Source organism: Chionomys nivalis, chromosome 26 (assembly GCF_950005125.1).
Source record: "Chionomys nivalis chromosome 26, mChiNiv1.1, whole genome shotgun sequence".
NCBI classification, from domain to species: domain Eukaryota; kingdom Metazoa; phylum Chordata; class Mammalia; order Rodentia; family Cricetidae; genus Chionomys; species Chionomys nivalis.
The window spans coordinates 10197083-10255350 of NC_080111.1; the positions used below are offsets into that span (position 1 = coordinate 10197083).

General features: G+C 39.9%; 1 protein-coding gene and 1 pseudogene across 1 annotated transcript; one reads left to right on the top strand and one right to left on the bottom strand.

The window, feature by feature from the left end:
* The first annotated feature begins 4131 nt into the window (after positions 1–4131).
* LOC130866891 (zinc finger protein 431-like) lies at positions 4132–27894 on the top strand (annotated as a pseudogene).
* A 5298-nt stretch (positions 27895–33192) lies between these two features.
* Positions 33193–46926, bottom strand: LOC130866736 (zinc finger protein 120-like). Its single transcript, XM_057758305.1, has 4 exons — positions 46800–46926; positions 46538–46598; positions 44919–45220; positions 33193–33236 (listed from the first exon to the last, which is right to left on the bottom strand). The coding sequence occupies exons 1-4, from the start codon at positions 46924–46926 to the stop codon at positions 33193–33195; spliced, it is 534 nt and encodes a 177-aa protein (XP_057614288.1).
* Positions 46927–58268: the final 11342 nt, after the last annotated feature.

The window sequence follows — 58268 nt, forward strand, 5'->3', positions numbered from 1 at the left end:
AACCTGGGTAAATGTAAAACAGAGAATCTGAGATCATGGTCAAAAAAAGGTTAACAAAAAGTCTTTTTAAAAAGCTTTGACAACCAAGGACATTCTCTGGGCCTCTTTTCTTTTCTGAGCCAAGTTCTTTAGTATGATAACTCTGCTGCCCAGCAGTTTCTCATCTTAACCCTTTCCTGTCCTGATACTGCTTACAAGAAGTTTTAAATTTTACCAACCTATAACTTTAAAAAATGTTGATTTGCCGGGCGGTGGTGGCGCACGCCTTTAATCCCAGCACTTGGGAGGCAGAGGCAGGCGGATCTCTGTGAGTTCGAGACCAGCCTGGTCTACAGAGCTAGTTCCAGGACAGGCTCCAAAGCCACAGAGAAACCCTGTCTCGAAAAACCAAAAAATAAAAAAATAAAAAAAAAATAAAAAAAAAATAAAAAATGTTGATTTAAAAATAAATGTCAAAGATACATGTCTAAAAATTCTTTTGCTTCCACGGGGAAAAAATATGGGTTATAAAAAATTACAAAAGGTATATAAAAAGTCACAAAATATATAAAAAAATTATAAAAGGCCAAAAGATGTTTGCTGTAATTTCTTGTACCTAAATGTTTAACGTTTAATTCTGTTTTTTTAAAAATTCTGTTTGTTTTGTTAAAAAGTCATGTTTATTTCTTAAGAACATTTGTATGCTTGTTTTGTTTAAAAAAATTAGCCTTTGATAATTTTAAGTTTTGTACTTGTAATTTTTCTCTGAGCTCTGGTCATTAGATTTGGGTTCACAAAAATTTTAATGTCTTTTTGATATAGATAATGTTAAAAACTGTTTTATGCTGTTCTTTGTTGATATATAAGATTGTCAGTTACCACCTGGAATAGCTGGGACTAGGCCCCCCAAAAAAAGTTACAAGAAAAAACACCAATGCCAAGGGATAGTCACCAGAAGCATTAGCTACAATAAATTAGGTTATAAAACATATATGCTTATAAAATGTTTCATATTGTTAATATTTAGATCTTAGTCTCATTGTCTTTGCTAAAATCATTAATTTAAAGATTCAAGCTGACAAAAATATGGTATATAGTTCTGGTCTGTTAAAAATACAAGTTAGTAGCCGGGCGGTGGTGGTGCACGCCTTTAATCCCAGCACTCGGGAGGCAGAGGCAGGCGGATCTCTGTGAGTTCGAGACCAGCCTGGTCTACAAGAGCTAGTTCCAGGGCAGGCTCCAAAACCACAGAGAAACCCTGTCTCAAAAAAAAAAAATACAAGTTAGTAATCAATCATCCTCAAAGTACTAATATAAATGCAGGGATAAGCTTTATTTAGTCCCCTATATATGTTTCAAAGCTTAAAACAAGTAATTTAAAATAAAGTCTGTCTAATCAAAGATACCTAAACAGCCCTAAATACTTCAGAGATCTATAAAAATGGCATTTAAAATAAAATTTAAAAAGGTTGTATCAGACAGAGACCCTGAGATCCTAACAGTGACCCAAGGTCTCCAAAGAAGACTATGGGACATCACAATGTCTCCACCTGGATAACAAGATGCTGACCACTGGGAACAATGATCCCCAGTACAGCACTGGCTGCCAGGACCCAGCCCAGACTGTGAACAAACAGTAGGACTTGGAGAATTGATTGCACCACTTTTGCCTAGACAAAATAATGTCAGTCTTTTCCACATCCCTCTTCCACAGAAACCAATCACCTTATAGGTCTGGTAAAGCCTGCTGTTCTGATACTCCTGCCTCCAATGCTGTGACGACCTGGGTATGACTGCATATGGGCTGGTCTCTGTCACTTTTCTGCTTTGTCTGTACTTAAATATAATTTATTTATCCTTCTCAGATCTCTGTATTAATGGCTAGGCCAGCTATAATATCAATTTAAGAGCAAAAAGTATACCCAGATCCTTACACAAAGCTATAGCCAGCTTGTTAGCTCATTATACATAAAATCTGAGGATATAAACGTTCATAAACAATAAAACAATGACTATATACTATTTGGGTTACAAGCTCAGGATTTTCTGTGTTTTTGCTGGGACTCAAAGGTATAAGTCTATTTTTACTGTTTTATAGATATCTGTTATTTGCTATTTTTATAATATGAATTTTAGTATGGGCCTAAAAGTTTCAAATGCATTAACTTCTGTTCCTAGTTTAAATTTGTCTCAACAGGTTTTGCCTTGGTTAGTGGACAAAAACAAGCATCAATTGCTGACCACAACCTGCTCCAAATGACTGTGGACTGTGGACTTATTAAAAACTGATGTGGACCAGTCTAGTCAATGTAAAATGCTCCCTGGATCTTCAACAAAGTCCACAAACCAAATGTTCCTAAATTTTTCTCTTTTTGGTTAGCATTTTACCTTTGTTAACCCTTGACAACAATGCCCTAAAATCAGCTCGAAGCAGTTAAAAGAATGCATCATTCAATCATCTCTGGTTAAAATGCTAAGTCAAAGAAACCCCATAAAAATGATTCTGTAATTGTAAAAGACAATTTGGCCAATGTTAGCAAAGCCAGCTAATGATTGAGCTTAGGACCAAAAAGAATGGGGAATGTGGAACCCTCACTCCTTATTCTCAAAGGGGCGAGAAGAAATTTCCTAGCAGAATGTTTTCTCGGGAAGATAGTGGCCTTCTCCTCTCCCACTCAGGAGATTCTGAGCACAAGGTCACCTTGGTCAGGCCAGCCAGCCACCTGGTACAGGCTGTTAAAGATGGCCTAACTCAAAGACAGTGGCCTTGCTCTAAGAACAAGGAGAAAGCTGATTAACAGAATGGGAGGGAGCAAAAGTCCTTGTACCCATGCCAAAGCAGCATCAAAGAATCTCTTTGTAGTTATACCTTTAAAAGCTTACCCCACAGAGGAGATACAACTCCTCTCTACCTTGCCGTAAGGGGGATAGAGATGAGTTCCAAACATGTTTGTATTATGCCGATTAAACCTTGCTTATTACAATCTGGACCTCTCTGGTGGTCTTTCTCTGGGGGGTCATAATCTGGGCACAACAAGAGGCTCTGGGATTTTCTGAGTTTGAGACCAGTCTGGCCTACCGAATGAGTTCCACACCTACACAGAAAAATCCTGTCTTGAAATCACCAAAACAAGAAAATCTGAATCAAACAAGACTATGATCTAACTTTAACCTTCTCACCTTCTGGTAGCAGCAATTACATAGAAAGTATATTGAAGTAAAAAAGTCTCTTTTTTGCCACCTTGCTCTGGCTACCAAGCTCATTCCTTTACTAGTACTAGGGACTACTTCTTTGAAATTTTGGTGAATACTTAAAACCAGTTGAGACATCAAGCCTCATGGGCTGAAGAACTACTGGATTCTTCACTTGATCTTTGGGAAAAGGCTGAGAAGCAATCTGCTGGATTCTTCAATTGTCATTTATAAGTAGCTATTTTTAGACAACCTGAAACACAGCTTGTGAGACATTCTAATAGGCCCACTTTTTACAAACATGTTGAGATTCATTCTACCTGTCTTGTTCATGTAGAGAATCTTGAATTCTGTGGTTGTATATTTTATCCACCTGACCATGGAGGAAGATGTGCTGGCTGACAATAGTGCTCATGAAGACATTCCTTCTAGCTCCATTATTCTCTCATCTTGTTTGAGATCTGGATCCTGCTTTTCTCTTTTCTGTTGTGTGAATCCCTGTGAAAACCATGTAAGAAGTACCTTCAGTTCATCTGACAGCATGAAGCCAAACATCTCCTTTTGTGACCTTAAAACTCTCTTTAGCTGTTAATATTCTGGGCATTCTTTTCCCCTGTGGGACAGGAAATCCCACCTAGCACAGCACAGTGGCCATGTCGTATTCTGGAGGTAAAAGGGAAAGTTCCTATGGAGTGCAAGATTTTGATAGTGTCGGCTTTTATAGTCGGGGCAAGTGCTATTGAAATGCATATCTAAATCAATCAATAAAAGATCTTTGACTCAGGTGGATGGAATGGCCCGAAATCTCTGTGCTGTCTCTTTAAGCGCACTTCACTCCTGTGGGAGGTGATCTTGTCACTCAGGCCTCACTAGCCAATCAGGCCCTCCAGGTGACCTGCCAGTCAGATGTTCTGCGGGGCTCTTCCGGGCATCCGCATTCAGTCTTGATTTTGCAGAGGAGCTGGCACCGTTGGTTTCCTGTGTTGCGGTGAAGTTGCTGCTGCAGGGAGTTGATAAACTGAGAGCTTTGGCGAGCTGAGAAACCACAACATGGTGAGCAGGGGAATGCTGTCTCCAGATGGGGAGGAGCAGAGGGTGAGGGGCGGGAGACAGCATGGTGCGTCCTCCTGGGATCCACGTGGGAACCTGCCGCCAGATTCCCTGCATTGTGAAGTCCCATGCGGTCTTTGTTAATTCCTAGACCCAGGGACAGAACTCTGATCAACTTTGCGGCTTGGGATTAATCCGCTTAGAGAATTGGGAACAGGGTGCTGTGTGTATAAACATCTTTCTTATCAACTTCAATATGCTAAAGTCGGAGACTTCTACTTTCTCTAGTTTCTTCTCGATATTGATCACTTTGCATTTATCGTTACATACAGTCTCCATTTATATTTAACTGTGTGAACGGTATCAAGGCATCTCACCTGTTGGGTAGCGCTGCACTTCTAAGCTGCAATGTAGAAGAGGAGAATTGCTGATGCAAAGGATTTGCCAATGCCTTGGAAATAGTTCAGTCTCACAAAGTAGAATTTAGCTGAGGGAGGACTGCCTGTTAAACCCCCAAAAGATAAATGTGTGTTAATCAGAGCTGTTAGAGTTTAGGATGCTAGGGTACACATTGTTCAACTGGATTGTCCAGATATTTGGCTCCAAACCATTACAAAGAAGCCTCCACTGATTTAAAACCAGACACCGCACATTCCCATATCAAAGAACAACCTATATCAAGGCTTTCAAGGAGGCATTACAGGTTGGCACCCTAAGTGTGTGAAGTGTTTTCTCAATAGAAAGGCATATTACTTGTAGAACAGCTGCATTTCCATCCTGTTAGAAAAATAGTTTCTGAGACAAGTTCTCTTATGTTCACTCAGGTGGCCTTGGTCTGTTCTGTCCAGCGCAATGACCTTGCTGTCCTGTACATTAGACTTTCAAAATTCCTTTAAAAATGATTGCACCACCTCACAGTTTTAAAATTATGCATTTGATTCATGCAGTTGACTATGCATTGCAGTTGCAGGGAAAGGATTTGCATATGGAGCATTCCTTCTGTCCTCAGACCACAATAGGGGGAGGAGTTTACTGAAGCTGGTGAAGTTGCAGCACAGAAAGGGAGAGGTCGGACTGAGGGTGAGAGCTTTCCTCCTCCATAAGTAGTTGAGATTAGCTGTGTGGATTCAGGTCGTCAATTGTAGATGCTCTATGAATGTCCTGATTGACCATTGTTTGCAGTCCACAGACCAGCAGAAAAAGGAATCTGGGAAAGGGACTGACCTTATCTTTAAACCTAATTGCTATATTTACAGTAGTTCATCTACAATAGAAGATCTGGGCACAATGTTATGGCCCTACTTAACAGGACTTTTCTCTATTAAGACATTGATCTTTAGAGAAAATACATGAAAAATTTTACTGTGCTCTAATACAAATCCGTTGCCTCTGGAGTACAAGACCATAAAGTCTGTCTCAAGTTTTCAAAATAGTTTTTGAGGTGACAACTACATCATATTTACATTCTCCTTGCTGCCTCCAAGCCCTAAGACCCCTGGATTGTTTTCTAATTCCTGGTCTGTTCTTCTTTAACAACAGTTACAAAGTAACCACAGTTACACAGTAACAGTAGTTACTTTATGAATGTGACCTGTTTGTCTGCAGGATTTCCCATCTCTGAGCCAATGGGATGGCTGAACTGGAAAGTGGGTATGTAATGGAATGTGTACACAAAGGACCCTGTGCTTTAGATGAGGAAGAGGATGTGCTCTAGGAGAGTGGGAAAATGTGTACTAAATACAAACTGTCTAAACTGGGGCCCTGTCTGCTGGGCTGGGAGGGCAGGACTGGAAGGACTGTGCTGTCGGAGTCATTTGATCTCTGATCCTCCTCTAGAGGAGCTGCTAATATTCTGAGACCTAGATGGGTGGCAATAGCCAGTGAGGGATTCTGGGAAGGGTTAGCAATCAAGAGTACTAGTGGCAGACAGTTTGTGAGTTCTTTTCATGATTCTCTTCTGTCTCTGCTGTAGGGAGTGGTAAGGAAGACCATAAGCAATCCTGTAATGAGTGGGGGGTGTTCAGAGCAGGTCTGTTGAAATGTCATTTCTGCTGAGACTTGGAAGTACCATGAGCTAGACTGTAGTTATGTTGGTCCATGTGGTTCATGTTGGCAGTGGCCCTTGTTCTCTGAGCCTCTTTGTGTATAGAAATACTGCAGCCCTGGAATGGAAGGAAATGATGCTGGTTGTATCTCTGTCCAGAGTCCACACATGGGCACTGCTTTTGTTGTACAGTGGGAAGAGAGATTAGAAAACTGAAGGTTTAGTTTCTAGAAGTTCTGAATATTGCATTCCAATTTCAGGTTTGTGTTATAAAGATTACAAATTGTTTAGGACCTGGTAGAGCAATAGTTGAGTAGAGTGCTTTTAACATGGTGTTACCACTAGCTGCAATGGTGTGATCCAGTGAAGCTTAGTTCCAGGGGACAGAAGGAGTTTCTGATGTGCAGAGATTTCTCAGGTGTGCAATGTGTTAGACAGGTAGATAGGGCAAAATCCACATATTCTGCTCTATGCCATGTAGCAGGAAGCAGATTTTAAATCATTTCTTAGGTTGTTTTGGGATTAAAAAAGATTAATTAGATTAACCCTTCATCAGCATCTTAAAATTTATGCTCAGTTAACAGAAAGGAGGAATTAAGGCCACAGAGATAGGTTACACAGTAGATTATTAACTTTTACAGTTTTAAATGCTAGTAAAAAGGAAACAGCAGCTGTGAGGAGACATTAGATAATAAAAAAGCCCTGCTATATTAAACCAACCTGTATGCTTTAAAGATACATTGCATTCAGAATAAAAACCAAGATATGTATTAAATTGGGGAATAAAATTATAGAGACCACTTCAATCCTTAAAGATTAGCTTCAAACAAAAAGATCTCTTGAGTAAGAGACAATAGTTCATCAGAGAGCATTACCATTCAATCCTAACTAATTCATAAGATTAACAGATGTTTTCCTTTTGATTAAATATAATTTCCAATAATAAATCTTCATAAAGTTAGGGTTACAGCAGAGTTTTGTTTTGTCTTTACAAAAGTATGAAAACATCGAACTAAGGAATCTAAAAACCACTAGACAACTGAGGTATCTAAAAAAATAACACATCATCCAAATAAAATATCCCCATCCAAAAGAATAAATTGGCCTAACGGTCAATTATTATAATCATGTTAGGTGTATTTTCAAGGTGAAACAAAAAGACATTTTGTTTCCTTTTTTTAAAAGACAGATTCCTCTGTGTTCCTCTGGCTTTCCTGGAATTCACTTTGTAGAACAGGCTGGCCTCTAACTCAGTGAGATATATCTGCCTCTGCTATGAAAGTGCTGGGATTAACGGCATGCACCACTACAGCCTGATAAAAATTCATTTTAAATAGACAGGTGGTGTTGTTTCTTCATTTTAAATGTTGTTTGCTTTATACTTCCTGTTTACTCAGATAATATTATATCCCTCTGAGTTCTCTGATGGAGCGAAAGACTTGATAATTGTAATTATGCATGTTAACAAATTGAAAAAAATGAATTAAAAAATGTATAAAGTATACAAGGCTAAGAGACATAGAAAGATTATTTAAGGTTAGTAATACCAGTTAGGATAAAAAGTAATTTAGGTACAACACCTTGGGCTTACTAAGATAGGATAGATGATCAAACATTTTCTCTAAATTTACCAAATGCAAGTGGATTGGCCATTGTTAGTATAATTCTTCCCTGTATATATTATATATAGTTAATGTATTTAGTGTGTATAGCTTTACTGTGTTAGTTAAAACCTTCATTTTTTAATTAGACAAATAGGGAAATGTGTGATATTTTCATTATATTTTGATAATAAAGCTTCCTTAGCGTCACAGCAGAGCTAATCACTACCTGACCAAAATTTACCATAGAGGTTTGGAGGACTCTGGACAGATAGGAGTCAGGATTCCTAAGGCAGGCCTAAGAGAATATTAGCACTTTACTAACATGGAGAAACTGAAGAGGTGGTAGTCACTATTTGCTGGTTAACTGCTTCTCTGATCTTTCAGTTAGTTACCCTGCTCTCTGACTCCTCATTTCTTATTGTTAAATGTCAATTAGATTAATGCTTCAGCATGGATAGAACTTTCTAAGCCCTTTGAAAATAAAGCCCATGTACCTGAGATAGAGCCACAAGATTTGTCATTTGCCCTGCTGAATCTTCATCTTTCCTTGACCCAATCTTCCCTCAGTTTTCCTCATTCCTCTCTTTCATTTATCTTTTATTTATTCTTTCATCTTGACTGCAGTCTTTCCTCCCACTATTTCTCTCTGTCCCAACCTTCCCCCAAATCTCTCTTCTTTGTTTAACTTTAGAGAAGAGCAGGTCTCCCATACATATCAACCAAACATGGTGTCTTAATTAGGGTTTCTGTTGTTGTGATGAAACACGATGACCAAAACCCAGGATGAGGAGAAAAGGGAGAATTTGGCTTATACTGCCATATTGTTGTTCACTGTTAAAGGATGTCAGGGAAGGAACTTAAGGAGGGTAGGATCCTGAATAAATTTTTGTATGTTGAACCATCCTTGCATCTCTGAGATGAAACTGGCTTCATCATGATAGATGATTTTTTATGTGTCTTGGATTTGATTTGCTAGTATTTTATTGAGTATATTTGCATCTATGTTCATCTGTAAGATGGGTCTGGAATTCTCCTTCTTGGTTGAATCTTTGTGTGGTTTGGTATAAGGGTAACTATAGCTTCATAAAAAGGGATTTTGCAGTCTTACTTCTGTTTCTATTATGTGGAACCCTTTGAGTATAGTTATTAGTTCTTAGTTCTGACAGAATTCTGAACTGAAACTGTCTTGCCATTGGATTTTTTGGTTGGAAGGCTTTTGATGACTTCTCTTTCCTTGCAGGTTAAAAGCTGATTTGAATTGTCCATCTGGTCTTGATTTAATTTTGGTATTTTATTGACTTCAGCTCTCAATTTGATTATTTCCTATCCTCTACTCCTCCTGGTTGAGTCTGCTTCTTTTTGTTCTAGAGCTTTCAGGTGTGCTGGTAAGTCACTGGTGTGAGTTTTCTCCATTTTCTTTATGTAGGCACTTAGTGCTATGAACTTTCATCTTAGCACTGCTTTCATAGTGTCCATAGATTTGGCTATTCTGTCCCATCATTTTTGTTGAATTCTACAAAGTCTTTAATTTCTTTATTTCTTCCTTGATTTAATAGAGCACTGTTCAATTTCCATGAGATTTGAGGCTTTCTGTGATTAGTGTTGTTAAATCCTAACTTTAAAACATGGTGATCTGATAAGACACAGGGGGTTGTTCCATTTTTGTGTGTGTGTGTATTGAGGTTTGCTTTGTTACCATGCTTGTGGTCCATTTTAGAGAAGGTTCCACGAGGTGCTGAGAAGAAGGTATATTCTTCTGTGTTTGGGTGGAATGTTCTGTAGATGTCTTTTGAGTCCATTTAAGTCAAGACATCTGTTAGTTCTCTCATTTCTCTGTTAAGTCAGTTGTTTCCCTGTCTACTAGGGAGAGTGGGTGTTGAAGTCTCCTACTATTCTTGTATGGGATTTGATGTGCAATTTAAGCTTTAGTAATGTTTCTTTAACATGTGTGGGTGCTCTTATATTTGTGGCATAGATGTTCAGGATTGAGCCTTCATCTTGATGGATTCTTCTTGTTATGGGAATGAAGTGCCCTTCTTCATCCATTCTGATTGGCTTTACTTTGAAGTCTATTTTGTTCGCTGTTAGGATACCTACACTTCTGTACTGCTTAGGTCCATTTGATTTTAAAATCTTTCCAACACTTTACTCTTTGGCAATGTTTGTCTTTGAGGTTTAGATGTGTTTCTTTTATAAAGCAAAAGGATGGATCATGCTTTTGTATTCATTTTCTTAGCCTGTACCATTTTGTAGGTTAGTTGAGTCTATTGATATTAAGAGATGTAAATAACGAGAGACTACTAGTTCCTGTTATTTTTCAGTAGTGGTGTTTGTGTGTTTCCCTTCTTTGGGGTTTCTGGATGTTAGGATATCTCTTGCCTGTGTTTCCAGTTAGCTTCCTTGGTTTGGAGATTTCCCTCTAGTACTTTCCGTATGACTGGATTGTCGATAGGTATTGTTTAAATCTGGTTTTGCCATGGAATATCTTGTTTTCTCCATTTATGGTGATTGAAAGCTTTGGTGGGTCTGGTGTTCTATCTCTTGTATTCTGCTGGTTACACTTCCTGCTGTAGTTCCCGTTTGTACCCAGATTTTCCATATACAGAATTCCCTTCATTAGTGTTTTCTTTATTGCCTCTATTTCATCTTCAAGTCCTGAGCTGTTTGTTTCATCTGTTTGATTGTTTTTTCTTGGTTCCTTTGAGAGATTTATTGATGTCTTCCAATTTCTTGCCTTTTCCTTGATTTCTTTAATGGAATTTTTATTTCCTTCATCATCCTCTTATAGTTACATTGGGGACCCCATCATCCTCACAAAAAGTCACATTGAAAAATTATTATTTTTTTGCTTCTCCTGGGTTAGGATGATTAAGTCTTCCTGGTGTATGGCCACTGGGTTCTGGTGTTACCATGTTGCTTTCTATGTTGTTGGATGAATTCTTGCATTGGCACCTACCCATCTCACCCTTTAATTGGCTACACCAGTGTCTTTGCCTCTTGGTCCAATCCTTAAAGTGGTTGTTTGTGTCTTTGAGACCTGTTCTTGGCCAACTGTGTGTTTCAGAGAGCCATGCCACTGAGGTCTGTCTTTGCACTCTCTCTTGGCCTGCTCTTTTGCTCTGCACTCCTGGGTCACTTTCTTGGTCCAGTGTGTGCAGTCACAGCATGTGCTTCAGGGTCCCTGTCTGGGTCCACCCTGTGAAGCTGCATCTTGTGTTTTAATGTTCCTCTGAGGTTGCAAGGGGCTGGGAGGTAGGATGGGGGGTTTTGGGGGTGGAGTGAGACTTGTAACTTTCAGGGTCTGATGGATGGTGTGGAGGTGTTTGAGCAGCACACCTGGAGGAAACTTGCCTGTTGACTGACTAGAGAACTGAATAGGTGGGGTTTGGTCCCAGGGTTTTGCCCCAGTATGGAGGTCCTAGAGAGGTTGTCTTGCTGGATGGGTCATCACTCACCTCTTGGTCCTTTCTGTGTAATAGCAGACTGTGCTGCAGAGTTCCACTTAGGTTGCAGGTGCATGGATAGGAGGGCTTGGGGCAGAGTGGGACTTGTAGCTTTCAAGGTTCAATGAATGGGAACTGCCTACTTTCAGGAAGCTCACAGGTTAGCTGGCTAGGGAAGCTGAGGCCACTGGGGGGATCCTGGGATTTTGCTCTAGTATGGAGGGCCTAGAGAGTGGGGTGTCCTGCTGCATGGGTAATCACTCACCTCCTGGTCCCCTCTGAGTAGTAGCAGGCTGTGTTTCAGAGTTCCATTGAGGTTGTGGCAGGGGGTTTGTAGGGGTGTAATTGGAGATTTGGGGCAGAATGGGACTTGTAGAATTCAGGGTCCAATGGATCATGAGTATATTTCTTAAACTTCAGTTTTTAAGTTTCTTCACTTATTGCTTATTTGCTTTTCACTTTCTCAAGACTGGGGTTTCTGTATCTATGAAGTCTTTTTGTTTTTTGTTTTTGTTGGTTTGGGGTTTTTTTTTTGTTCCTTTTTTATTTTTCCATTAAAATAATTTATACTTCCTCCTCTCCTCCTATTCCCCTCCCGCTCCCCCACACCCCCTGTTTCCTCCCCATCCCTCCTTAAGAGAGGGCAGGGAATCCTGCCCTGTGGGAAGTCCAAGCACCCCCCCATCCAGTCCTAGGAAGCTTTGCATCCAAATAGACAAATGGGCTAGGGTCCCAAAAAGCCAGTACATGCAGTAGAAACAAGTCCCAGTGCCTTTATCAATGGCTTCTCAGTCAGCCCCCATTTTCAGCCACTTTCAGAGAATCTGGTTTGATCACATGCTCATTCAGTCCTGGTTCTGCTGGATTTGGTGAGCTCCCATTAGAACAGGCACACTGTCTCCGTGGGTCAACCAACCCCTCGCAGTCCAGACTACCTTGCTGATCTTCTCCCTCCTTCTGCTCTTCAACTGGTCCTTGGGGGCTCAGTCCATTGCTCTGATGAGGGACTTTGTCTCTATCTCCATCCGTCACTGGACTAAGACTCTCTCCAATGGGTTTTCTGGTACAGGATCTGGTTTAGTTTTTTGTTTTTGTTTGTTCGTTTTTGGTTTTTGGTTTTTGAAGACAGGATTTTAGGTAGTTTTAGAGCCTGGCCTGGAACTAGCTCTTGTAGACCAGGTTGGCCTCAAACTCACAGAGGTACATCTGTCTCTGTCTCCCGAGTGCTGGGATTAAAGGTGTACATCACCCTTCTCTGGCCAACAAGGCTTTAGTGAGTTTTTCAAGACAGAATTTCTCTGTGTATATCTGGCTCTGCTGGCACACAAACCATACAGCAGGTTGTTCTCAAACTCACAGAGATCTGCCTGTCTCTTCCTCCCAGGTGCAGGGGTTTAAAGCATGCACCGCCACTTCCTGGCCAAACTTGCATTTCTTTATATCCTTTTTATCTATCTATTTATTTATTTATTTATTATGTATACAATATTCTTTCTGTGTGTATGCCTGAAGGCCAGAAGAGGGCGCCAGACCTCATTACAGATGGTTGTGAGCCACCATGTGGTTGCTGGGAATTGAAATCAGGACCTTTGGAAGATCAGGCAATGTTCTTAACCACTGAGCCATCTCTCCAGCCCCCTTTATATCCTTTTTTTGTGTGTGAAAATATGGTAATATTTTATTGTGTGATTTCATACAATAGAAACTATCTTTACACTTGCATAACCACACAGGGGAAATGGATCCAATGCTGTACTAGCTGTTCTAAGTAATTCATTCTGAATTAAAGGAGGATGGTTTTTACTGACTGAGTTTTCAGATTTTGCATGAATTAGAATTAGTGTGTTCTCTTAAACTTCTTTATGAAACACAAAATCTAGGGGGAGTTGATGCACTGGTACTAGATTTGAAGAAGGTTTACAAACTTCCCATTCATTTCGTGTTTTTGCTGTCACTGTCTCATTCTATCACCATGGTGAATTCCTCTCAGCTTCCATTACATTTCCAAAGGAAATTTCAGGGAAAACTATCTGTCTTCTATGGAAAGGGACATATGGACATTCCCAATTGCCCTGACTCCATTCTGATTTTTTGAAATGTGTTTTTTTTTAGCATAATAGACAAAGATACTAATAAGAGTTTAAGCCGGGCGATGGTGGTGCACGCCTTTAATCCCAGCACTCGGGAGGCAGAGGCAGGCGGATCTCTGTGAGTTCTAGACCAGCCTGGTCTACAGAGCTAGTTCCAGGACAGGCTCCAAAAGCCACAGAGAAACCCTGTCTCGAAAAACAACAAAAAAAACAAACAAAAAAAGAGTTTAAAAACCAAAATTCTGATCTCTTTGTATCAAGAACTATGACCAATTCACCAGGTACTTTCAGGGACGATTATTTATACTTCTCTTGCTACTTTTTCTCCTAGACTGAAATCAGGTACAAGTATTTGATCATGTAATTTGGGTACTTTTGAACGGTTCCTTACCTATTCCTTTGATTCTAAGCTAGAGGAAGTTTGCCGTAGGGCAATAGTCATGGACTTTTTTTTTTTATTTTTTTTATTTATTATGTATATAGGTTTCTTCCTTCATGTATCCTGCAGTACAGAAGAGGACACCAGATCTTATTACAGATGGTTGTGAGCCACCATGTGGTTGCTGGGAATTGAACTCAGGACCTCTGGAAGAGCAGCCAGTGCTCTATTCCTCTGAGCCATCTCTCCAGCCACCAGTCATGGACTTTTTAAAGATTTGTCAATTGTATTGTTTTAACAAAATGCTCATTGGCCAGTAGCCATGCAGGAAGAATATGCTGGGTGACCAAGCAGGAAATATAGGCAGGGCAGATCAGAGCAGGAGAATTCTGGGAAGAGGAAAGGTTCAGCCTGCAGTTATCACCCAGAGGCAGAGGACATAAGATGAGAGAGATATCCTTGCTGATTAAAGATACCAAGCCATGTGGCTGACACAGACAAAAATTATGGGTGATTGTAGGATGTAAGGGTTAATAGGAAGCATGATCTAATAGGCACACCAGTTTATAATCAATGTAGACCTCTGTTTTTTGGGGACTGAATGGCTACAGGACCAGGTGAAACAGAAACCTCTGTTAACAAATGTTGTCGACGTGGATAACTAAATCCAATTTAAACCTGAGAGAGCTTGGAAATTAAGACACAAAAGAACAGAGTTAAGCATGATTTCTTGTTATCAGCATTTTCTTAGCTGGGCTCTGTTTGATCAAGGCAAGCGTTTCTCATTTAACAGAAGTTTCCTGACTCAGCTTTAGCTGTGGAAACCTTGCGGCCCTTTTAAGAAGTACCACACCAGGCCGGGTGGTGGTGGCGCCTTTAATCCCAGCACTTGGGAGACAGAGGCAGGCAGATCTCTGTGAGTTCGAAACCAGCCTGGTCTACAAGAGCTAGTTCCAGGACAGGCTCCAAAGCCACAGAGAAACCCTGTCTCGAAAAACCAAAAAAAAAAAAAAAAGAAAAATCTAAAAAGAAGCACCACACCAAACACTTAAATGGTGTCTATGTACAGCCACCATTATGCTTCTTGGTGGTGATAAGGACCTTGAAACTCCATAGAATTGTGGCAATAAACATGGCTCCTGCCAGTACCTCAGCCATGAGACTAGAATCTCAGAAAGCTAAGGAATCAGGTGAATCCAGCTGTCAAAGCCAAGACTTTATCCATAGCCATATTGCTTAGCAAATTATAGGGGTAAAGAGAAGATTCAATAATCTATACTTTTATCCTATCATTTCATTGGGTGCCTCTTTTAGGTGGATGTTTCTGCCCCACCAAAAACTCCCAAATACACAGCAGCCACTTCATAAACAATTGACCCAGAAGCTTAATAAAACTTTTGAAGGCTTGCGCCATAGCTTAGACTTATTACTAACTCACTTTTAGACTTTTGTGTTCTGGAGGAAAAAGGCAAGATTGCTATGGAGTGCAGTATCATGGCAGTGTCTAGTGCTCGGGCAAGTGTTATTGAAATGCCTATCTTGTCAGCTCTATAAAAGACTTTTAATGGGAGCAGAAAGGAATGGCCAGGAACCCACTGTGCTGTCTCTTGAGCAAACTATAGCCCTTTTTGGAGATTCATCCCACTCAATCATCACTAGCCAATCAGGCCCTCCAGTTGATCTGCCAGTCAGAAGTGGTGCCAGTGCTCTTCCTGCAACCCGCCTCCATGTTAGGCTTTCCAGAGGAGCTGGCGCCAGCCATTTCCTGTGCTGTCTGCCTTTGCTGCTGCAGGGAGATGATGAACTGAGAGCTATGGCAAGCTGAGGAACCCCAACATGGTGAGCAAGGGAATGCTGTCTCCAGATGGGGAGCAGCAGAGGGTGAGGTGTGGGAGACACTAAGGTGCATTCTCCCTGGATCTGGGTGGGAACCTGCCGCCAGTTTTCCTGTGTTGTGAAGACCCATGCGGTCCTTGCTAATTCATGGACCTGCGGGCAGGCCTCTGAATAACTCTGCTCTGTGGGCTCAATTTGTTTAGAGAGTTGGGACCAGGGAGCTGTGTGTACAAACATCTTTCTAGGAATTTCTGCAGGTATGATACATTCATGGAAAACCATTGGCAAACTTGGAAAGGCCTAGTTTCTCCAGTATCTTCCTGACATTCAGTGGTTTTCATTTAACCTTCGCATATAGTCATCATTAATTTCAAATTTGTGGAGGTCATCAACAGCTTCTCATGTGTTTGTAGCACTCCACTGCCAATGCTTAATGCATAGGCTAACAAATGTATCCAAGGGAGGACTGCAACTAAAACATTCAAAACCTAAGGATATGTCAGTCAGGGCTGTTAGAGATAGAATGCTCGTGTACACATTTTTCAACTGGAATGTTCAGATATTTGGCTCCAAACCATTACAAATAAGCCATTTAAACCAGTTACTTGGCCCTTCTCCATATCAAAAAAACAGGCCTCTAACAAGCTGCTCAAGGAGGCATTACAGGGTCACAACCAAACTTAAGGCCTGGTGTGCCTTAAAGTTCCCCTTTCTTTTTGAGAAAAGCATAGTTCTGTCAGATGGGCCACATGGTATCAGGTGACAAATATTTGAAAAGCAAAATACTGTTTTGGTAAGGACTGACCTGGTCAATCAAGGCTTTCATTTAGGACCTCAGGCAGGGAGAAAGAACATTCTTGGGAGCATTCCCTAAGGGCCCGATGTATTGATAATAAAACAGAGCTCCTTATCTAAAACCAGGAATATGTTTGGAAGAGCTGGTAATGGTTAGGGGATAAGCCCTTTGTGGAGAAGTTTCTTCAGGTTCTGAGGAATCAACTCTTCTCAGCATATGGGGCTATGATTTTCAGTCCTAAAGCCAACTCTGCACGTAGGAAAGTTCTTGAGATACCCTGTGTTCCCCTTGTGTGGAATTGTTTGACTAGCCTCCTCCTAAATTTTTCTCATTGTGTAATAGTTTCTGCTGACTTCATAAAATTCTTCCATTTCTTTCCATTTACTCCCTGGAACTATAAAAGAAGCAGGATGCTTTTCTTCTCCTCTCTCTTTTTTTTATTTTGTTTTTGTATTTTTGGGACAGAGTTTCTCTGTAGGACTGACCTGACTATCCTAGACTGTCTTGACTATTCTAGAACAATCTCTGTAGACCAGGCTTGCTTTAAAGTCACAGAGATTACTTGGTTCTGCCTCCTGAGTCATGGGATTAAAGGCATGTGCCACCATTGCCTGGCAAGATGCTACTTTTCTTAAGAAGCTTACAAAGCATAGGACATATCTTCTCCAAGACCACCTTAACCTAGCTTCTATCCTTTTTACAATTTACTTGTCCTGTCTTTCTCATGCCCTGTGACCTTCACCTCAGAACCCTGTCAGTGAAGAATGCCCTGCTGTTTCAGGTCACCCTTGTACTTAAGAAATTATTCTGAGAATAACTATGCCGTGTAACTCTCTTGTCTGCCTAAATGTCTAGCCTGTCAAGTTGTCTGTTTTTATTTCAGTTGTTCAAGGTGTAGCCTGGAGCCTGAACCTAAAGGACACTCAAGGATAATAGCATAGGTGGAACTCAAAATCTCTCTTAGTTTGCTCCTCTTTGAGCATTAGCCAGAGATGGATGCATGCCATCATTAAACAGATTTTTCTTTATTAATTTCCTAGGTGAGTGAAGTGGTTTCTCAATGGAAAGGCATATCGGTTCTAGAACAGCTGCATTTCCATCTTGTGTCTGAGACAACTTATGTTATGTTGACTTAGGTGACCTTGGTCTTTTCCTGTCCGGGGCAATGACCTTACTGTTCTCTATATTACACTTTCAAAATTCTTAAATAAAAAACTATATCACCTTGTAGCTTTAAAATTATGCATTTGAGTCATGTAATTGATTATCCAATGTAGTCACAGGGAAAGGATTTGCATATGGAGCATTCCTTCTGTCTTCAGACCACAATAGGGGGAATAGATTATTGTGTGCACTGCAGGGGACACAGCATAGGCAATCAGGTGTTGGTGCCACCATTATGAAAAAGGACTGGACTGTGGTAGGGGGAGTGATTTTGTGATTTCCCAGTATCTTTTATTTTAATTAATGCCATGTTGATGTATACAGAGCAGAAGGTGAGTGGTGAACACTTTGGGAAGGTTATTGTGAGCCAATGAACATTGAATTTGCAATTATGAAACAATCCTATAAAGATATGAATGATCTTACTTGACACAGTTATGTCAGCTCAGAGATTTGGAAAAGAAGCCATTGATTGTAACTCTTCTTGTCAGGTTGTAGATCAATGTCAGCAGCCAATATATGCATATGGGCAAGATCAATCTATCTCTTATTAATGATGTCCTCTCTCTTAGAGAAGGGCCTACTCTTTTTCAAAGTCAATATAGCAAAGTTTTTTTATCTTAAAAGTTTAATTTTTTTTTTTTTTGATTTTTCGAAACAGGGTTTCTCTGTGGCTTTGGAGCCTGTCCTGGAACTAGTTCTTGTAGACCAGGCTGGTCTCGAACTCACAGAGATTCACCTGCCTCTGCCTCCCAAGTGCTGGGATTAAAGGCGTGCGCCACCACCGCCCGGCTTAATATTTTTTTATCACTTTAGAAATCACTTATTAGAATCATTTTCAAATATTTAATTTCAGTGTATTGCTGCTGTTATCTCTATTTGTTTCTGTTCTCCAATGTTTCTAAGTCATTACTAGTTTCATTTCCTTTCTCTCATGATGGTGACTGTTGATTTCTTTGTAGAGAAATGTCTCCTATATGCCGGGCGGTGGTGGCGCACGCCTTTAATCCCAGCACTCGGGAGGCGAGGCAGGCGGATCTCTGTGAGTTCGAGACCAGCCTGGTCTACAGAGCTAGTTCCAGGACAGGCTCCAAAGCCACAGAGAAACCCTGTCTCAAAAAAAAAAACAAAAAAAAAACAAAAAAAAAAAAAGAAATGTCTCCTGTAGTTTAGGCTTGCCTCATGTTAGGTAACTGTGAATCATTTTGAACCTGCCTCTGCTGCCCAATGCTGGGAAAACAAACCTGCAACTTCTTCCAAGTTTGGCCTTGACTAGCAATGAGAAAGAAAAAAAGAACTGTTAATGAGTGCTGATCCTTCTGGATTTTATTGGGGACTAAGAAGAAGAGGGACCTGTGCAAGGATTTAGCTCATTGACCAACTTTGAAGCTGTTGAGACACAGTGCAGAAAGGGAGAGGAGGGATGGAGGGCGAGAGCTTTCCTCCTTCAACAGTAGTTGAGATTACCTATGTGGAATCAGGCAGTCCATTGTAGATGTGGTATGATTATCCTGATTGACCATTGTTTGATATGCACAGACCATGGCAATCAAGAATCTGGGTAAGTTACAGACCTTATTTTAAACCCAATTGCTATATCTATAGTAGCCCATCCAAAATAGAAGATCTGGGTAAAATGTTTTGGTCCTGCCGAACAGAACTGTTACTTTTCTGGATTAAGATTTTCATCTTGGGCTGGGGAGATGGCTCAGAGGTTAAGAGCACTGCCTGCTCTTCCAAAGGTCCTGAGTTCAATTCCCAGCAACTACGTGGTGGCTCACAACCATCTGAAATGAGATCTGATGCCCTCTTCTGGCTGCAGACACACAGACAGAATATTGTATACATAATAAATAAATAAATATTTTAAAAAAAGAAAGATTTTCATCTTTAGAGAAAATATATAGGACATCTTTAATGGGCTGTAATAAAAATCCCTAGTCTAAAACACATGGCCAAAATGTCTGTTTCAACTTTTCAAAATGATTTTTGAGGGCTGGAGAGATGGCTCAGCGGTTGAGAGCATTGCCTGCTCTTTCAAAGGTTCTGAGTTTTGAAGTGGATTAGTGATTGGTGAGGATATTTTCCAGTTGTATAGGTTATTATGTCATGTTGATTAAGTCCTTTGCTATATAGAAGCTTCTCAGTTCAAGAGATCTTATTGTTTCTCTCAAAGTGTATGCCAATGAGGCTGTGTTAGAGTTGTACCAGTGCATTCGAGTGTTAATTCTAAAATTTTCTTCTAAGAGGTTAAGTATTGTTGGTTTTATGTTGAGGTCTTAAAAAAAAGAGAGGAGAAGATGGATTTGGTTCATCTGATGCATTTTGGATACAGACCATAGGTCTTCAGAGACCAGAACTCACTTTGTTTATAAATGGAAAAAGATTTTCTGGCCTCCTGGATACTGGCGCGGATACTTCCGTCATAACCGCCAGTCAGTGGCCTTCTAAGTGGCCAAAAACAGAGACTATTACCCAGTTACAAGGAATTGGTCAGACTAGAAATCCTGAACAGAGTAGCAATGAACTGCAGTGTTCAGCCTCCATGTATACCTGCAAGCAAGAAGAGGGCACCAGATCTCATTACAGATGGTTATGAGCCACCATGTGGTTGCTGGGAATTGAACTCAGGACCTCCAGAAGAGCAATCAGTGCTTTTAACCTCTGAGTCATCTCTCCAGACCTTGAACCGTAATGTTATTACATCGTTCATTTTCTTGAAAATTATATACTTTTACCAATTTGTATTCAGAATATTGCTTATGCTATTTGATCCTTAATTATTCATTTATAAGAGTTTCTGGGATAAACAGTTTTAGTTTTCTAAACTGTTCTCGTAGGACCAGGAAAATGAAAATATAATGGCAGAAAGTGGGTATGGAGATCATAGGATTTCAGTTGAAAATAAACTTGATGAAAAAAAAAACCAAGCCTGAGGACTTTTGTCTGATTTTTTTTTTTTTTTTTGGTTTTCCAAGACAGGGTTTCCCAGTGTAAGAGTCCTACTGTCCTGAAACTAGCGCTTGTAGACCAGGCTGGCCTCAAACTCAGAGGGATTCACCTGCCTCTGCTTCCCGAGTGCTGGGATTAATGATCATCCAGACATTTGTGTGATATTTTGGCTCCAAACTTTTTCTTCTTCTGCCTATGCTCTAGAAATTTAGTAATGCCAAATTAAAATGTAATGGGCTAATGTCTTAAATGGAATATTGATGCTGTTCAATGGTTATCACTGATGACTCTTTTAGGTGTGCAGTAAAAAAAAAACCCATGTAGGGCAGAAATAAATGAAAATGAGAAGGTAGTTTCAAAGGGCATTTATGTGTTAAAACAGGCAGGAATTTTCAAAGAGTTTGTTATCATTACAGAAAAGCCATTACTGTGCAGTGGAAGCTTATCAAGGTGCCTAAGGGTCAGAATCCATACACGTAAACCTTCAATTTAGGGAAGGTTGAGCAATGTGACTCATAGTCACAGGAAGCTACGTCATTCAAAACCTTCTGCACCTGTGGTCCAAGCTCCTTAGTGTCCTTTGCAATTAAGGAATCCAGTTTCTCAGCATCACCAATCTTGTGTTGGTTTGGGGAACATGAAATGATCAAAATTTAAGATCATGGCTTTTTTTAAAAAAAAAATATTTATTTATTATGTATACAATATTCTGTCTGTGTGTATGCCTGAAGGCCAGAAGAGGGCACCAGACCTTTTTACAGATGGTTGTGAGCCACCATGTGGTTGCTGGTAATTGAACTCAGGACCTTTGGAAGAGCAGGCAATGCTCTTAACCACTGAGCCATCTCTCCAGCCCCCAAGATCATGGCTTTTTAGTTTATGGTTTTTAGTTTACCATTGTTGCAGGCATCTGTGTTTGGCAGCGTCAGAAGCCCAATGACTTCATTGCATGCAGCTGTGAGGATTGAAGCTCTTGTTTCTTTAGGGCCTGCCACCCAGTTCTCAATTAAATTTCACACATGGAGGCTTATTTTTTTTTTTTTTATAAATTTTTGACTTTGGCTTGTTTCAAGGATGGTTGTTTTTAACCTAATTGTTCTCTCTACAATTTTCCCTTGGCCTTTATCTTTATTCTGTATTCCTCTCTTTATTTCTTACTCCATGGCTTGCTGTGTAGCTGGATTAAAGGCTCCTGTTGTTCTCTCCTTTTGTTGCCTCTTCTTTCTGTTTTCCTCCCAGATTTTCCCTCCCATTTATTTTCTTTTCCTGGCAGCCCTGCCCATCCTTTCTTGTCATGTGATAGGTCATTCAAATATTTTTTAGACCAACCAGGTATTTTTAAATAGGCAAAGCATCATAGCTTCACAGAGCTAAACCAATGCAGCACTTCTTTGCATCATTAAAACAAATGTTCCACAGTATAAATAAATATAAAACATTTAAAAATGTGATTTCACAGCACAGTGGGTTCCATTTTGAGCAAAAAGATGTTAAGGTACCTAAGTTATGACACAACTTTCATGAAGACCTAGCTGCTTACAGTGATGGGAAGTTACCAAAGAGAGAAATGCATGAGAAGTTGTAAGGACAGGGCCATTTAAGTCATTTGAAACTGAAGCCATACATCTGAGAAGAGGGCTATAGGACTTGATGTTTGTCCTTCTCTGCTTCAGTCTTGCCATGGTCCAATTGTCCCTCACTGTTTCTCCATTTTTCTCTTTTGGAATGTTAATGGTATTTTGTGCTAGTGATTTTAGAAAGAGGTAACATGTTTTAGGTTTTACAAGAGGTTGCTGTCAACAGATTGCCTTCAGTGCCAGAGAAGACATTACACATTTGGACAGTATAGGGACCATTGCAGATGAGGATCATTAAATGTCTATCTTTAAAAGGACTAAATGCAATTTTTCCATTGTTGACCATGAACCAATAGTGGCCAGGGTCAAAATGTACTTGATTGAATGAACAACTTCCCAGAAGAGATCATGTATTTGAACAAGTTTCTCTCCTTGGTGGCTTTCTTTCAATTTCCTGTGAATCTTTAGTAGGAGAAGCCTGTCTAGATGAAATTCCTCATTGTATGTGATGAGTCTCAATCCCTCAACTAATTTCCTGGCATTTATATCTACTGTTTTGTGCTTGTCATTAATTAGACAATTTCCTACTTATACGGAAATGCTTTTGCCACCATTATAGGCTTGATATCTGCATTCTATTTCTTTTTTTTTTTTTTTTTTTTTTTTTTGGTTTTTCGAGACAGGGTTTCTCTGTGGTTTTGGAGCCTGTCCTGGAACTAGCTCTTGTAGACCAGGCTGGTCTCGAACTCACAGAGATTCACCTGCCTCTGCCTCCCGAGTGCTGGGATTAAAGGCGTGCGCCACCACCGCCCGGCCTGCATTCTATTTCTTACCTATATTCCATAGGTAAAAATGAGATATAGCAGAAACAGTTGCTATTAAGGAGTTTGGCAACCTGCTGTTTTTATTGTTTTATTTGCTTGTCTAAGTAGCCCTTACTGTGTGGCTCCAAATTCCTGAAAGTAAAGGGGGGCATCATTTCTGGCTCTATTCACTTTTATATTATTGAGTGATAGCCCTGGAATATAGACTTTTTATATGTCAAGTATATGCTGCTTTGCTGAGCTTCACACTTACTTTGAATTTTAAAATTTGAAAGAGGGTTTCACTCTGACTCCCTGGATGCCATGTATTTATGACATTAATACTGCCTGAGCATCTGAGCCAGTTAATTGCAGGTGCATGAACTTCTTCTGGTTTGTTATCCTTGATTTGATTTTTTTAAAAATCAATATCACTATTTTATATGTCTGCATGGATATTCATCAAAAGATCTCAGAATTCCTGATCATGGAACAATGGAAAGTTGTGGTCCCCATGTAAGTACTGGAAAATATGCCCACCTCCATTCAAGACCAGCAAAACTATGAATTACTCTGCCCTCTCTCCGGCTCTGTGTTGATTATTTATGACCAACATTTATATTTCTAGTGCTTTCATCTGTCTATTTTAACTGCTTTATACATGAAGTTCCTTTCTACAAAATGTTATTGGACTTACAGTTTAAACTATGGCACTTCAGATGCCTGGAAGATAAATAGAGAACTGGAGTGAATGCAAAATTATTTGTAAGAACTTCAATAAAAGCCTTTCAGTTCTTTCTATCCCATTTGTTTGTTTCACTGATTTTTGCAATGGAGACAGTGTCTTAATGTGTACTTCCACCTGTCCTGGACCTGATTGCGTAGACTTGACTGGCAGTCAACTCAGAGACAAATATACCCACCTCTGTTTTCTGAGTGTTGTAGTTAAAGGCACAATATACCAATACACCAAGTGTGTCCATATTACTTTGTGTGTGTGTGGTCTGTAACTCTTCATAGAATTTTCTCATGCATACTATATACTGTTGATCTTTTTTGTTGTCTCTTCCTCTCAATAGACATTGCTCTTATGGGGTGGTATCCCATACAAAGGGTACAGAAATGACAGAATTAACTCTGCTTTTCAATTTCCCTCTAAAGTGACTGTCTATGTCATGGAGTAAGAGTAAGGAACACCAGAATCATATGTCTATACTCTGAAGGAAGTATGCATTTCCAACTTTGTTACTGTCATGCTTTTCATTTTACACATGTGTGGTATATTTTAGAAGGCAGTGACCTATGATGATGTACATATCAACTTCACTCAGGAAGAGTGGGATTTGCTGAATCCTTCCCAGAAGAATCTCTACAAAGATGTGATGCTGGAGACCTACAGGAACCTCATTTCTATAGGTAAAAATGAATTTCCTTCATGTTTCAAAATATGGAACCAACTTTTCCATGGTTAAGGATGTTGTTCTGCAATTTGAATTAGAAGAATGAGGTGAATACAGCAGTCATAGTTCTTAGGTGCACTTAAGCTAAATGTTGCACATTGTTCAATGATATAATATATTTTCTGGTCCTGTATTTTAGGATACATTGGGGAAGACCATAACCCTGAAGAACATTGGCAATGTTCTAGAAGACATGCAAGGTAATTTTTTTTTTTGCAAAGTAATTTTCATGTGCAAGTTGATAACAGTGTGCCTCTGATGAGATCGCACTTTCTCCTAGAACTTTTAAATGAAAGCAACAGTGCAAATAAGCACAGCTTTAAGTGCATAGATGGTTATGAAATCCTCACAAATTCATAGACCTCAATTTCATGTATGTGAATTATTCTTCCTTTCATATGTGTATCAGACACTACCCTTGATATAAGGTTATGAGCATAGGGATATGGAAAGATTTAACATACCTTTCCTTAAGAACAAAAAGAAGATAAGCAGTAGTTGCCATGTTGAGTATTCTTGTTGAATTTCTACCATCATTATTAATATGTAAACATTACAAAAATGCCCCATTAGTTCTAGGTCTGTTCAAATCCTGAATGTACTAGTTCACTTAGCAAATGTAATATGATTCACAGTATAGTAAAATTTATGAATGCAGTAAAGTTGGGAAAGCTCTCAGTGTATTCAGTTGTCTTCACAAATGTGAATAATATCATATGAAAATATTTTTGTAAATGTGAAAAGGTAAACCATGAAACAGAGGACTTTATAATCCTACTTATTTTCCTAGATGCAAACCAATCCCTAATTAAAAAGCAAACATGATTTTTTTTTTGGTTTTTTGAGACAGGGTTTCTTTGTGATTTTGGAGCCTGTCCTGGAACTAGCTCTTGTAGACCAGGCTGGTCTCAAACTCACAGAGATCCGCCTGCCTCTGTCTCTCGAGTGCTGGGATTAAAGGCGTGCACCACCACCGCCCGGCACAAACATGATTTTAAACAGAGTTATAAAACCTTAATAACTATATTTTTTAGAATTGGAACAAGTTGGGGCTAGAGATGGCTCAGTGGTTAAGAGCATTGCCTGCTCTTCCAAAGGTCCTGAGTTCAATTCCCAGCAACCACATGGTGGCTCACAACCATCTGTTATGGGGTCTGGTGCCCTCTTCTGGCCTGCAGGCATACACACAGACAGAATATTGTATACCCAATGAATAAATAAATATCACAAAAAGACATAACAGCTTTAAAAAAAAGAATTGGAACAAGATATAAATTGATTCATACAGATATAATGTTCAACAGTGTATTGAATGTGGTAAAGCTTTTAAATGTGCCAATTATGCTTGCAGGATTGAAAGAAATCAAAATGGTGAGAAGAAACTTTCAGTGTATACTCATTGTGTTAAAGCCTTGTCTTATGACACTCACCTTCTAAGGAATGAAAAAACACATATTAGAGAAAAACGGTCTAAAATTAAGCAATGTGGGAAAGCCTTTGCTTATCACAGTTATATTCAAGTGCTTAAAAGAAAACACACTGGAAATAAACCCTATGAATATAGTCAAGGTGATAAAGACTTTGTTCTTTATGAAAGTCATCAAAGTCATAAAAGAACACATATTGGAGAGAAACCCTACAAATGTAATCAGTGTGGTAAGGCCTTTGCATTTCAGCGTTATCTTCAAATGCATAAAAGAAGACACACCGGAGAGAAACCCTATGAATGTACTGAGTGTGGTAAGGCCTTTGCATGTCAAACTGATCTTCAAAAGCATAAAAGAATACATACTGGAGAGAAACCCTATGAATGTAATCAATGTGGTAAGGCGTTTGCAACTCAGAGTAATCTTCAAGTGCATAAAAAAACACATACTGGAGAGAAACCCTATGAATGTAATCAGTGTTTTAAGGCTTTTGCCCAGCAAAACCATCTTCAAAATCATAAAAGAAGACATACTGGAGAGAAACCCTATGAATGTAATCAGTGTGGTAAAGCATTTGCACGTCTCAGTCATCTTCAGTTGCATAAAAGAACACATACTGGAGAGAAACCCCATGAATGTAATCAGTGTGGTAAGGCCTTTGCAACTCCCAGTAATCTTCAAGTGCATAAAAAAACACATACTGGAGAGAAACCCTATGAATGTAATCAGTGTTGTAAGGCTTTTGCCCAGCAAAGTCATCTTCAAAATCATAAAAGAATACATACTGGGGAGAAACCCTATGAATGTAATCAGTGTGGTAAGGCCTTTGCTTGTCTCAGTCATCTTCAAGTGCATAAAAGAACACATACTGGAAAGAAACCCCATGAATGTAATCAGTGTGGTAAGGCCTTTGCAACTCAGAGTAATCTTCAAGTGCATAAAAAAACACATCCTGGAGAGAAACCTTATGAATGTAATCAGTGTGGTAAGGCCTTTGCAGCTCGGACTAATCTTCAAAATCATAAAAGAAGACATACTGGAGAGAAACCCTATGAATGTAATCAGTGTGGTAAGGCATTTGCAGCTCAGAGTAATCTTCAATATCATAAAAGAACACATACTGGAGAGAAACCCTATGAATGTAATGAGTGTGGTAAGGCCTTTACATCTCAGAGTCATCTTCAAAATCATAAAAGAACACATACTGGAGAGAAACCATATGAGTGTAATCAGTGTGGTAAGGCCTTTGCAGCTCAGAGTCATCTTCAAAAGCATAAAAGAAAACATACTGGAGAGAAACCCTATGAATGTAATCAATGTGGTAAGGCTTTTGCATGGCACAATGCTTTTAAATACCATGAACGAACACACACTGGAGAGAAACCCTATAAATGTAATCAGTGTGGTAAGGCCTTTGCAGCTAAGAGTACTCTTCAAAATCATAAAAGAACACATACTGGAGAGAAACCCTATGAATGTAATCAATGTGGTAAGGCCTTTGCATATCTTAGTCATCTTCAAGACCATAAAAGAAAACACACTGGAGAGAAACCCTATGAATGTAATCAGTGTGGTAAGGCCTACGCCAGGCACAATCATCTTCAAAAGCATAAAAGAACACATACTGGAGAGAAACCCTATGAATGTAATCAGTGTGGAAAGGCCTTTGCAGATCAGAGTGATCTTCAAATGCATAAAAGAACACATACTGGAGAGAAACCCTATGAATGTAATCAGTGTGGTAAGGCCTTTGCACGTCTCAGTCATCTTAAAAGTCATAAAAGATCCCATACTGGAGAGAAACCCTATGAATGTAATCAGTGTGGTAAGGCCTTTGGACATCTCAGTCATCTTAAAACGCATAAAAGAACACATACTGGAGAGAAACCCTATGAATGTAATCAATGTGGTAAGGCCTTTGCATATCATAATAGTCTTCTGTGGCATAAAAGAAAACATACTGTAGAGAAGGAAACCCTATGAATGTTATCAGTGTATCTTTATTCATCTTCAAATGCATAAAAGAACACAGACTGGGGCTGGAGAGATGGCTCAATGGTTAAGAGCATTGCCTGCTCTTCCAAAGGTCTCAGTTCAATTCCTGGCAACCACATGATGGCTCACAACCATCTGTAATGAGGTCTGGTACCCTCTTCTGGCCTGCAGACATGCACACAGACAGAATATTGTATCCATAATAAATAAATAAATAAATAAATAAATAAATAAATATTAAAAAAAAGAAATCTGCGAAGAACACAGACTGGAGAGATAACTCTGAGTGGAATCTGGTAAATCCTTTGTCACAATTATCTGCAAATACATAAAATAAACCATCTTGCAGAAAGACTCTATGAATTTAATGTTTGTATTCTTCAAAACCATGAGAAAAACCATACTATAGTGAAATTCTATAAGTGAATTAATTTTTTAATGTTTTATACTTCCTACAGGAGTAAGACTTTTGTGTGTAATCTGATAAAGCTTATGCATATTACCCTAATCATTTAGACCTGTGGAAGAAACTGAAGGCTTATTATAACCTATTTTTTAAAGATCCTAAGCCAACACACATACAGTTAACCAACATCAGTTGTTGTGTAGAAAAAAATGGATAGTGTAAAAATCTGTTCAAGGACTATGATATCTCTTTTTATTTTGTTAGAACCAGCAAACTAATGGGCAAAACCTTTTTTGGAGCCTGATGGGTTAGAGACGGGCTAGTCAAAGAAACACATTTTGGACCTGAAAACAGAGCCAAAGGAAAGCTCTTTTTCTCTGTATCTAGAGCTAGCTAAAGAAACAATATCTCCCTGAAACCAGCCAAAACATTAAAAAGTTCCAGTAATAGAAACAGACTCTCAAAACAACCAAATAAAAAAGCCCCACTCTCTATTCTTCTCCAAGTGAGCACAAATGTAACTAATCCCTCAGTATAAAATACAGCCCGTCTCTGATCTTGTTCAGGATTGGGGATTAAAATCTAACAAATTCCCTCCTTCAAAATCTCCTTTGATGCCCCCTGGTCCTAAGAAGCCGTATATGAGCCATATGCAAATTCAGTATGCAGCTGCCCCATTCCACACTGGCAGGGGTATTTATAATCGTGGTTTCTTCCCTCTCAAATCTTTTGATTGGAGATTTGTCTGAAGACATTCTTTCACTGGAATACTTCAAAAACTCCTCAATTGTACCGACATACAATTGTTACTTCCATTTGAAAAGCCTTATGAGAAATGAGCTCGCCAGGCGGTGGTGGCACACACCTTTAATCCCAGCACTTGGGAGGCAGAGGCAGGCGGATCTCTGTGAGTTCGAGACCAGCCTGGTCTACAAGAGCTAGTTCCAGCCGGGCGGTGGTGGCGCACGCCTTTAATCCCAGCACTTGGGAGGCAGAGGCAGGCGGATCTCTGTGAGTTCGAGACCAGCCTGGTCTACAAGAGCTAGTTTCAGGACAGGCTCCAAAACCACAGAGAAACCCTGTCTCGAAAAAGAGAGAGAGAGAGAGAGAGAGAGAGAGAGAGAGAGAGAGAGAGAGAGAGATTGAGAGAGAGAGAGAAATGAGCTCATCTTAGATGTGATGGATCACTTTTAACTTCTCTGGCCACAATCCAAGATTTTTTGTTTCACATCCCTGCAGCTCTTTAACTGGAAGCAGACAATTCTTTACTGCTGCCCCATTTGCATGAGCATGTCTCTTTGTAGGATTTCTGCCCATGTGAGCATGCGCATGCACCCCCTGCCCTCTGAAGGAGCTGCTGGCAGCCTGTGGTCCAGAGAATAATGAAGGAAGGTGGTCAGTGTCATGCCTCTCCTTAGACAAGCTTTTCTTTTGGGACCCAAATTTCTGGAACTGATCCAATAAAAATTTACCGGAGGCTAAAGGCAGAGGTGCCTGCCTCATCTCTTTCAGGATAAAAAAGAAGGTGAATAGACAAAAATGTACAGTAAAGACAGACGAACAGGTACTGGTACCACTTAACATTTTTAGAAACATAATCACATAAAACAGCAATGTAGTAACAGTCAAAACACAGACCAAGAAAATATGCACTCATTCATTCACATGCACTTTTTTTGTTTTTCGACAAAGGGTTTTTCTGGTTTTGGAGCCTGTCCTGGAACTAGCTCTTGTAGACCAGGCTGGTTCTCAAACTCACAGAGATCCGCCTGCCTCTGCCTCCTGAGTGCTGGGATTAAAGGCGTGCGCCACCACCGCCTGGCTCACATGCACTTTTTTTAAGCTCTAGATTTATACTTCATTCTGTAGGAAACCAGGAGCACACATCTTTAGTACATTTCAAAAACTGAAGCAGCTGGGCGGTGGTGGCGCATGCCTTTAATCCCAGCACTTGGGAGGCAGAGGCAGGCGAATCTCTGTGAGTTCGAGACCAGCCTGGTCTACAGAGCTAGTTCCAGGACAGGCTCCAAAGCCACAGAGAAACCCTGTCTCGAAAAACCAAATAAATAAATAAATAAATAAATAAAAAACTGAAGCAATTGTCCTTCCTTAGTACCCCTGAGCTTTAATATATATATATATATATATATATATATATATATATATATATATATATGTAATGTGCAAACAGCTGTTTGCTGTTTTGCAGGCCTATATTTACCTTTTTAAAAATTATGTACAGGTTACATCTTATTTTACAATTGCTTTTTACACTAATACTCAAAATACTTCTTACTTGTTTTTCATGCTATGCTGCTAACCTTTTTTTTTATATTTACACCGTGCAACTACTGATACTCCCGGGATACCCTTAATGCACCTCAGAGCCCTTGGAATTTGCGGGGTCCCTATGAAGACACCCCTCCCCAGAAAGCTGCATAGCTGGATGTCACCTGAAGGAGCTGATCCTACAAAGTCAGCGAGGGTTCCTTGATAGGGGATCCTCGAGGCCAAAGAAAAGTCAGAAGTAACAGAAGACAGGATAGAGTCGGGAGCTATGTCCAGTCATGCTGAAGCAGCCAAACAGCCCAGGGTTTCTTTCAGAACTTCCTTAAATACAAAAGCAGAACAAAGCACAGCACTGATGGTCAGTCAGTATCTGACCACAAGGTCACTTCTGTCCTTGAGTTAGCAGCCTCCTCTCCACATTTATCTGAACCCAATCCCAATTTTCCATCTCCATTAAATTATCATCTGAGGTAAGCCAAGGTATTCTTTGATAGTTTCAAGACACTTCTCTAAGGCTGATAAAGATACATGGGTGCCATGAGTTTCCAGCAAATACTTAGGCATAGACAGAAACAGAGAAAAGCTTTCTTGTCCCATTACCCTGTAATTTTCTTATTATCTGACACTCCTGATATTCTTTCAGGGTCCCTTCCCCAACTACCTCAGTTATGGATAACTCTGGGTATTGCCACAGAAATCAGAGGACAAGGGATGCAGAGTAGAAGATACAACTGCATACTTTATGCAAAGCCAGTGCTCTCTAATAATACTCAAATCACAATCCAAGCTAGGTTCTTGTAATACTTGAAATAATTACAGAAACTACCAAGTTTGTTACAAATTATTTCAAGAGTTTTGTTCCTGCCGGGAGTTGGTGGCGCACGCCTTTAATCCCAGCACTCGGGAGGCAGAGACAGGCGGATATTTGTGAGTTCGAGGCCAGCCTGGTCTACAGGAGCTAGTTCCAGGCCAGGCTCCGTAGCTACAGAGAAACCCTGTCTCGAAAAACCAAACCAAAAAAAAAAGTTTTGTTCCTTAGTTAATCTAAACAAGAAGACTGTTCTTATGGGAACAACTTTACCTGCAATATAATACATAAAAACACTTCATCAGAAGCCGGGCGGTGGTGGCGCACGCCTTTAATCCCAGCACTCGGGAGGCAGAGGCAGGTGGATCTCTGTGAGTTCGAGACCAGCCTGGTCTACAAGAGCTAGTTCCAGGACAGGCTCCAAAATCACAGAGAAACCTTGTCTCGAAAAACCAAAAAAAAAAAAAAAAAAAAAAAAAAACCACTTCATCAGGAGAGAAACCACAACCTAATCATAGTGAGTGAACTACAGTGCACTTCTGTGTACTCAAGGACTGACTATTGGCAGGGAAATCTACTGATAGAGGAGGTATGCTTTCTCCTTACTTGGCGGGCCAAGCATGTCAGCAAGAGTGCCACCTCAAGTCACCCCTGCACAGAGTTTCTATAAAGTTCAAAATAGCCCTCCACAGTGGAGTTGTGTTTCTGCATTAGCATAATCTTTGACTGGACCTACTGAACCTCTGATTTCTTTCTGCCCTTGAGTTGTTCTCTTGGGTATCTTTGTCACAGTCACTGGAATCTAACCACTACAGCTATTTATTGTAGATTTATCTCAAGGTTTTTTCTGTATTTGTAAATTTTTCATACCTGCACACCAAAGGAAGAAATGAAAGAGAAGAATTAAAAAAGAAAGAAAGAGAGAGAGAGAGTCAGCAAAACTGGAAGAAAATGAGGTAATTGGAAGAGTGGCTAGGTAAGGAGAACCTTCAAATGTTGCCCAATATTGTAGCAATTGATAACATGATCAGTGAAGAGGCAGCTTGATTCAACTGAGATACTTAGAGTATTGTATACTTTCTCTACTCCAAAATTTAGTAATCAATGTTAATACAAATAGTAAACAATGTATGACTATATTCACACATTAAAGTTATACATATTTCCTCTTTCTGCATTTCTGTTATGACTGCCAAATTGCTTGAAATGTGACTTTGATTGCACTTTTACTTGTGCCAGTTTGTTTTCTATTGTGATATCAATCACAATGTCCTTAGCTGCTTGAGGAGGAAAGAACTTATTTGACTTACATTTCCCAATTGCAACCTGTCAATGAGGAGGTCACAGCAGGAACTAAAGAAGAGGAATTTTTTTTTTTTTTTTTTGGTTTTTCGAGACAGGGTTTCTCCGTGGTTTTGGAGCCTGTCCTGGAAATAGCTCTTGTAGACCAGGCTGGTCTCGAACTCACAGAGATCCTCCTGCCTCTGCCTCCCGAGTGCTGGGATTAAAGGCGTGCGCCACCACTGCCCGGCTTTTTTTGGTTTTTCGAGACAGGGTTTCTCTGTGGCTTTGGAGCCTGTCCTGGAACTAGCTCTGTAGACCAGGCTGGTCTCGAACTCACAGAGATCCGCCTGCTTCTGCCTCCCGAGTGCTAAGGAGGAATGTTGACTGGTCCTTTGTTTCTCATTTCTTGCTTAGCCTGCCCAGGGGTGTCATAATGCATAGTGGTCTGGGTGCTCCCACTTAAATCATTAATCACAAAACATTCCTTATAGGTCAGATCTGATAGAGACATTTCTCTGTTGAGATTCACTATTTCCAGATGTCAATAAGATATCATAGTGGTGAAGAACTAAATGACACATTATTGGGCAGAACCACTTCTCACTTTTAGTGCTTCAAGCTGCGTTCTGATTTCGAGCAATCATAGATGAGTCCAACACTGTCAGGGAAGTCAGAAAGCTGAAAATCCAGGACCAAGATGAGCTGGACAAGAGAAGTGCAGGTGATCTCTGCTGTTGTGAATCACAGTGACTGCCTTGCTGAAGATATGGTTTGATTCCTTTATATCAGGCATAGACACTTTCCTGGCCAACATATTAAAATGTCAGTACTTTTGAACACATCAGTATAATAGAGTACACAGTGTTCAAGGATCACAGCTACAAAGAATCACAGATAGCTTTGTATCCTATAAAGGTGCAACTATAGGCCGGGCGGTGGTGGCGCACGCCTTTAATCCCAGCACTTGGGAGGCAGAGGCAGGCGGATCTCTGTGAGTTCGAGACCAGCCTGGTCTACAAGAGCTAGTTCCAGGACAGGCTCCAAAACCACAGAGAAACCCTGTCTCGAAAAACCAAAAAAAAACAAACAAACAAACAAACAAACAAAAGAAAACGAAACAAAAAAAAGTACGACTATGCAGAAGAAGGTAGATAGTCCTCTCCAAAGTAACACTGGTTGAGCTTCTGAGAAACTAGAAGGTAGAGGAAAGCTAACACCCTCACTAGTGCCTTCTATCATGGATGCCGAATCTGTTCTATAATCTATACTGAGCAACAAGCTTTTATTTAATTTTGGTAAGGTCAGCAAATTCCCTGGAATTCAAATCACATGAGGCTCCCTATTCCTATGAGAAACACTGATGACTGTCAGGGAGCTTGCTTCTTAGCAGAATATCTGTAACATTATGAAGATCACCAAAAGCAATGTTTAATTACCACAGTCTAATTGAGCTTCTTGGAAGTGGTCTGTGGAACTCAACATGAATTGCCATAACTAGAGAAATCATCCAAGGTCAGAACACAGGGAAAGTGACATGGCCTTCCAATTGAATCTCTGGGGATGGAGCTGTGGGAACTGAGTATTATGAGCTAGTCATCCTAAAAATTTTGAATCATCTGCTTGGATGTCCCCAAACTCATCAGACCATGGGAACCCTTGTCTAAAGCACAGGTAAGGGTGTGAGCACTGAGAGGTACAGGAGGAACACAGTCAGCAGAAAAGACATGAAGATGGACTTAGGAACTCACATATGGCAATGCCAGGAAAGAGAATTGGATCGGGGGAAGGGGTGATCTAAAAATCTAGTGACATGGAATTCATGAGGTGTTTTGTATTTCTTTTTTTTTTTTTGAAATTAATGTAGTAAAAATGAAAAATCTTTCCAAAAGCAATCAACTGGTTCAATACCATTTCCATGTAAATCTCAGCAAAATTTTTCACAGACCTTAAAAAATAATACTCAACTTCATACAGAAAAGCAAAAAATCCCCAGCATTAAACCAACCACAGTGAATCACAAAAAGAGAATGTGGGAAGTATATTTTAGCTCATTCACACAGGAGATCATTTTCTAAATATAACCCCTGTAGCACAGACACAGAGAGTAATAATAAATGGGACCTCCTGATACTGAGAAATTTCTGTGAACCAAAGGACATGTGGATCATGGGAGAAGGGGAGTGGAGAGGAAAGGAGAGTAGTGGAAAAATATATAGTTGGAAAAAAGCAGTTAAAAAATCCTTGCTAGGGGCTGGAGAAATGGCTCAGTGGTTAAGAGCACTGACTGCTCTTTCAGAGGACCCAGGTTCAATTCCCAGCACCCATATGGCAGCTCACAACTGTCTGAAGTTACAGTTGCAGGGGATCTGACACCTTCATACCAATGCACATAAAGTTAAATAAACGATAAAAAAAAATCCTTGCTACACAGAAGATTATGGATGAATTATCCAAAGTGATAGTGATAAATGAATATCAGAAATATGGAACTTTGCTTAATTATGTAGCTGAATAAAATAACTCCTCATGCTTAAGCAAACTGATTTATGACATCTAATTAAAAATAATCCACACATATTGTGCAACAGAAAATTGAAGATTCTGCTTTTGTTGCCTCAGATTTTTCCAGGCTAATATTATGTCCTTCTGGGTTCTTTGATTTAGTTCAAAACTGTATAGTTATAGCTTTCTTTAGTTATGGTGTGTGTAAGTTAGATATAAAATTTGAGACTCACAAAGGTAGGATAGATGATATGCTTTACTTCAATTTGCCAAATGTAAGTTGACTAAATATTGTGACTATAATTAAAACAATTAAAAAGCCCATGTCTTCTTAAACACAGGGCTCTTGGGTGGCCGAGAACATGGCAGGGGAGAAAAAATCCGGGAGCACATGCAAACCTGGTACTATTTGTTCCTCCTCCAGATGCCCACTTAAATACCCTGTAGGAGTGGTCTTGACCCTCCCTTGAGGAGTGGTCAGGACCTTGCTTGCTGGGATTTGGAGTCCAAATCAATGCAACTGCCAGGCTGGGGTCTGGGATGGATGCCAGGGGCTAGGGTGATTCTCTCAACATTCCAGACTCTTTGGATATAGGGGTCACAGAAAGTTGAGGTGATAATTATGACTGATATTTTAGGCTCTCTTTGGAAAAAGGGTGTAAACTCAAGTGGAAATGGGATTTCATGGGAGTAGCAGAGACGAAAGTTGGTGGGTATAGAAAGGCATTCTGTTCATTATCATCCCAGAAATGACAGGCCCTGTTTCTTGAGGGAGGTAAGAAGGCAAGTGTCTAGGAGAAAAAAATATTGTTATTACTGGCCTCGTAAAATGGAACTATCCATGGGGTTTGACACAATAGTAGGTGAAAACAGATTTTAGTTGGGAGGTGTTCTTAATCCAGAAGAACTGGCAGGTGTCCTTGATCTAAGAGAGCTGGTACCAATGGTAAGGTCCCATGAGCTGGTACAGGTGCTTTTGGCATTATCCTCAGAGTGCCTTATAGGCTGGTTTCTGGTTAAGCAGCAGGAATGACCTACAAAATATGCTTAAGCTGGGCAGTGGTGGCGCATGCCTTTAATCCCAGCACTTGGGAGGCAGAGGCAGGTGAATCTCTGTGAGTTCGAGACCAGCCTGGTCTACAAGAGCTAGTTTCGGGCTGGAGAGATGGCTCAGAGGTTAAGAGCACTGACTGTTCTTCCAAAGGTTCTGAGTTCAATTCCTAGCAACCATATGGTGGCTCACAACCATCTGTAATGGGGTCTGGTGCCCTCTTCTGGCCTGCAGACATACATGGAAGGAATGCTGTATACATAATAAATAAATAAATAAATAAATATTTAAAAAAAAAAAAGAGCTAGTTCCAGGACAGGCTCCAAAACCACAGAGAAATCCTGTCTCGAAAAACCAAAATAAACAAACAAACAAATAAATAAAAATATGCTTAAAACTGGCTGGGGTTAGTGTAACAGTAAAACAATTAAAAATTAGAAACCCTGGATTTTACCAGACATTATTCTGATGTAGCAATAGAACCTTTCCAGGAACCTGTACGAGAACTGGAACAGATTTTATATCCTGGTGTAATAGCAACAGGCTAGTGCTTCAGGTTAGAAGGCAATTAAAGGAAATTGGGAACTATGAACCTCTGAAGATTGAAACCTGTTAAACCTGGACTCTGAAGCCTGTTAAAGAAGAGTACCTTGAGTTGTCAAATGCCTTAGACAGATCTGGGAGGAATTAATGAGCAAAAATGAGTCAGCTTTTGGCTAGGAGCAATCCCAAATCCTCTCCTTGTCCTTGGAGAACATCAGTCTTAGAATCAGTGCTTTTGGGGCTGGAGAGATGGCTCAGAGGTTAAGAACATTGCCTGCTCTTCCAAAGGTCCTGACTTCAATTCCCAGCAACCACATGGTGGCTCACAACCATCTGTAATGGGGTCTGGTGCCCTCTTCTGGCCTGCAGGCATACACACAGATGGAATATTGTAAACATAATAAATAAATAAATATTAAAAAAAAAGAATCAGTGCTTGCTATTAGCTGCTGTATGTGAGAGGCCCAAAGATTTTCCTGTGAGGGGGAAGATTTAGTCTAACTGTCTAGTCAAGATGAGGGGATTGATTCCCTGGGTGAAGCATTCAGGAGACTGGAGTGGTAAAAGGCCCCTTTTTGCTTCAGTGTGGGTGACTTTGCCAAACGCTGAGCAAGTCTGGAGACAGCAGGTCTTCTGTCTTCTTCTTCTTTTTTTTTTTTTTGGCTTTGGAGCCTGTCCTGGAACTAGCTCTTGTAGACCAGGCTGATCTCGAACTCACAGAGATTCACCTGCCTCTGCCTCCCAAGTGCTGGGATTAAAGGTGTACGCCACCACCGCCCGGCCTTCTGTCTTCTTGAAGAAGCCATAGGGTGCTGCAAAATCTGGCATGTCTATGTGTGAGAAGCTCTTGTTGTTCAAATGCCATGGACTCAGATCTCTAAAGACACTTGAGAGCCAGGTACCATTACCTGGTATTTTAAACTGGGCATATAAGCTAAATTTTTGGAGCTGTTATAATTTGGAAATACACATGCACATAAAACTTTTGAGTCCTTATTCATGCCATTGTGTCAGCTGGCAAGGCTGAGTGTCTGGCCTATGCTGCTGCTTAGGGGACAGGACACATCAGAGTCTTGCCAGAGCCCATCTGCTGGGCTTATGGGGTGGCATGAGAGTTGCTGTCTGTGAACAAGCAGGAGGGGGGAAACAGAAGTTTGGGCAGAAAAAAATGGCACTTGAGATCCAGGTCCCAACTGTGAGCAGGCAGCCAAGTGGGAGGTGGCTAAATGGAAGTTAGAGCAGAACAAGAGATCTGTCCTTGACTAAGCACACGGAGAGAGATGGAAGTGGAGGCAGGATGAGAGAACTGTTTACAGACGAGGCCAAACACAGAGCCTGAGCATCCGAACATAGGACAAGAGAGTCTTTAATCCCAGCACTTGGGAGGCAGAGGCAGGCAGATCTCTGTGAGTTCGAGGCCAGCCTGGTCTAGAAGAGAAACAGGCCATTGATTGTAACTCTATGTGTCAGGTTCAGATCTCAGCAGCCAACATACATACATGGGCACCACCAACCTATCTCTTATTAATGACATCCCCTCTTTCAGGGAAGGGTCTACTCTTCTTTCAAAGTCAATATAGAAAAGTTTTATTTAATTTTAAAAGTGCATTATCAGCCCAACTGTTCCCTTTCTGCACTGTGCCTTCACCAGCTTTAGAGTCGGTCAATGAGCTCAAGTCTTGTACCTGTCCCTCTTCACTTGTAAGCCTCAATATAAGCCAGAATGATTAGCAGATACTCATTAACTGCTCTATTTTTCTTTCTCACTGACTACTCAAGGTCAAACCTGGAAGGAGTTACAAGACTGTTGTCCCATCACTGGGCAGCAGAGGTAAAATTAGGTGTTCAAAATAGTTCTCATTGGGCTGGAGAGATGGCTCAGCCGTTAAGAGCATTGCCTGCTCTTCCAAAGATCCTCAGTTCATTCCCAGCAACCACATGGTGGCTCACAACCATCTGAAATGAGATCTGGTGGCCTCTTCTGGCCTGCAGGCAGACACAGACAGAATATTGTATACATAATAAAGAAATATTTTTTTTAAAAAAAATAGTTCTCATTTACATAGAATGAGCAAGCTTTAACTATAGGAGACGTTGCTCTACACAGAAATCAATAACCAAAATAACACAGAGAAACCCTGTCTTGAAAAACCAAAAAAAAAAAAAAAACCAAGATAACTCTAGAGAAATGAAATGAAAATATTAATGACTTAGAAACATGACAGAAGAGAAACAAATAGAGATAAGAGAAGCAAAACACTTAACAAAGTGTTTGAAAATGATACCAAAGAGTGATTTTTGAAAGTGATGATAAAATGTACTTTTTAAAAAAGATTTATTTATATATTATGCATATAGTGTTCTGCCTGCATGCATCTCTGCAGGCCAGAAGAGGGCAGCAGATCACATTTTATGTGATTCTAAGCTACCAAGTGGTTGCTGGGAAATGAACTCAGGACCTCTGGAAGAGCAGCCAGTACTCTTAACCGCTGAGCCATCTCCCCAGCCCCAAACTTTTTTTTTTTGATTTTCGAGACAGGGTTTCTCCATAGCTTTTGGTTCCTGTCCTGGAACTAGCTTTTGTAGACCAGGCTGGCCTTGAACTCACAGAGATCTGCCTCCCTCTGCCTCCCGAGTGCTGGGATTAAAGGCCTGCGCCACCACTGCCCGGCTCTGGTTCTTACTGTTTAATAAATTTTTCATCAGAAATAACACTCACCACTATGCTTCATGGTTTCCTGTATTCTTTAGCTTATTGCAATACAAAAGGTCATTTTATGACTGAGTGGTGAATGAGTTATTTAATCTAATAATTTAGTTGGTTTAATCATGAGAGCAAGGTCATTTCCCTGGGGAACAATGGAGTGGGATCAAGGGTACTTGATCCAAAATAAGAACATTTGATTCACAAACATTTTTTTTATAAATTGGAGATACTGATGCTCTAGAATTAATATGCCTTCTTCTGGATAAATTATTCCACAAAATTAAGTCTAATAAAAAAAATCTCGCTGGGCGGTGGTGGTGCACGCCTTTAATCCCAGCACTCGGGAGGCAGAGGCAAGCAGATCTCTGTGAGTTCAAGGCCAGCCTGGTCTACAAAGGGAGTTCCAGGACAGGCTCCAAAGCTACAGAGAAACCCTGTCTCAACCCTCCCCCCCAAAAAAAACAAACAAACAAACAAAAAAAAAAAACTCTTTAAAAACTGCATGCATCTGTGGTGGTTAATTTTTAAAAGAGCCAGTCTGGAAAAAAATTTTGCATACCACATCAAATGTCATTTTTAAGTCTCTTTTGTGTTCAGGCCTAAGGTTATACTGTGAACAATTTGAAAAGATAAACTTACTATATCAGCCTTTTCCACCTCACTATTATTAATGACATGCTCATGAAGCTGAAGACTCAGCACTTAGAACACTGGATACTCATCCACAGGGCCTAACATTGATACCCAGCACCTCCAGTCAAAGAGGATTAGACACCATCTTTTTTATCACCACTGGTAACTGGGATGTGGGGCTATAAGCCAAAGTTGGGTAACCAAGAGGAGCAGTACTTTGAGACAATGCTCCAGTTCCCACATATGTCATTATAATGTGGAAGGTGATGGTGTTCCACTGTTCCTTCTGTTTCTTAGCACATAAATGCCCTCTAGATGGTTGTCAAATGATTCAATGGATTGAATGTGAATGGAATATCTATAATGCTTATGTTATTGTTATCAGTTTTTTTTGTGTGTGAATAAAGATAACAAAAAGTTGCTTGAAATCAATCTGAGTCCAGCCAGATTTTATTAGCAAAAGTTACATAATTTTAGATAGACTCTGTTAGAATTTCTGAGACAGGATACTTTCTCATATCCATGGATGCCATGAATTTATTATGGGAAAGAAGCTGGCCTCACTAAGATCAGTCCCACCCACACTCTCATGTGCTGTATTTGTAGTGATACACCTCTAAGTCCAGTTGAAATATGTGTTTTTAAAGGACTTATCATTGAATCAGAGAAAAAATAATAATAAAATAAGATTTAAAAAGGAGCATTACCGTTTTGATGAACAGTAATGATTCTTGAAATTCTGTACTTTAAATGGCCAAATCATTTCATATGTTCTCAATAATACGTTATTCACTTTGCATTGTTAATTCCACCTGTTTAAAAATGTTTGAAGTAGCCGGGCTGTGGTGGCGCATGCCTTTAATCCCAGCACTTGGGAGGCAGAGGCAGGCGAATCTCTGTGAGTTCGAGACCAGCCTGGTCTACAAGAGCTAGTTCCAGGACAGGCTCCAAAGCCACAGAGAAACCTTGTCTCAAAAAAAAAAAAAAAAACCAATAAATAAATAAATAAATAAATAATAAAAATGTTTGAAGTGTGACTGTGTGAATACACCTGTGCCATGATGTGTATGTAGCACTGACAGGAAAACTAACAGGGGTCTATGATCTACTTCCACTTTGTGAGTTCTAGTGATTAAACCTTTGGAGTTATTTGACTGCAAATGACCTCAATGGCACTTCTTGTGAAGTGAGAAAATATGAAAAAATTTGTAGAAGTATGGTGCATAACCCAGAGATAAAACCCCGGTCAGACTTAGCAGCAATGAACTTTACTAAATGAGGCAATTTTGTGGTGTATAAATTTGGTTCTAAGAAAGTGTTATAAATAAATGTGTAGTCCTCAAAGTGAACAAATTTTCCTGTTTTAATATTTCTTCAAATTAAGTTTGAGCACCAATGTATTGGCTCAGGGGGAAAGGACTGTTGTGAGTAAGAATAGAAACCTATCCTCAATTTTTTAAAATTTATTTATTATGTATATAGCGTTCTGGGCACCAGATCTCATTATAGATGGGTGTGAGCCATCATGTGGTTACGGGGAATTGAACTCAGGACCTCTGGAACAGCAGTCAGTTCTCTTAACCTCTGAGCCATCTCTCCAGTCCCCTATCCTCAATTTCTATAGAACATCAAGCTGTGGTTGATTAGATACACAGTTGTTTGCTGCTTCTCATACATTATTACATCCATATCAGATAAATGAAAATCTTTGAATACACACATGAATTATTTAATGTTTCTTATAATCTCTTTTATTAGTCATTTTAACATTTACATTGTTAAATTCTCTTGAAAACACAGCACATTGGAAGTTCATCATCTCCCCTTGGACTTGTACTCAAGAGTAAGACAAATGAGCATCATGAGCTCAAATGTATCCCTGAATCATTACTGACATCCAAGGTAAGATGAACAACAAATAACAAAATCTCAAGGGAATTTGTGAAAAGATGAAAATCAAAACCAGAAACACAAACCACCACCCTTATGTGTAAAGCATGATCAAACATGGCCTGATATTTCAATAACCAATGGGAAAAATTATATGATGGAGGCTCCATTATATACATTACAGTAGAAAAATACGTATCACTAGGTACAAACAGAAGATAAACAAAAGTCATAGATCTAATACAAGATCTACGAAATGGATTTGCATACAGCACACTTTAGTGACTCCCTCAAATATTTTAAAATAGAAACCACAATACAATAATCTCCATCAGACTTGACTGAATATGGTATGTAATTTACTTCCTTAAATGCTATGATGAAAAATAATTATTCTTGAAGCAAAAGAAATCTGTGATGTTTAATGTCATTAACAAAATTTTTTTCATTAACAAATTTTTTTCTTTAGGAGTTTGTTCCTATTGCAGACTTAGAAGTGACCCAAATGGAATTTAAAACATTTATAGCACTAGAGTCATGGCGAGATGTTCATTCCCAAGACTAAAATCAAATTTTTAACGCCTTCCTGTAATTCCTGCTACAAGAAGTGTTAATTTTCTCAAGATACAGATTGCACATTCAAATAGACACACACACACAACACCACATAATTACAATTAAAACAACTTTTTAATCAGTTTTTCACTCATGAACATATTTCTCCTGTAAGCATTCAACACTCTAAATGAGGAGTTGGGGCATTTTACAGCTCACTTACAGAGTTTTTCTTCATGAATTGGTTCATAAAAGAGAAAGCAAGTTTAAGGTTGAAGTAAGAGAAATTAGTCCTTCTAAGTTGGTGGTATCATTTAGGAAGATTTAGGGCATGCTGTCCTGCAGAAAGGAATATGCCACTGAGAGTGGGCTATGAGAATTTACATCCATACACCAGTTCCAGCTCCCACTCTCTGCTTTATGCAGGAGATTAAGGATGTGATTTGTTAAGCTCCTGCTTCAGGTGCCATGTCTGACAATTTCTGTCATGGAACTTTCATGGTGATTCTCTTATCTTCTAGGACCAAGGGCCAAATAAAATGCATTTATAATTTGAAATAAAGATGATATCACAACAAAAGGAGTACACATCCTTAAATATTTATACCTGAATTACTTATGCCTTGCAATTGAAGAGAAGTATAAAATCTAATACGGTTTCATTATCATTCAAGTTCATAGTGCAAGAGGGAAAGGTATCCTTACTGTCTGAAGTCAGGAAACACCTACAGTTGTGAAGAGAAGGGCACCACACTAGATGAGGCAATAATGTTCCTCTCTGAGAGAGAGCCATCACAGCTGGGATCCACTCCATTCTTCTAAGAGAGTTTTCCAGCAGAAATGTCGGTTACTGATCTGCTCTACTCCCCCAATAGAATGCCCCAAAAGAGGTGTCCATTGCTGCTGTGCTGCTCTGGGTTAAATGAGTTTCCAAGTAGAAGTATCAATTATATCTCAATTCAACTCCACTAGGGAGTTTCTGATCCATTCCAGTGAAAGAAGGTCTTCACAGAAATCTCAGTCAAGAGCTTTATTTGGGAGGAATGAGAGTGACTGCCTCTGCCACGGTGTAAAGGGGCAGCTGCCAATTGAATGAACATATGGCACATCCAGGTCTTCTTAAAACCAGATCTCTTCCAAGGAGATTTTGAAGGTGGAAACTGGTCAGATCTCAATCCCTGAGTTGAACAAGCTGAGACATGGGCTTGATTTTGTGTTCAGATATTGGTTGGTTTTGTGCTCAGATGAACAAGGGTAGAATGTGTTTCTTTGGCTACAGTTTGAGAGCCAAAGTGTGTCCTTCACTGGCTTTTAGCTCTGTCTTCAGGGTGAGGTTGTCTCTACAACTAGCTCTAGACTCAGGGATAAAGCGTTTTCTTTTGGATCTCATTTCAGTAATAGGGTGTGATTTTTGACTGGCTCTTTCTCCTGCCCATAGGTCTTCATAAATACACTTTCAATGTAGTATAATTTTTGTCATGTTTTTGAAGACTACATTTATTAAATGTATAGTTTCCTTCCTCGATGGTTTATTTAATATATTTGTAAATTATTGTGATAAAGGATTTACCGCATAGATTCTATCCATGGTTTTTCTCCTATATGTGTACATTTATGCACTTGAAGATGAATAAGACATGAAAGGGTTTATCACATTGACTTCATTCATACTGTTTTTAAGCCTTTGAAGATTACTGTGATCTGCAAAAGCTTTACCATACTGAATACATCCATGGGCTTTCTCTCTTCTTTTATGCATTTGAAGATCACTGTGCTGTGCAAAGCTCATACCACACTGATTACATTCAAAGAATTTCTATGGTGAGAATTTTTATGCATTTTAAGATTACCAGAAGTTGCAAAGGCCTTACCACACTGATTACATTCATACGGTTTCTCTCCAGTGTGCGTTCTTTTATGCACTCGAAGAGTACTGTTCACTGCAAAGGCCTTACCACACTGATTACATTCATAGGGCTTCTCTCCAGTATGTGTTCTTTTATGATGTTGAAGACCACTGTACTGTGCAAAGGCCTTCCCACACTGATTACATTCATAGTGTTTCTCTCCAGTATGTGTTTTTTTATGGTCTTGAAGATTATAGTACACTGCAAAGGCCTTACCACACTGATTACACTCATATGGTTTTTCTCCAGTGTGTGTTCTTTTATGGCATTGAAGAGCACAATACTGTGCAAAGGCCTTACCACACTGATTACATCCATAGGGTTTCTCTCCAGTATGTGTTCTTCTATGGTTTTGAAGAACACTATGAACTGAAAAGGCCTTACCACAGTGATTACATTTATAGGGCTTCTCTCCAGTATGTGCTCTTTTATGGTTTTGAAGATTAGTCTGAGTTGTAAAGGCCTTATCACACTGATCACAATCATATGGTTTCTCTCCACTATGTGTTCTTTTATGGGTTTGAAGATTACTACGAGATGCAAAGGTCTTACCACACTGATTACACTCATATGGTTTTTCTCCAGTGTGTGTTCTTTTATGGCATTGAAGAGCAACATTCTGTGCAAAGGCCTTACCACACTGATTACATTCATAGGGTTTCTCTCCAGTATGTGTTCTTTTATGCTTTTGAACATAACTCTGAGCTGCAAAGGCCTTACCACACTGATTACATTTATAGGGCTTCTCTCCAGTATGTGTTCTTTCATTCCCTTTTAGGTGACTGTCATAGGTCAAGAGTTTACCACATTGAATATATATTGAAAGTTTCTCTCCAGTTTGAATTTTTTCAATCCTGCAAGAATAATTGGCACATTTAAAAGCTTTACCACATTCAATACACTGTTGTGCCTACACATTTGTATGAATTAATTTTATAATATGTTCCAATTATAAAGAGGAATCAGATACTAAGTTTTTTTTTTTTTTTGGTTTTTTGTTTTTTGTTTTTTCGAGACAGGGTTTCTCTGTGGTTTTGGAGCCTGTCCTGGAACTAGCTCTTGTAGACCAGGCTGGCCTCGAACTCACAGAGATCTGCTTGCCTCTGCCTCCCAAGTGCGGGGATTAAAGGCGTGCGCTACCACCGCCCGGCCAGTACTAAGTTTTTATAGCTGTGTCTAAACTCATGTTTTGCTCTTTAATTAGGCACTGTTTTGCCACTTGGAAGATACCTCCAATGGTAAATTCCTTTCTTTTATGGCTTACCTTTTTACCTTCACAGGAACTTTTTTCTCTATGATATTTATACATATGTGAAGAGAACTGGATAAACTCAGACCTTTAACATTCATAAATTCTCCCTTACTGTGAATCATATTGCATTTGCTATGTGAACTAAGACACCTAACAGTATTTGCACAGTTCTAGAACTCATAGAGCTTTTTTGCAGTCTGAGTTTGTTCATGTATTAACAATGATGGTGGAAAACCAAGTATTTGTATACTTGAATCAAATTCTACAAATTTACTCAACTTGTAGACTACTGGTTATCTAATTGTTCTTAGAGAGTGGTATGTTATATCTGTCTATATTCATATGCTAATACACTTATATCAAGAATAATGTATGGTATACATAGTAAAGAAGAATAACAAAAGATTTCCACATTGAATTCTCAGGGTTTTCCTTGCTGTTCCTCACAGACTTATGGTATAGATATCAAGGGTTCTGCAGAACAACTGCCATTGACTCAACTCTAACTGCTTCTCTCACTAAACTTAGCACAGTCACAAGAAGAGTACGAGGAATACAAGATTTACTATGGGCTATTGGTTTAGTACAAAGTTTTGCAGATATACTTATCATCTCTTCAATGTGTATACCTTTTGTATTCTAAGTAGCAAGAAAGAAATTTATTTGCAGGTCTACAACAAAGCTCTCATGGTGTTATGCCTCAAAAGGTGATATCTTTCTAGCCATTGCTTTCTTGACCCCTTTCTTAAAAGAATGTCATTCAAATGCAACTCATATATATGAAATATGGATTTGTAAAAATTTGATAACCATTAGTGCACTTAAAACTGTGCATATCTATTTTGCTTTAGACCAAAACTTTCAGGACACAAAAATTTCATCAGAGGCACATTGTTATCAGCTTGCACATGAAAATTACCTTTCATGTCTTCTAGAAAATGGACAGTGTTCTTTAGTATTATGGTCTTCCCAAAAGAATCCTAAAATACAATACCAGAAAATGTATGTTATATTATTGAAAATTGTGCAGTAGTTAAGGTGTTATCTTAAGGGACCCTTAGAACTATGACTGTTTTATTCAACTCATTCTTATTATTTTTAAATCAAATTACAGAAGACCATCATTAACCAAGAAAAAGTTGTCCCCCTTATTTTGAATCATGAAGGAAATTTACTTTTACCTATAGTAGCAAGGTTCCTGTAGGTTTCCAGCATCACATCTTTGTAGAGATTCTTCTGGGACAGATCCAGCAAATTCCACTCTTCCCGAGTGAAGCTGATATGTACATCATCATAGGTCACTGCCATCTAAAATATTTCATTCATGTGTATAATAGAAGCATGATGGTGACAGTATTGTAAATGTATACTTCTTTGACAGTATAGTCATAAAATTCTGGTGTTCAACACTAATATTCCATGACACAGACAATCATGAAGGAAATTGAATATGAGTCACTTCTTTCATTTCTGTACCCTTTGAATGGGATATCACCTTACAGCAGAATGTCTATTAATAGAGACAGCCAAGGAAACAGATCAACAGGACATAGTACACCTTGAAAATTGTATGACGAAATAATAATTACAAAATAGAAAAATACAGTCGACAAACTGGGTGTATTGAGTCATGCCTTTAAGCACAGCACTCAGAAAGCACAGGTATGTATATTTGTCTCTGAGTTGAATGTCAGCCAAGTCTACGAAATCATGTCCATGATGGGTGGAAGTACACATTAAGACCCTGTCTCCATAGGAAATATCACTGAAACAAACAAATCAGATAGAAAGAATTCAGAGCTGTGTACTGAAGTTCCTACAAAGAATTATGCATTCACTCCATTTCTGTATTCATATTCCAGACAGCTCAAGTGTCCTATTTTATACTACAATACCAAAAACATTTTATGAAAAGGTACTTCATGTTTAAAATAATTAGAAATGCACAGATTTAAAACATTAGCAATATAAATGGTGGTCATAACAAATTAACACAGGTCTGGAAATATGCCTGAGTACTACTGAGGTCTTCCTGGTCTTGAATTGAGGTAGGCACAATTGCGAGTACTTACATGGGGATCACAACTATTTATTATTCTAAGTTCAGGATTTCTGAGAAGCTTTGATCACTCTTTTTTTTAATATTTTATTTATTTATTATTGTACAGCATTCCTTCCATATGTGCCCGCAAGCCAGAAGGGGGCACCAGGTCTCATTATAGATGGCTGTGAGCCACCATGTGGTTGCTGGGAATTGAACTCAGGACCTCTGGAAGAGCAGTCAGTGCTCTTAACCACTGAGCCATCTCTCCAGCCCAGCTTTGATCACTCTGATGACCAAGTACCCATATGGTACATATCCATACAGACACATAAAATAGTCAAATTGAATGAAAAATTAAAAGCAAGCTAATCAAGCAGAAAGAAGTTCATGCACCTGCAATTCAATGACTCAGAATGCTCAGGCACTATTAATGTCATGAAGACATGGCATCCTGGGAATCAGAATGAAACCCTCTGTCAAATTTAAAATTCAAGAGATGTGTGAAGCTGAGCACAGCAGCATGTGCTTGACATGTAAAAAGCCTACATTCCAGGGTCATCATCCAACAACATAAAAACAAATAAAGCCATGAATGAAGCCCCCCCTTCACTTTACTTTCAGGAATTTGGAGCCACAGAGCAAAGGTTACTCAGACAAGCAAACAAAATAATTAAAACTGCAGGCTACCAAACTCCTTAGCACTGAACAGCAACTGTTTCTTCTATATTTTATGTAATTTACAGATCAAGCCTATAACGATGTAAAAGCATTTCAGTGTAAGTGGGAAGTTGGCTGATTAATTCCGACCACAACACAGTAGACATAAAAGTCAGAAAATTAGTTAAAATTAGTTAAATTGAGACTCATCACATACAATGAGGAATTTCATCTTGAAAAGTCTTTTTTACTGAAGGTTCATAGGATATTGAAAGGCCACCAAGGAGAGAAACATGATCTTTTCTGGGAGGTTGTTCATTCAAAGAACTGCACACACTGGAGAAACCCTGTCTCTGTCTAAAAAAAAACCAAAAATAACAACAAAAAAACCCCAAAACTCCCCCCCCAAAAAATATCCGAAAATGACACCAAGAAGTGATTTTCTTTTCTTTATTTCTAATTTTTTTTTTGCTTTTTCAAGACAGGGTTTCTCTGTGGTTTTGGAGCCTGTCCTGGAACTAGCTCTTGTAGACCAGGCTGGTCTCAAACCCACAGAGATCCGCCTGCCTCTGCCTCCCAAGTGCTGGGATTAAAGGCGTGCGCCACCACCGCCCGGCCAATAAGGTGATTTTCAAATGATAAAAATACTGCACTCTTGAGATTAAATAAAACTTTCTATATTGACTTTGAAACAGAGTAGGCCTTTCTATAAGAGAGGGGATGTCATTAATAAGAGATAGATTAATGGTTTCCATATACATATGTTGGCTGCTGAGATCTGTAACCTGACACAGAGTTAGTCAATGACCTGTTCTCAAATCTCTAAGCAGACATAACTGTGTCAAGCAAGATCAACCATATTTGCATAGAATTATTGCCTAATTGCCTATCCTGGAACTAGCTCTTGTAGACCAGGCTGGCCTTGAACTCACAGCCAGCCTTAGCCTCCCTAGTGCTGGGATTAAAGGCCTGTGCCACGTCTGCCCAGCCAGGAACTTTTTCATAATGGTGGCTCTAATAGTTGATTTTCCCTGCAGTGTACACAATAAACTATTCCTCCTATTCTGGTCTGCAGATAGAAGGAATGCTCCATATACAAATCCTTTCCCTGCAACTGCAGTGCATAGTCAACTGCATGACTCAAATCCATAATTTTAAAACTGTGAGGTGGTACAGTCTTTTTTTAAGGAATTTTGAAAGTCTAATGTACAGGACAGCAAGGTCATTGCCCAGGACAGCAGCAGACCAAGGCCACCTGAGTCAAAATAAGAGAACTTGTCTCAGAAACTATTTTTCTAACAGGATGGAAATGCAGTTGTTCTAGAATTAATATGCCTTTCTATTGAGAAATCACTTCACACACCTAGGAGATTAATAAAGGAAAACCTCTTTAATGATGGTAGACATCTATCTCTAGCTAGTGCTCAAAGAGGAGCCAGCTACACAGATTCCACATTTGCTGTTGTCCTTAAGTGTCCTTTAGGATTAGGCTGTAGGTTACACTTTGAACAATTGAAATAGAAACAGGCAACTTGCCAGGCTAGACATTTAGGCTGATAGGAGAGTTACAGAGTGAAGGTATTCCCAGGGTAATTTCTTCATTACACTGGTAACAGGAATCAGCAGGTCATGCTTCAGTGACAGGGTCCTGAGGTGAAGCTCACACAGGATGAGAAAGATAGGAAAATGAAAATGTAAAAAAGATAAAAAGTGCAGGGCCGTGGTGGTGCACGCCTTTAATCCCAGCACTCTGGAGGCAGAGGCAGGCGGATCTCTGTGAGTTCGAGGCCAGCCTGGTCTACAAGAGCTAGTTCCAGGACAGGAACCAAAAAGCTATGGAGAAACCCTGTCTCGAAAATCAAAAAGAAAAAAACAAAAGATAAAAAGTTAGGGTGGGGAGGTCTTACAGATTCCTAGTAAGCTTCCTAGGAAAAATAGCATCTTGCTGGGCATTGGTGGCACACACCCTTACTGAGCCAAGAAATCTCTGAGTTCAAGGACAGCCCGATCTATCCAGTCAGTTCCAGAATAGTCACGACACTCCTAACGTTTTCTCAAAAAAATTTTTTTTTTTAAATATTTATTTATTTATTTATTATGCATACAATATTCTGTCTGTGTGTATGTCTGCAAGCCAGAAGAGGGCACCAGACCTCATTACAGATGGTTGTGAGCCACCATGTGGTTGCCGGGAATTGAACTCAGGACCTTTGGAAGAGCAGGCAATGCTCTTAACCACTGAGCCATCTCTCCAGCCCCTCAAAAAAATTTTTAAAAAAGGAGAAGAGCCAGGCGGTGATGGCGCACGCCTTTAATCCCAGCACTTGGGAGGCAGAGGCAGGTGAATCTCTGAGTTCAAGACCAGCCTGGTCTACAGAGCTAGTTCCAGGACAGGCTCCAAAGCCACAGAGAAACCCTGTCTTGAAAAACCAGAAAAAATAAATAAATAAAAAATAAAAAAGGAGAAGAATAGCATCTTGTATACTTCCAGGGGAGAAATGGAGAGAAATGAGAGAATTATAAGAAGTCACTACAAACTATCACATGAATTTAGGAGGAGGCTACTCAAACAATTCTACACACGGGGAACACGGGGTATCTCAAGAACTTTACTAAGAGCAGAGTGGCCATGGGACTGATAACCATAGCTCCATATTTTGGGAAGAATTGGATTCTTAGAATATGAGGCAACCCCTCCACAAAGGCCTTGGCACCAGACCATTAGCAGCTCCCCAAAGCATATTCCTGGTTTTAGAGAAGGAGCTGTGTTTTATTATCAATACATCAGGTCCTTAGAGAAACTCACAAGGCTTAGGCCCCAGGCAGTTACTAGGTCTCCCATGATTGTTCCTTCTTCCAGAAGAGGGCATAAAAGAAAAGCCTTGATTGATCAAGTTTTTGCAGTTCAATTAAATATCACCTGGTGTCATATTGTCCATCTGGAAGAACTGTGCTTTTCTCAAAAAGAAAACTGGAACTTTAAACCACATCAGGTCTTAAAGTAGGTTAGAAACCTGTAAAGCCTCCTTTAAAAGCTTGTTAGGGATTGTTTTTTGATATGGGGATGTGCCTGGTGTCTGGTTTTAAATCAGTGGTGGCTTCTCTGTAGTAGTTTGGAGCTAAATATCTGGACAATCCAGTTGAACAATGTGTACCCTAGCATCCTAAACTCTAACAGCCCTGATTAAAACACTTTTGTCTTCTGGGTGATTTAGAGGCAGTCCTCCCTCAGCTCATTCTACTTTGTGAGACTGAACTATTTCCAAAGCATTGGAAAATCCTTTATATCAGCAATTCAACTCTTCTACATTGCAGCTTAGAAGTGCAGCGTTACCCAACAGGTGAGCTGCCTTGATACCGTCCACATAGTTAAATATAAATGGAGATTGTATGTAAGGTTAAATGCAAAGTGCTCAAATTCAAGAAGATACTGGAGAAACTAGGCCTCTCGGAGTATGGCATATTAAAGTTGACAAGAAAGATGTTTGTACACACAGCACCCTACTCCCAATTCTCTAAGCAGATTAAGGCCACAGCACAAATTTATTCAGAGACCTGTCCCTAGGTTTAAGAATTAACAGGACCACGTGGGACTTCACAATGCAGGGAATCTTGTGGCAGGTTCTCACAGGGATCCTGGGACAACACAACATCCTGTTTCCCGCATCTCACCCTCCTCCTCCCCATCTGGAGACAGCATTCCCCAGCTCACCATGCTGTGGTTTCTCAGCTCGCCAAAGCTCTCAGTTCATCAACTTCCTGCAGCGGCAACTTCACACAGCACAGGAAACCACTGAAAACAGCTCCTCTGCAAAGCCAAATCTGAACGAGGCTGCCCGGAAGAGCCCAGCACCGCTTATGACTGGCAGGTCACCTGGAGGGCCTGATTGGCTAGTGTAGTCTGAGTGACAAGCTCACTGTCCACAGAGCTGTAGTATGCTTAAAAACTCAGCAGAGTGATTCTTGACCTTTTCCCCCACCCCATTCAAAGATCTTTTCTAGATAGGCCAAGGTAAGCATTTCAGTAGCACTTGCCCTTGGCTACAAAAGCAGACACTGTCACAATCTTGCACTCCACAGGAACTTTCCCTTTTTCCTCCAGGACACAATGTGGCTAGCTGGCTTGTACTGTGCACTGTGCTTATCTAGGTGGGTGCAGTGATTTCCTGTCCCAGAGGGGAAAAGATGTCCAGAATATTAACAGCTAAAGAGAATTTTAAGGTCACTGAAGAAGATGATTGTCATGGTGTTAAAAGTGTGCACTGCCACCAAGCAGTTAAAGATGGTCATATCATTTCAAATCATATAGATTAATGGAGGTTTTGCCCATTTCAAAACCTTTAAGTAAAATCTCTCTCAGGTGCCAGGCAGTGGTGGCGCACGCCTTTAATCCCAGCACTTGGGAGGCAGAGGCAGGCGGATCTCTGTGAGTTCAAGACCAGTCTGGTCTACAAGAGCTAGTTCCAGGACAGGCTCCAAAAGCACAGAGAAACCCTGTCTCGAAAAACAAAACAAACAAACAAAAAAAAAACCTTTATCATGAAGGGGTGTTGGATTTTGTCAAATGCTTCTTAGCATCATAATGAGATGATTATATTTTTTCTTTCAATTTTTTTATATGGTGGATTACATTGCCAGACTTTCATATGTTAAACCATTCTGCATATCTAGGATGAAGCTAATTTCATCATGGTGAATAATTTTTTTGGTGTATGCCTAGATTCAGTTTGTCAGTATTTCACTGGATAATTTTGCATTAATGATCATGAGGGAGACTGATATATAATTCTCCTTTTGATACTTTGTGTGAGATTAGTTTCAGGGTAACTGTAACATCATAAAATGGATATGTTTGTATGGAAATGTTCCTTCTGTTTTTAATTTGTGTAATAATTTGAGGAGTACAGTTGTTTCCTCTTCTTTGAAGTTATGGTAGAATTCTTCACTGAAACCATCAAGTCCAGGGATTTTTTTTTTTGGAGGGGGGTTGGAGGAAGGCTGTTGATGTCTACTTCTAGTAACTTGAAGGTTACAGGTGTATTTAAATTGTTCACTGTGTCTTGATTTAATTTTGGTATGTGGTACCTATTCAGAAAATTGTTCATTCACTTTACATTTTCCAATTTTGTGGAATACAGGATTTGAGGTATGATGAATTGATTCACTGGATTTTCTCAGTGTCTGTTGCTCCACCCACCTTTTCATTTATGATTTTGTTAATTTGGATGTTTTCTCTCTGTGTTTTGTTTAACTTGAAGAAGGGTTTGTCTATATTCTTGATTTTTTTCATAGAACCAGCTCTTTTTTACATTGATTCTTTATAGTGTTTTCCTTGTTTCTATTTTATTGACTTCACACCTAAATTTGATTATTTCCTGACATCTACTCATCCAGGGTGAGTCTGCTTCTTTTGTTCTGGAGCTTTCAGTTGTGCTGTTGACTCACTAGTGTGAGATTTCCCCACTTCCTTTATGCAGGCACTTAGTGCTATGACCTTTCTTCACAGCACTGCTTTCATGGTGTCCCATAGGTCTGGGTATGTTGTGCCTTCACTTTCATTGTATTCTAGAACATCTTTAATTTCTTTCCTTCTTTCTTCTTTGACCCACTGTTGATTCAGCTGAGCACTATTCACTTTCCAAGGGTTTGTAGACTTTCTGTGATTTGTGTTGTTGAATTCTAACTTTAAAACATGGTGATCTGAGAAGGCACAGGTGATTTTTACAATTTTTTGTGTCTGTTGAGGTTTGCTTCATTACCATGTATGGGGTAAATTTTAGAGAAGGTCCATGAGGTCCTGAGGGGACTCTCTTGGCCTGTCTTGGTCCTCTGTCTTTGTCTGCTCTCTTGATATTCTCTGTGCAGTAACAGTCTCTGCTTCAGAGTTCCTCTGAGGCCATGCAAGATAGAGGTTTGGGGGCCAGAGTAAGACTTCTAGCTTGAAGGCTCCTACTCTGAGAGTTTTGGAGCCATCAAACTGCTGGAAGCTTGTCTGCTGACTGACTGGGTGACCAGAACCTCACTGTACTGTGGGCTTAGAGAGTGGGGTATCAAGCTGGGAGGGGGTTCACTCACCACTTTTTTTTTTTTCGAGACAGGGTTTCTCTGTGCTTTTGGACCCTGTCCTGGAACTAGCTCTTGTAGACCAGGCTGGTCTCGAACTCACAGAGATCTGCCTGCCTCTGCCTCCCAAGTGCTGGGATTAAAGGCGTGCGCCACCACTGCCCGGCTCACCACTTTTTTTTTTTTGCTGTACAGTAGCAGCCTGTGCTTGCAAGTTCCTCTTAGGTCACAGGAGATATGAAGGTTTGGGGGTGGAGTGGGACTTGTAGCTTACAGGGTACAATAGAGAGGGTGGTGGATTTGGAGCACCTACCTGTAGGAATCTTACCAGCTGGCTGACTAGAGAAGCTGATGCAGGTAGGGGAGGGCCCAGGGTTTTGCGTGGAGCCAAGGGCCTGGAGAGTGGGTGCCTAGTGGGGTGTGTGCTTACCCATCTCTTGTTCCACTGTGTCCTCTCAGCCTGTGCTTTAGAGTTCCTCTGAGGTCTGCAAATGAGTTTTTAATCCACTTAGCAGCATGGCTAGGATTAAAACTGCATCTTTGTTGGCTGGCTGCACTGCATTCCATAGATTCCTGAGAGTCTAGCTTCACTGAGGAGGCACTGAAGAGAGACATGTTTATTATTATCACAACTCTGGAGTTTCTAGGTCCATGAAGACACCAAGAAGCCAGCAGCTGACTGCTTATAAATACAATTTAAATATTTCATGGTAGATCTTCCTAAAAGAACTACAAGGCTTCTTCAGGAAACCTCTCTTAAAGGAAACCTTCTGCCTCTAGCAAACAGAGCCCATGTGATACAATGTGCTACCACCAAGAAATCATCCCATTTCTCCTTAACTACGTTTTACCTCTGAGATTTTTTTCTTTTGCTTTTTTATATATCTCTTTCCTTCTGACTCTGTATCTGACAGGTGACTGGGTAGCTTGCTCATGGACTCTTACTCTTCTTAATTTCTCATACCTTTGTAATTTTAGATATCTCTTCCTCTTTATTCTCTCTGCCCACAAGCCCTACATATTTCTCTCTCTTGTCTAGCTATTGGTTATTAAGGTCTATATTTGATTAATCAGGTATTTTAGGCAGGCACATTAACACAGCTTTTTTTTCTTTTTTTTTTCCCCACCCCACCACCACCTAACACAGCTTTATAAAGTTAAACAAATGAAAAAAAAACGAGTGCAATACATCTTTGCATCATTAAACAAATATTCCACAGCATAAATGCATGTGACACATCTTAAAATCATATTCCATTACATGAATTAATTCATCACATACTCTAAGCAAGATCTGTGATTTATGTAAAATTTATAGTAACGGGGCTCTACCTATTAAAGATACATATGTCTTATTGTGACTTGAAAATCAGATTCTCCAGCTGGGCGGTAGTGACACACGTCTTAATTCCAACACTTGGGAGGCAGAGGCAGGCAGATCTCTGTGAGTTCAAGGCCAGCCTGGTCTACAAAATCTAGTTCCAGGACAGGCAGCAAAGCAATACAGAGAAACAATGTCTTGAAAGAGTAAAAAAAAAAAAAAAGAAAAAAAAAGAAAAAAGATCAGAGTCTCTTTCCCAGCCCCCCCAAAGAAACCCCAGGGCTGGATGAGTTCAGAGAGGAATTCTACCAGAACTTCAAAGAAGAGTTAACACCTATACTGCTCAAATTGTCTTGGTAGAGTGAGCCCACAGCATTCAATCTGAATATTCATGGAGACACGATCTTGCCCACTTTGGTCTGAGATTCAGTAGACATAAAAGATCTTTGACTCCTTTACTTCTCTGATCTTTCAGAATTTATTCCAATATCTGACTCTGTCTTTTTATGATTAAGAACAATTAGATGTTGTACTAGAGTGATATGTAAAATAAATTTCATTAAACCATTTACTTTCAAAAATCCCACAAAAGTATCTTGGGTATATTGTTTTTTAGAGTCTACATCATTATTAACACTTACTTTTAGAGTGGTTTTTTTTTTTTTTTTTTTTTTTTTTTTTTTTTTTGGTTTTTCGAGACAGGGTTTCTCTGTGGTTTTGGAGCCTGTCCTGGAACTAGCTCTTGTAGACCAGGCTGGTCTCGAACTCACAGAGATCCGCCTGCCTCTGCCTCCCAAGTGCTGGGATTAAAGGCATGCACCACCACCGCCCGGCCACGTTTATAGTGTTTTATTCCAATTTTATACCTTCAGGTTTAGCTACTGAAGCATGCACACATACCTCTGAAAATCCAGTAAGTATGGATGACACTAGATGAGACCTCCATTTAGAAACTCATGGTGAATTTCATTCTGTATGTTAAATGTATTTATTTTATGTTATGTGCATTCATGCTTTGCATTCACGAATGTCTGTGTGACAGTGTCATGTCCTCTAGAACTGGAGCAACAGACAGGTGTGGGCTTCCATGTGGGTGCTGAGAATTGAGCCAAGTTCCTCTAGAAGAGCAGGCAGTGCTCTTAACCACAGTACCATCTCTCCAGTGCCATCATTCAAGTACAATTCTAAATGTGCTTTAGAACAGGAGACAGAGTTTACTTTCCCATGCATTGGAATTCTTCATTTCTTTTTTTTTTTTTTTTTTTTTTGGTTTTTCGAGACAGGGTTTCTCTGTGGTTTTGGAGCCTGTCCTGGAACTAGCTCTGTAGACCAGGCTGGTCTCGAACTCACAGAGATCCGCCTGCCTCTGCCTCCCGAGTGCTGGGATTAAAGGCGTGCGCCACTATTGCCCGGCTAATTCGTCATTTCTAATAGACACATGAATGCAAAAATAAACTAATAGATAAACAGCTTTTCACTAACAAGTACCTATCAACTTGATTAAAACAAATAAACAAATCCTGCATGGAAATAATGCCTCATACTGTTTTATATTTTTTTTGTTAGAAATAGCACTCAATCCTTTGCTTCACTGTTTGATTATTTTTAACCTTATTATGTTGGACCCTAGCGTCCAATCACTGAGGAGGCAGAGGAGTCGCCCCAAGAGACCATCTCTCATGACAGCTGGTGTAAAAGCATGAGCATTTTATTAATTCTGTCATGACAGGGTCCTCCAGCAGTCGGGAGGCCAGAAGACCCTGAATGTCTGGTACAGGCTATTTATTTATTTATTTATTTATTTATTTATTTATTTATTTATTATGTATACAATATTCTGTCTGTGCCGGGTGGTGGTGGCACACGCCTTTAATCCCAGCACTTGGGAGGCAGAGGCAGGCGGATCTCTGGGAGTTCGAGGCCAGCCTGGTCTACAAGAGCTAGGTCCGGGACAGGCACCAAAGCTACAGAGAAACCCTGTCTCGAAAAACCCCCCCCAAAAAACAACAACAACAACAATATTTTGTCTGTGTGTATGTCTGCAGGTCAGAAGAGGGCACCAGACCTCATTAAAGATGGTTGTGAGCCACCATGTGGTTGCTGGGAATTGAACTCAGAACCTTTGGAAGAGCAGGCAATGCTCTTAAACACTGAGCCATCTCTCCAGCCCCCTCATACAGGCTATTTTTAAAGGTGAAAACCACAGAAGGAAGGGGTGTCTGGGGGTTGTTCTTTAACTATTATGATTGGCTTATTCAAAAAGGCAAATACCAATAATTGGCTGGAGAGTGGTTGCCAGATCACGTGAGGTAAAGGGAAACTTCTGAGGGTCACTTTGCCCCTTCCCAGGGACTAAATCAAAACATCAGTAACTGAGTCAACACCCAAGGATTATCTTGCCCCTCCCTATTCAGGGAGATGGCAACATCTCTCAGCACGTGCTTACAACATCTTGTAATGCTTAGCTGTTATGTCCTTGGTTCCCAGGGGAGGTGGGGAAGCACTGAGAGTTGTCAGAAATGGCTTCAGAATTGTCTTAAACTTCTACAATTACAGTATACATGA

What these genes read in the sequence shown, in the direction of transcription:
- LOC130866736 (XM_057758305.1), bottom strand. Translation starts at nt 46,926, where the DNA reads ATGGCAGTGACCTATGATGATGTACATATCAGCTTCACTCGGGAAGAG. An exon ending in CAGGAACCTTGCTACTATAG is followed by an intron (nt 46,599 to 46,799) that starts GTAAAAGTAAAT and finishes ATTGTATTTTAG; the next exon opens with GATTCTTTTGGGAAGACCAT. An exon ending in TTTTCTAGAAGACATGAAAG is followed by an intron (nt 45,221 to 46,537) that starts GTAATTTTCATG and finishes TTATTCTTGCAG; the next exon opens with GATTGAAAAAATTCAAACTG.